The sequence below is a fragment of the Erythranthe guttata genome, chromosome 11, assembly GCF_056151865.1.
Source record: "Erythranthe guttata isolate IM_541 chromosome 11, IM_541, whole genome shotgun sequence".
Lineage (NCBI taxonomy): Eukaryota > Viridiplantae > Streptophyta > Magnoliopsida > Lamiales > Phrymaceae > Erythranthe > Erythranthe guttata.
In genome coordinates, this window is record NC_142543.1 from 16,920,689 (window position 1) to 16,992,777 (window position 72,089).

The following is a 72,089-nucleotide window of genomic DNA, read 5'->3' on the forward strand; positions in this document are numbered from 1 at the left end:
TCAAATCTCTTATCCCCGTTATTCTAGATCTGAAAAATCCCAACTATCAAAGTGGAGCCACTTTTTCACAATTACTGTCGGTCGTTTCTGCCTCTCCGATCTTCTCCATGGAAAACCCCTCTCTTCACTGATAATAAAGATTATCGGGCCATTCAACTTGAAGAAAAATTCAAGTCCCTCAAGAAAGGCACTATCTCCATTCACGATTATTGCCAAATAATCAAAACCACGGCGGACAGCTTGGCCGATGTCGAAAATTCAATCTCCGACAAACAACTCGTCCTACAAACCCTACACAGCCTACCAAAAAATTACGGGACCGTCGCCAATCTCATCTCCTTTCAGAATCCCCTTCCCACTTTTCTACAGACTCGGTCGCTTCTTCAGTTGGAAGAAACAAGACTTGCTGAACCTGAGCAGACCACTGCTGTTTTCTACGCGTCCAACGCGAATTGTCCATCCAACAGTTGTAACAGTTCCTGCAACAGTTCCCGCGGAGGTGGTTCTTCGTGCTATCAGCGCGGGGGTGGTCGATCCAACCATCGCGGAGGTCGCGGCACTAACCGTCACCCCATGCAGCACTACGGCTACCATAGTGCTCATGGCGCATCTCAACTATAGCACGTACCTTACCGACAACCGTCGTTCCCGTCAATTCTGGAATCCGCTCCAAATACATCGGGCCACCCATCCACTCCAGCGGCTCAAGCCTACGTTACTGGACCACCCGAACCCTACACTGGCTACTCGGCCCCTACTCAGGTTCATCCGCACCAGCATCCATGCCACAGCTCTAACAGTTCCATCAACAGTTGCAACAGTTCATGCAACAGTGCCAACGTGATGGATCTAGAAAACCGTTTGAATACGGTGACACTTCAGCAGCCTACCGAGTCACAGTGGTTCATAGACAGCGGGACGACCTCTCATATGGCACCACACTCAGGTAATTTCAATTTTGTTTTTAATCCTAGCAGTAATTTCCCCAAACATGTCGTCGTCGGTAATGGTTCCACCCTCCCAATTCTATGTCACACCCAATATCATCAAACACCTTATCTCTGTTCGAAAGTTCACCCGCGATAACTCATGTTCGGTGGAATTTGACCCATTTGGTTTTTCTGTGAAGGATCTTCGGAGTCGAGTCGAGATTTTCAGGTGCAATAGCTCCGATGACCTATATCCATTTGGCGTCCCTCCTCCAACCTCACCTCCCGCTACTTTTCTCACTGTCGCAACACCTTCGTCTCACACTCTTTGGCATCGGCGTCTAGGCCATCCCGACAAACACGTCATGTCCCGTTTATTTTCTAGCACTTTTCTTTCACATAATAAAGACCATAGGGAGTCTCTTTGTAATGCCTGTCAATTAGGCAAACATTTTCGTCTACCATTTATTTCTCAAAAATCTACTATTGTTGTTCCATTTCAAATTATTCATGCTGGTTTATGGACTTCTCCTATCTCTAGTCTTACGTGTTTCAAATACTATCTTGTGTTAGTTGATGATTTTAATTTTTACCCATTATTTATGGATTTTTCCTCTTCGAAATAAATTTGACGTTTTACAACCTTTTTCAATTTTCATACTCTTCTCAAAACTCAATTCCATCATCCTCTCAAAGCCTTACAACGTGATAAGGGTCGTGAATTAAAAAATGCGGATTTTCAAAACTACTTCACTAAACACGGCATCCTAAATCGTTTTTCGTGTCCCCACACCTCCCCTCAAAACGGACACGCAGAACGAATGATCCACACTATAACCAACATGATTCGATCCCTCATCTTTCAAGCTCATCTTCCTCCTACTTATTGGGTCAAAGCCCTTCATATGGCCACCCACCTACTAAATATCTTACCTACCAAAACCACACAAAACCGGACCCCTCACGAAGCCCTTTACCTCAACAAACCTACATACTCTCATCTTCGAGTATTCGACTGTCTCTATTATCTCAACCTCACCGCCACCACACCACATAAACTCGCCCCCCCTTCTACTCCTTGTGTCTATCTCGGTCACCCTTCCTCTCACAAAGGATATCGTTGCCTTGATAGATCCACTGGCCGAATCATAATTTCTCGCCTTGATATCGTTACCTTCGACGAAACTCACTTTCCTTTTGCTGAGTCAACTCCCCCCACACACACACTTTCTACATCTACCTTGGACGAAAGCACACCCTCCATGTTCCTCCTCCCTCAGACTTCGTCTAACTGTTGCAACAGTGCATCCAACTGTTCCAACAGTGAACCACCATGTTCCAACAATTCGTCCAACAGTCCTATAACACAGCCAACACCTGTTTCACCTGCAGAACCACCTCTCGACCACGACCAGCTCACAACCCCTTCTCATACTCCCACGTCTCCTTCTCCTACTCCCACACCTCCCCTGCTCACCCTATGGTGACTAGCAGTAAAGCGGGAATCCACAAACCCAAAGTCCCCTTCTCTCTAGTTGCGTCCTCTACCTCTTCCATTCCCACCAACTATCGCCAAACTCTTCTTAACCAAAATTGGCGAAACGCCGTGATTGAGGACTATAATGCTTTAATTAAAAATAATACTTGGAATGTTGTGCCCCGCCCCCCGTTCACTAATGTTATTTCTGGTAAGTGGATATACAACTTGAAACTCAAGTCTGATGGCTCCCTTGAGCGATACAAAGCACGGTGGGTTGTTCGCTGTTTTCACTAACAGGCTGACATCGATTTTGACGAGAATTTTAGCCCAATTGTCAAACCAGCCACTGTTCGAACCGTTCTCAGTAATGCGCTCTCACGATCATGGCCAATCCACCAGTTTGATGTGAAAAATGCATTCTTACATGGCAATCTCTCTGAAACTGTCTACTGCGAGCAACCTCCCGGATTCGTCGATCCATCTCGCCCCACTCACGTGTGTCGTCTCAACAAAGCACTCTACGGTCTCAAGCATGCACCACGTGCTTGGTATAAGCGTTTTGCCTCTCACATTACTACCATGGGGTTCAGAGAATCCAAGTCCGACACTTCACTCTTTGTGTACTGTCGCATCAATTCACGCGACTGGGCTATTTCTCTCTCAATGCAAGTACGCCGACGAGATACTAGAGCATGCACACATGGTTTCCTGCAACCCTTGTCTTACGCCGGCTGACATAAATTGTTGGGAATCGGACACGTGTACGCAACGAAAAACAAAAAAATTATGCGATTTAAATAAATTTAAAACACATAAACACATGCCCGATAATTGAAAACAATTAATTGCGTACCTTTGCGCTTCCAGCGAAATTAAAAACAACATACATGCTTAATTACTTAATCGAAATTAAATCAATTAGCATGCTCGCGTTTAAATCAAATAATCATGCTCGCAGTAATTTAAACAATTTCATGTAGTCACATAAAATCATACAAGTTTGCTTACTAACGAACATGCATATTTAATTTAAATGAAAACTACTCGATTAAACACGGATTCAAATTATTACCTCTTGAAGCGTGAGGTAGGCGCACGAGCCGAAGCAAGATTGCCACGGAAACCAATCCGTGCAATCTGAGGCAGCAACGGCGATGCAGCGACGGCGATGATCCGAGCTACGGCGGTGGGTATGATTCACGCGCTGTCCTTGAAGCGTGAATCGAAAGAAGACTCGAGAAGATGGCTAGCTGCTCTTCCCACTCCTATTGATCCAACTTGTTTGCTGATCTGAAATTACAATCTTGCTCCGACTTCAATTGCTCCATGCTTATTTACTGGATGAACAATTCCTTCTGGAAAATTGTACGTTTATGAGTTTTGAAGCTTCTGTCAAAATTTCACGTCCATCCAATCACCGGTTGATTTATGGTGAATTTTCTCGCTGCACAGCGCAGAAAATCCGAGAGCAGTTTTTCAGAATTGCCTTCTCGCATCTTCGATTCTTCGATCTTCCTCCTCTCGGATTTCACCTCATATACTTCGATCTACTAAACACGTGGCACTAGACACGTAATAGTTAGATAAACGGAAGAACAAAAAGAAGGAAAGAAATACCGAAAGGATCGGCCGATTCCGGCGATATTCCGGCGACGACGGCGGTGGTGGCCGCGGGGAGATAGCCGAGAGAGAGAGAGAGAGAGAGAGAGAGGGAGCGGCTAGGGTTTAGTTCGTGTGTCTTAGTGCAAGACCTATAAATCAAGTATTTATAGTGTCTTGCATAAAACCCTAACGGGCTTAAGTTGGACCGGGCCCAACAACTTAAGTTCATTAGTTCTTTTACTTGCTCGTCTCTCTCAATTCAATGATCGGAAAACTGCAACGATTACATTTTCGGAATCATTATAATGTCCTCGTCATTACGAGTGCCAACTCTGGATTTCCAACTTTCCAAAAGTGGAAACCCTAATTCAGTGCAATTTCTAAATTTGGAAACTTCCCGATTTAGAAAGTCCACTAATACGTTTGCCTATTCTTTTCCTCTTCTTATTCGCATTCATAATTCCAAATTACGAATGTTGGACCCAATCATATTGACTTCCAATCATGCAAAGATAAACCATTTTATCTCTGACCGTTTATTCAAAGATCTCATGTGCACGAGCAGTGTGACCCTCGATGGTTCAGGTGTAAGCTAGCCGTGGGCCCACAACCCTTTGTGGTCAAAACTCGTCCCTTAGAGTTACGATTAAGATGAAGCTCGTTTCACCTTAATCACCCAACGAATCAAGATTGGCGTCTAGCAACTACGCGTCATAATTCCCTAGATACAAATGAAGTGTCTGCAAGAACCTTCAGATATAGTTAATGTACAGTACGATCCCTTCGATTCATATGTCCCGATTGAACTAGAGGCATTGGTTCATCGAGACCTCTTTATCTGTTCAATGACCGTGCGATCGTTCTAAGTTTTGTAATCGTTACGTGCATGACTTAGAGAATCGAATTCTCTAATCATCACTTAGTCAGCTCTGGCCAGAGACTTAGAACGATTACAAACTATCAGAACACACAGGACATCCAAGACTATTCTAGCGATCGAATCCCCGACTACAATGCACAGACCTCCCACTAGATTTCGGACTGGACGAACACTGGCCCTTGGGATGGTCCTCGGTGGAACTCAGTGACAGGTCACGATACAGCTGGTCCTCTAGTGAAGTCATGGTGATGTCTAGGTCATAAGGACTGATGGTGTACAACTATACCATAGATATCTCTACTCGATTATTGGGAACCACTTAGAGATTTCTAGGGTGAGGGAGTTCAGTGAACTCGTCAACTTACGAGCACCCACTTATGCATGCCGATATCACAATACCGTTTACTGATGGGATGCAATACACATACACTAAGTGCTAGTCTCTTAATGGGAAAGGCCGATATCCTCATTGGTGGCGTAACCCTTTGACTAGGAACACGTTTAAGAGTTATAATACTTAAGTAAATATCTCACGATCCTAACGATCAATCACTAGTACTTGTAATAACTGTAAGGACTATATCTATGCTTGTGACAAAGGGACGAAGATATAGAATGCCAAGGTGTTTTATCATTAATACGAATAAAGGTTCTTTTATTACCATAATAAATACGAAAGAACACAGCCACATGTTGACTTGTTGGTCACCTACTCTAACACAAATAACAAGTTGTCTTCGACCACTGGAGCCCCCGTTGCTGACCCTACTCTTTATCGCAGCCTTGCCGCTGCACTGCAATACCTCACGTGTATTCGTCCCGACATTTGCTGTGATGTGCAACAAATATGTCTATTCATGCATGATCCGAGGGAACCTCATATGGCTGCTCTCAAGCGTATCCTTCGCTACATTCGTGGCACTCTCGACCACGGCCTTCACCTCTCCCCCAATCCGGACCTCTCTCTTATCGCTTACTCTGACGCCGACTGGGGTGGCTGTCCTGACACTTGTCGTTCGACATCGGGCTATTGCGTTTTCCTTGGCAACAACCTCATCTCTTGGTCCTCCAAACAACAGGTCACTACTTCTCGATCTAGTGCGGAGGCTGAATATTGATTTGTCGCAAACGCCGTCGCCAAAACGACTTGGTTACGCAACCTACTTTCTAAGTTGATCTGCCCACTTTCGAAAGCCACCATTGTCTACTGTGAAAACGTCAGTGCCTTCTACCTATCCAGCAATTCTATTCAACACTCTCGTACGAAACCTGTGGAGATTGATATCCACTTTGTCCGAGACAAAGTTGCTTTGGGACACGTTCGAGTCCTTCACGTCCCATCCGCCTACCTGTTTGCCGATATCTTCACGAAAGGACTCCCTACTCAACTGTTCCAACAGTTTGTCTCCAGTCTCCACGTCTTCTCCTTTCCCGTTTCGACTATGGGGGTGTATTATATATTATATATTATTATTATTATTATTATTATTATTATTATTATTATTATTATTATTATTATTATTATTATTATTATTATTATTATTATTATTATTATTATTATTATTATTATTATTTATTATAGTTATCTTGTGTAATAGGGCACCTTGTGTAATAGGTTAGAGTTTCCTACATGTAACTATATATATATATGATTAATATACGTGAGAGACATAATTCTCTCTTTCTCCAACTCTATTTCTCCTATAAATTGTGGTGCATTAATTGAGCTCGCCTGGAAAGTCGTCAAGGGTCATCATCATTAATTTTGTGGCGGCACCGTCTCTGCTCGGGAACTTGCTGCTAAGCTTACCACTTATTGGATATATTAATAGTAAATGATGCATTTCACTAATAGCTTAAGTTATTTTGTTGAGATGGTCATTCAACATGGTATCAAAGCCAGGCTAAATAAAAGTCATGAGTTCGAATCCCCAAGGCTACCCATTTAAAATATTTCAAGTGCAAGGCTTCAAATGTAACCCCCTACAGTTGAGGGGGCGGGCGTATTGGAGAAATTAATATTAAATGATACATTTTATTAACAACTTAAGCTTTTGGTTGAGATGGTCATGAGAAATTAGTGCAATGCTTCAAATGTAATCCCCCTACAGTTGAGGGGGCGGGCGTATTGGAGAAATTAATATTAAATGATACATTTCATTAACAACTTAAGCTTTTGGTTGAGATAGTCATTCTACCCCACTCATTGTCGCGGGCATATTGGAGAAATTAATATTAAATGATAAATTTCATTAACAGCTTAAACTTTTGGTTAAGATGGTCATTCTACCCCACTCATTGTCTTCCTCAATTTGTGGTGTGTTGAAGTAGTTCATCGAAAATTTCGTCGAAAGTGCTACTGTGGCGGTGGCGGCAGTCGAGGAAAAGAGAAAATTGGTTGAGATGGTCATTCAACCCCACTCATTGTCTTCCTCAATTTGTGGTGTGTTGAAGTAGTTTGTCGAAAATTTCGTCGAAAGTGTTACTGTGGCAGTGGCAGCAGTCGAGGAAAAGAGAAAATGCAGTGGCTGCGGTGATCGAAAAAAGAGGGAAAACAAGGTGATCCTCAGGGGTTGGGGGTGGGTGGGGGGTGTGTGTAGAAACGGGAGATAGAGATTTTTTTTTCCTTTTTAATTGTGTAATTTATTTATTAATATAGATATATTTATATGTATTTTTGCAAAAAACCCTTCGGGGTATTTCAGTCTTTGCAAACATAGTCAATGAATAAATTACAAATGGATCGAGTGGGCTATTTAAAAAAATGTATAAGGAGGTTCCAATGATATTTTTATCGCAAGGACTTTTCCTGTTGTTCCACATTACTTAAGGTTATTTTTTGCAAAAAACTCTATTATGCTACTTTAACGACTTTAAAAGAGAATATAAGTTTGTTTATTAATTGACCAATTGCATAATAGATTTTTTTTAATAGAACAAATTAGTAATATGTTTCTCCACATTAAAATTTGGAAATTTTGTTTTTCCTTAAAGAATTTCATTTTATTTCTAAAATGTGTTTATCTATGGATTATGTAGCACAGACACGGAAACACGGACACAGAGAAATGGGGAAATTGAGATAGGGAGGCTTCATTTTCCAAAAAGTTGGATACATAAACATAGGGAAAACATGTAAATGCTAAAAATATGTGGATACATTTATCATTTCTAAAATATGTTCTAATGTTTAACTTATATAAAAGGATAGAATGATTAGCAATTGCAAAAGAAAAAAAAAAAGAAAAAAAAGGAAAAAAAGTAAAGTGTGCCTTTGATAAGAATATCAGAATATGTGTCCCCACTCATTTTACCTTTATCTTTTATTTTATTTTCCCTTTTCATATTGATAATAAATTACAATTTTATTTTATTTTCCCTTTTCATATTGATAATAAATTACAATTATAAAATATCAAGATGTAATTAACTCAAATTGAAAAGGAGCAACTATCAAATATCTCAACAGCCTCTAAAAAAAAATCATCAATCTACATAAATCTACAACTTTTTTTAATTAATAATTGTTTTAACTATTGACTTTACTATATAATACTGTCTTTTTAAATATATAATAATTTCTTTTTTGATTTGCTCCACTACACCAAAAGTGGTATTTTCTGACTGCAAAACTATACATAGTATTGTTTTATTGTTGATCCACATATAATAATGTGTGTGTATGTATTTGTGTATATATGTATTGTAAATTTCTATTCGGTGTATTTTTCACACAGGTGCACGACAATGAGTGGGAAAATATATAGATAGTACCAACGGTTATTTAAATGTACCAAAAACGCATCCCACTCACCGCCTGCATATATGGATCATATCTTAAGGCCCCGTTTGGTTGCCAAGATAAGCCATGATTAACTAAATAGTTGGACTTAATTTGATGTTTGGTATCCTCAATAACTTGCCGGGTCGACCCGCCAAAATTATATAATCATGGCTTATCTTGGCTTATCTTGCCTTTTAATGAGTTTTTTTTGTTGCACCTTTCAAGCTCCAATAAAATAATTGGGTCTCATTAGATTATTTAATCTTATCTTGGCTAATCTTATCTTGCCAACCAAACGAGGCCTAAATGAACTACAATCTTAGTAATAATTGCTAGTGGGTTTCAAAATTATTGCAAAAGCAGATGATTGAATTCACCCTGAATTTTGCGGGTGTCGGACTTTCGATAGGATATAGATGGGTTTTGTTTAGATGTCAAGATAAGATTAAATTAAGGTCATGTTTGATTGGCAAGATAAGATTAGCCAGGATAAGATTAAATAATCTAATGAGATTCAATTATTTTATTGGAGCTTGGAGTGTCCAACAAAAAAAAACTCATTAGAAAGCAAGATAAGCCATGATTATATAATTTGGCGGGTCGACCCAGCAATTTATTGAGGATACCAAACATCAAATTAAGTCCAATTATTTAGTTAATCATGGCTTATCTTGGCAACCAAACGGGGCCTTAGTATATTATAATATAAAACTCTTGTAATATTAGGTTTCTATTGTGATTATGTTAACTAAATCAGTTATGATTAGGACCGGCAATTGAGCCGGGCCTAACCGAAGCCTGATGGCTCGGCCTGATCTTATTTGAGCCGGCCTACTTTTTAGTGAGTCGGGCCGAATTTGAGCCATTTTAGTAAATCCGATTTATTTATGAGTCGAGTTTGAACTTACTATTGCTCAACCTGAATAAGGCCTGACCGCTTAGGTTAATAATAAAATATATAATATATTTATTATTGTAATGATATGATGACAAAATACAAGTTACGAATGTAGAAGATTATTTTTTATGCAAAATAAAAGGAATTAAGTGATGGCAGTAGCAATAAATAAAATATGAATCAAATGCAAAATATCCACCGAAATTCAATTGCTGAAATTTACATCGAGATTTGAGAATATAAAATGTTTCCAATAATAAGAGTTACTGATCTGTTATTACTTCTTTCAGTCTTGTTTTTAAGTTTTTCCAATAAATAGCAAAGATCGTTTAGGGTTTTTGCATTGGCTTCAATGGAAGTAAATCTTGTTTATCACTCTTTTTTATAATTTTTTTACTCATTACAGTTATATAGTAATGGGGCCCGATATAAATTCGAAACCCGGAAAAATACATGAGTCGAGCTTGAGCCTATACTAATGAGGCCCGATCGTATGTGAGTTTGAGTAACGAGGTCCGATGATATATGAGCTTGAACCGACCCAAGCTCAGCTTACATGGCCCGATTGCCAGCCCTAGTTATGATTCAATTACCTAGATTACTTTATTACTTTATAATATTTCTCTATATATAATCAATGCAAATCAACCCATAAATTATGGGGTTTCTATTACGTTTTTCTTCAATTTCGTTCTTCATATATGATCTTAGACATCAAATTTTAACCTAGCCTCCGACCCCTCAACTCTTCGTCGAACTGATCCAACAATTTATCAAACTGTTCCAAGCGTTCGTCGAACATTCTCCATGGCCGGTGACGACCAAACTACTCCATATGTTGCCCTCTTCAATTATATCATGGTATCATAGCCATGACCACCCCCTTGATTTTCCCCCTCCCCCGATGGTGGTATCATTATCTTTTAACTTATATTATTTGTTTTACTATCTTTCTTTTTCTATCTATTTCGGTATCCTTCAAACATGCTCCCTACTCTATAGTCAGAGTATGTTAATCCCTTTTCTCTTTCTCTTTGATCTTTATTCTTCTTTTAATTATTTTTCTTCGGTACAATTTTATCTCCATCCTCCTCTCATATCTCTCTGTTTCTCGTGCATATCAAAATATTAAAAAGGAAATTTAAAAAAAAAAAAATGGAAAACTTCCCATATAGTCTTTCTTTGTTATGTAAATGTATATCCCTTCTATGATTTTGAAGAGGTATCATCATCTCTCAACACAATTTCTCTATCTCTCTACATAAGGTCGCTCTCTTCTTTATCGATTCATACAAAAAAAAAAAAAAAAAAAAAAAACTTCAATTTCTTACTTCCCCTTGTTATTTTCTTCTCCTTTTTCGTGGCAGTTTCTCCTTTTTGGCGTTCTCCACTTGTTAACTTTAAATACTTTTCAGTGTTGCATAGGTGGACCCATATTCCCCTTCCCCTAGCCCGCCTCCTCTCGGTGTAGGCTTGTTGCCTAGCTCATATCTATTTTATACTCATTTTATTGCACGCTCAATGTTTGTTCGGCCCATCTTACTGAGCCTCTTCATCGCATGAGCCATCCCACCACTTTCTCTGGGAAAGACACTGAAGCGGAGGGGAGCGACTATCCCCGACAACACCGCGAGAGGAATTGCTACTTTGATGCCTGTCGGTCGGAATCAGTGGTAAGGTATCTAGACGCAAATTGATATTTAGTCCATAATCGAGAGCATGCACCAGAAGCAAAGGTAGTATATATATATATATATATAATAAAAAATATAAAATAAAATGGCGAAAACTTGTATTATTTGAAATAAAATTTATGAATATTTACATATTTTTGAATTTTTTTTATCAATAACTCTAAAAATTAATATGAGACGATGCCATGAATCCCCAAAATATTAAGTACGATATATTATTAGAATAATTTGAATTAATTTAGATTTTTTGTCATGCTTAAAATACGATAAAATTATAATATATATGACATTTTAACATAAACTTATTTTTGCAATGTCTTGTGAACATAATTTTTTTTTCGGGGCGCTGCCCCGAACCCCAAAATTTTAGCTAACCCCTCTACATTTTCATCCTGGTTTCGCCTCTGGGTGGTGGGTTCACCCGTTGATTCGGATCCAAAACCTACTATCGTTGGTTGCATACCCAGTTGTCATCGTCAATCTGTTGGAAAAATTGGTTAAAAATTGAGTCATGAACAATTTTTATCAATGTTATCGTATGGTATAATTGATTATATAAATCAATTTTTTGATTAGATTAATATAAAACCAATTTTTTGGTGAATGAAAAATTATTAGTCCAAAATATAAGGAAAGTGGGATTTTGAGTTATCCCACATTGTAAAAGTAGAGAAGTACTGAGCTGTATATATATCTAAATGTTAGGACAAAGGGTCACGCCCTTTGGGCATTCAACTTTGTTTGGGAGAAAGACCTATATTTTATGCGTTTCAAATCGTGCAAACACGCGTGCGCGCAGCTGCCACCGGTCGGCTCGGCTCGCTTGTTCGTTCGGCTTGGCTCGCGCGCGCGCAGCTGCCACCGGTCGGCTCGGCTCACGAGCCCAAATCACTACATTATGTTTTGTACCTTTTTGCTCCAAAGGGCACTACTTTTCAAACCTTATAAATAGATCATGTATTTCACATAATTCCTCACTTCAATCCAAAAACAGCCTACTGCATATTTAGCCTACTCTTCACAGATTTTTTTTTTCCAAACCTTATAAATAGATCATGTATTTCACATAATTCCTCACTTCAATCCAAAAACAGCCTACTGCATATTTAGTCTACCCTTCACAGATTCTCTCGAAAAGTTCTATACAAAGTACAATTCGTCACTACTTTTCAAACCTTATAAATAGATCATGTATTTCACATAACTCCTCACTTCAATCCAAAAACAGCATACTGCATATTTAGCCTACCCTTCACAGATTCTCTCGAAAAGTTCTATACAAAGTACAATTCGTCGTACTTGAGATTTGGAGTGCTCCTATTCCAAGCCTTGCCATTGTATCTTGGGAGACGATTTCCGTTCAAGCTGTTAGCACCGTTGCGAAGAAATTTCGTCTGAAGGACAGAGTCAACTCGCCTCATTAGTACCAGATTTCTTATTCCAACACAATCAAATTCAGTTGGAGGTCAAATGCTTGAATCAACTCCGAGATTCCACTTCCTTGCCCCGTCAATCTCTTTTTTTAGGCGAGTACCAACCTTCCAGCCATCGTCGTATATGCTTCCACTTTCTCACACCACAACTCTAACTTATGATCCTGAGTCACTTTATATGTGAATTAGAGACTCGCCCCACTCACTTGATAATTTAATTCCTTGTTTCCCACTTGCGTAACGAATGAGAGTCTTCTTTCCCGAGTCTGATGTCGACATTCTTTCTGTCAATTTTGCTGTAGTTTTTTCGCCGCTGTTGTAGCGGCACATGCGGTCTTGTCCATCAAGTTCAACTGCCGTCTGCTCCACATGTAGGGGATCTGGAAATGGCATTTCTTGTCATGGCCTGAGCCTATACTCTTGGGCTTCTTATGAGTTTTTCACTCAATAGACCTCAAGGGCAATTGAGCCCGTGTGTGTGTGTATATACCCCAAACTTAAATTAAATCAACTTAAATTGAACCTGAAATCGCATTTACAAATTATTCCATTTTTAATAATTATTTAATTATATTGCATGATTTTTTTTATTTTTTTTGCTAACCAGTTAATATAGTAACATATTTAATTTTAGTTTTAATTTACTTAATAAATGGTCTTACATTACTCATCATCGTCTCCACCACTTCCTATCCCTGCCCATCGGAGGAAACATCTAGAATTTCAAGACACTCCATCTATTTTGGTTCGCGGCTCGGTATTGTGGAGAACTCGCCAGAGCTAGCGAATGAAAGACAAAGATTCACTATTATTGGCCAAGTGGAGCCAGACGCCTTAGAATAACAAGTTCCTGGTGCAAACTCCCTAAAATTGACAAACTCAGTACACCCTCTAGACCCAGGAGGAAACAGAGCATAGCCGGGGAATGGAGGCGGACAAAACTCCGGCGAGCAGTGACGGACGAGCCACAAAGGGTAGCGAGCGCACGCAATAGAGATCGTCTGAGATGACGAGGCAACTTCTAAAATTTTCAAAAAAAATATCCATAACAAATTCTAAAGTTCCTCTCTCTTTCAGGCATTATGTGACTGCTGCAGTAAAAATTGTATTCACTAAAAAACTAACAAACATCACTTTAATTTTCAAATTCTCGGTACACTTTCCTAATACCTTTAAACATGATCGGCCACAAATTATTTTGTCTCATTCAAATTATAAACAAACATTACTTTCATTTTTTAAGTATTCTTTCAAAACATATTTTCTCAAAATAAACTGAAAATAACTCCCAAAATGTATCCAAACATTGCTTAACATCCTTGATCATTTGCCGTCACTTGAAAGATGAATAGCCAAAAAAAATAAAAGAATGGATGAAGAAAGAACAAGAGAGAAATGGTGGTGATTCGGCTGACTTTTAAATATATTTTAAGGGTAAATAAATTAATGCACGTGAAAACTAAATTGCAAATTTTTGGAAATTGAAATGACCGATGTTGTTCCAAAATACTCCATCCGTTCATAAATAATTGTCACTTTTCAATTTTCACAAAGATTAAAAAACTCAATAAATATATCTTATTTTAGAAAAATCATATAAAAATGACTAAAACAACCTTTAATATTTAATGATTTATAAGAGAAAATTAATGAATAGAGTTTTATTAATAAGGTTAAAACAGGAAAAATGCATTTAATGCAGTATTGGAAATCTAAAGTGACAGATAATATGGAACAAAAATATTTTAAAAAAGAGACAGTTATTGTGGAACAGAGGGAGTAATAGTTTTATAGATTGGAAGATTATAATAAGAAAATCTATTTGTAACTAACATATAATAGTTTTTCGAATTCTATTTATTTACTTGTGTGTTTTTTTTTCTTTCTAATTTTTCGTGAATATTTGAATTGATAAATCTTGCTCCAAAAACTGGAGATTTTATGATTATAATTAGTAAAAATAAAAATCACCTACTCATCACTTATTAATCAAAACAACTAGATCTCCCGCAACGGATAATCTAACGATTGGAGTAATTGACACAAGTTTGATTTCCGTTGTCAACGATTGTTAGTTGGGAGTTTGTCACACATCGTTAGTCTAGTTTTGAATGCAAGCTACAATACAATAACCTCGATAAATTAATAACCTCGTTTAAATTGTATGTTTTTCTCGGTCCGAGCTCGAAGGCTACATGCTAAAGAATATTTCGTTAAACTAATATTTCCCTAAATAAATAGAATTTAGTTGGTCCCGACTGTATTAATTTATAGATGCTTAAAGTAATGATTTCATTTTTGTCAGAAAATATAAATAATTCATGTTGTCATAAGCCATGAGGTATTTTATATATTCAGACGTCACGGAAAACGTCATAGAAAAGCTTAGCTCTTGGCAATAAATACCCACTCTTTCTCCCTAGTGTTCATAATCAATTTAAATTTCTCTCTGAGTTTTTCTTTCTCTCTCTAAAAAAATCTACATCAATGGCGAAATCACCAGAAACAGAGCACCCAATTGTGGCTTACGGATGGGGCGCCAAAGATACTTCTGGTGTTTTTTCTCCACTCAAATTCTCCCGAAGGTTTTATTTTTTTTTTCTTAATCCACATTTTATTTTATTTTTTTGTAGTAGTGAAAATTAATTATCGGTTCCTTTTTTTTTTGGTAATTAATAAAATAAATTAAATTGCGCAGAGCCACGGGAGAAAATGATGTGCAGTTCAAAGTTCTGTACTGTGGGGTTTGCCATTCAGATCTTCACATGGCGAAGAACGAGTGGGGATTGTCTCACTATCCCATCGTACCTGGGTAAAAGATTCTCTGCAGTTTGAGTTTGTCCTTTTCCATTTGACACGTGTACATTCTCACAATTTCTCTTACAATTAATGCAGGCACGAGATCGTGGGCGAAGTAACCGAGGTCGGTGCCAAGGTCAAAAAAGTCAACGTCGGAGACAAAGTGGGGGTCGGGTGCTTGGTCGGGTCGTGCCGCGACTGCGGCCAATGCAAAAGCGACCTCGAAAACTACTGCCCGAAACAAGTGCAGACGTACAGCTGGGTCTACACCGACGGCACCATCACGTACGGAGGCTACTCCAATCTAATGGTGGCCGACGAGCACTTTATAATCCGTTGGCCCGATAATTTCCCCCTCGATATCGGCGCACCTCTACTATGCGCCGGGGTCACAACTTATAGCCCGTTGAGGCACTTTGGGCTCGACAAGCCCGGCCTTAGTGTCGGCATTGTCGGGCTTGGTGGGCTTGGCCATGTGGCGGTGAAATTCGCTAAGGCTTTCGGGACTAAGGTGACCGTTATTAGCACTTCGTTGAGTAAAAAGAAGGAAGCCATCGAAAATTTCGGCGCCGACGAGTTTTTGGTTAGCCGTGACCAAGAGCAGATGCAGGTAAGAATGAGTTCTTTTTTTTGGGTAACTTACAATCACCAATGAGATACTTGAGATAGGATCAAATTGCGAGAAAACCCTCATATTTGCTTAGTTGCAATTAGCCCCTCAATTATAAATCTTGTTATACGTCCAGTCTTGCGGTGTCAAATTTAGCGGAATCTTCTAGATTATATGGAGTATTCTCAATTTTGTACTCGTTTTTATGCCATTCGAGCTCAATATTTTAAAGCAAGATGATCATAGGATGTGTTTTTTGGCTTGTATATATCAGATTGTGGTGCATCAGAAACTTCATTTTTGCACAAAACGAGTACAAACTAGAGAACATTCCACGGAATCTAGAAGATTATGTTGAATTGACACCATAAAAGTGGATGTGTAAGAAGATTCATAGTTGAGAGGATAGTTGTAATTACCTAAACATTATGGGGTTTTTCGTAATTTGACCATACCTCAGGGGTGGTCATAATTTACCATTTTTTTATTCATTTAAAAAATTCAAATTATGTTGGTTAGATCATTTAGGGTGTTATTTGCTAATAAAATTGAATCATAGGGGATTTTTTGCTAATGTTTGTAACACGAGGCATTTTTTTTAACAATTAGAGTTAACACAGGGGTGTTGAATGCAATTAACCTAAAATAAATGAATGATGATTTTGTTTGTATATGGGGGAATAGGCTGCAGCGGGTACATTGGATGGTATCCTCGATACAGTATCTGCGGTTCATCCAATTATGCCGTTAATAAATCTGTTAAAGCCTAACGGAAAGCTTATCTTGGTCGGCGCTCCGGAGAAGCCACTCGAGCTTCCCGTTTTCCCCCTTATTACGGGTTAGTATTTCGGTATTTCCCGCTTGAGTACATTTTTTTATTTATATTATTATTGTTGTGGTATGATTATTTCGAGATTAGTGTTTAACATTGATGAATTTATCCCAAAAAAAAATATAGGGAGGAAGTCGATATCGGGTAGTGCAATTGGAGGGATTAAAGAGACGCAAGAGATGATTGATTTTGCGGCGAAGCATAATATATTGCCCGATGTGGAAATGATCCCAATAGATTACTTGAACACGGCAATGGATCGTCTTGCGAAATCCGATGTCAAGTACCGTTTTGTTATCGACGTTGAGAAATCACTAAAACCCGAGTGAAGCCGATGTGATGTGATCTTCAACAACACCTCGGAAGTTGGCCTATTATCGGAAAATCAGAATAAAACCTTTTTATTTTGAACAATTTCGTTGACTTTGTAGACTTATGCTTGAATTTTTAATTTCATTTTTTTTTTCTATTTCTATTTGCATGAATTACTATATGGTGTTGTTGTGATGGTAACATAAATGAGACACATCTAGTTTTTGTTTTATGTGATATCTTGAAAGCTATTTTGTTGTTCTTGTATTTGGTGTAATTATTATGAAATATTTGTTCTAGTTTCAGTTCATTTTTAGATGTGATAAATTTAGATTGTTGTTGCGTTTCATTTTCATTCCAAAAAGAAAAAAAAAATTGCGTATTTATAGTCACAAATGTTAGGGTTGAGAGATTGGTGTCATAGATGTTATTTTACTTAAACTTTGAAAAGAGAACACAAGTTTGTTTATTAATTGACCAATTGTATGAAAGAGAGTTTTTTTTTTCTCTCTTTAAAAAACTCCATCAAACCTTTTATTAGTAGATAGAGAATCAATCCATATTTTACTCTTTGAGATAAATCCATATTCCATTCTTCTTTTTCTCTAATTTTGAAATTGTCTTTCCACTACTCTCATCTTCATTTTTGTTTTTTATTTTTAATTAATTGTCTATTTTCCTTTTATTTTATTATTTTTTTATATTTTTTTTAACTTTTTTTTCACTGTCACGTGTATTAATCGACCGTGAGCTGAGGCATAGTCGATTAGGAATTGACTACTAAAATCGTTGTTGAATAATGAAATTGACTACTAAATGTAATAAAAACAACCGTAATACCGTCAATGAAACCCAACACAATTCAATAAAAAAGTATATTCAAACAACCATCCGTAAAAAGTTAAAAAAACATAATTACGAAAAAAACGAAAATCAACTATTTTTTACAAGACAACAAATATATAAAAATTGTATTGATTTAGACAAAATGGATGATGGATTGACAATGACTATACAAAAACACACTATCGCAATGCCCCAAATCCAACTACACATGGCAAAATAGGGAATCAATAACCAAATACTCAAAATGCACTAAAAAATGTGATGATTAACCTTAATCGACTACTGAACATAGTCGATTAAACCTTAATTGACTAGTGAATATAATCGACTAAAACTTAACATAATCGATCACGTGTCCGGCTTGCGCGATTTTCTTCGCCCGCGCCGTCCTCCGCCCGATCTACCCAAGAAATCCTAGATTTGCCTCTTCGTCATTACCACACCGTCGCCACACCACATCATCATCATCCCCACCACGGTCACCACAAAACACCGTCTAATTTCCACTCCCATGGAGATTGATCTCCTTCTCCGACGACAATAATAGATCGACTTTCATGGCGAGTAAGGATTGTTGTTGCTCCGAGCAGCCGCGCGCGTCACGGTGGCTCTGGCCTCACTGGAGCGCCTCCTTGAGGGCATAGAAGATAGGGGCGCCGACAATTTTTCCCCCGCCCACGTGCTCCGATGCAAGAGAATAAGGATTTGGACGGACAAGAAAGCAGGGGGAGAAAAAAAAAAAAAGACGGGTGAGATGGGAAAAAAGAGGGATAAAAGAATAATAGGATTAGAGTTTGAAAGAGTATATTGGTCAATTTAAATATGTGAGGAATGCTATATCTAGGGCAAATGAGTTTTCTCAAATTATTATTTAGAGGAGGATCTAGCTCAAATATTTTTTTCCAAATGAGGGAAGTGTTACTAATTTTCCCAATGCAATAAATGTACATAGGTCAGAGAGACGGCTTTGTACACCTGATGAAATACGTCATGTGTTTTTCAGCCGTACAGCTACATATAATAACACACATATTCATGTGTATGTGTGCTTAGTGAATAATTATTTATATAAATTTACGATTTAAAATCACATAATGTATTTCACCAGGTATAGGATAACAAATTAAGTGTACTTGATAAGATTATGTCCCAACTCATTTTATCTTTTTCTTTTCCTTTTTATATTGATAAAATAAATTACAATTATAAAGTATCAAGATGTAATATTGTAATTAACTCAAATTGAAAAGGAGCGGCTACCAAATACACCCAACAACCTCTCAAAAAAATTAAAAAAATCATCAAATCAATTCAAATCTGCAACTTTTTCTTAATTAATAATTGTTTTAACTATTTCAGTAAATATATAATGTCTTATTTCATTCATTCTACAACAAGTGGGAAGATTAGTTGGATTACTTTTTCCCCAACTAACTCAATCATCATTGGAGAAAACATATAAATAGCACCAACGATTTTTAAAACGTATTTGGATCACATCTGAAAATGAAATGCATATTTATTAATAATTGCTAGTGGGTTTTCGAAATTATTGCAAAAGGACATAGATTGACATATTACTCACCAGCGAATTTGACGGAAAATTGTCCTATCAACCTGTTGTTCTACCGAAATATTTTTATTGAATTATTTTAGTAGGGCAACGCTACTCAATCTTTATATATAAAAGAAAGGTTTTACCCGAAACCCTAAAAAAACAGTTTTTTCTTCAAAAATAAATCCATTTTTTTCTCCTTTTTTTTCTCCTCTTCAAGTGCACGTTTGTTGTTTCTTTTTATATAATTATTTTCTTTAAAAAACAAATCCCTTTGTTTTCTCCTTTCTTTTCTCCTCTTCAAGACACGTTTGTTTTCTTTTTTTATATAATTATTTTTTTATACTTTTCTGCGCATGTGAATTTTTTTTTATTAGCACGTTTATTTATTTTTTTTATATATATAATTAATTATATTTGTCTTTTCTTCTTTTATCCTATTTTCTCTCCCAAAAAAATAAAAAAATAAAAAAAATAAAAATGGTAGTTTTTTTGGCAATAACCGTCCACTCTGCCCACTATGGACAAAACTCTGGAGAAGAAAAATCTATAAATAAGTCAACATGAAATATCCGTCTCTTTGTTAAAACGCATGAAACCCTTTTCTCAGTTCTCTTTGTTAACTTCCACCCCATGTAGCCAGTTTTATACAACAATTCCTACGATCGGGTCAAGTTTTCTTCCTTTCATATGAACAATTTCTTTTTGGGCCATCGGCATAATCATTGAGGAAGTTTTATGCTATGGCGTCAGTACATTATATTGTTCCTTTTTTTGGCTGTTTATTTCTTTTGCATTTATATATATATATATATATATATATATATATATATATATATATATTGTTGTTATTTATGTAATGAGTAAGAATGTTTTGAGCCCTTTTGTTTTTGCTCTCTGTTACAGGCTTACAACAGATAATTATGGTGCAACTCTGAGCATCACGTATGGTACTTCCATCCTCTTTGGCTCTCTTTTTCTTTTTTCTTTCGAAAATCTGTTTTTTCCCACACCAAAATTTTGAAAGAAAAATGTGTATAGCTTTGCACTATGTGATTGCATTTTTCATTTGAAGAAACACTCTCAAATAGTTTGCCTATATCTTCTTCAGCAATCAATAACACGTACTACGAATGGTTCTACGTTGAGGTTATGCTTCTCTTAGTTATCCCTTTTGTGCCAATTTTAATGAGGAAATTTTAATTTATCGCATATTTTTTATTTCAATTTTAGATTGTTTATTGTTAAGATTATATTATTTAATTTACTGAACACTTTTACTGATTTTGTACAAATAGCATATTTTTTATGATGTTTCACTAACTGTTTTAACTTTTAAGTAAATGATTTAGACATGTAAAAGAGCGTTGTGTTCAAAATTTTCAATTATTGGATGAGCGATAGATACAAATATTTTATAAATAATTATTCTTATTACTTTAAGTTAGGTTTTTTTGTTATGATTTTTAATTTTTTTTTTCCTAATTATTTTAAGACAATGATTTATACAATTTCAAGGAGTGTTGCGTTCAAATTTAACCTTTTTTATTTATGAACAAGTTAATATAAAATATTGTTTTAACTTAAGCCATTGAATATGTTCGGCATAAACTTATTTGTTAGTGAAGTTTCTGAAATTGAGTATTGCTTCACAACCATCTAAAATTTGAAGAATAATTTTTAAAAATCACTTTTTATATTTTTCAAAATTACGAGTTTTATTTATCAAATTTTATTCATACCACTTTGATTTAAAATTAAACATAAAAATATTATTTACCGTTAAATTTGTACAAATTTTAAACGAATAGCCAACTTTTATGATTTTTCTTTTAAATTTCGTCCGATGCTTCTGATTAGTTACTGAATTATATTTTTTTTCTCTAAACTTTAAAATGGCAGACTGTTAAAAAAAAATGTTTCTACTGACTAATTTTGACATTTAAATGATTGGTGTATCTATATTTGTCTGTTAATGGATGAAAGATTCGATTGCACTACTTTCGTTGCTAATGGTTTTTTACTAACTATTTTTAGACAAGATTTAAAAATGTGAAGGAGTGTTGTGATGATTGTTTTAATGAATATGGTTTAAGAGAAATTAATTATTTAAGTTAAGACGATGAGTACATACATATATGTTATAAACATATTTTCTTAATGGAGTATGTGCAATTCAATAGCTTAGTTGTGTTGCATTAATCCAAAACCATTTAAAATTTGGCGAATGATTTTTCACAGACTATTTCATTTATCTTTTTACGATTATATCTACAAATAAGAGTTTTACTTTTTTTTTTTTTTTTGTCTAAGAGTCATGTTTTTTTATAGGGCAAATGGCAAAAAGGCCCATCACATGGGACTTAAATGCATTTTAGTCCACAAAAAAAACAGTCTCTCAATTAAGCCCATGCCCATGTCTTTAGTCTAAAGTATCCTCAATAAAATAATTCTTATAAATTTCACCCATTATGCTCTTACTTCCTTAGTATTACACATTGACCCCGGATTTAAACAAATATATCACATTAACCCCAAAACCTTTTTTTTTCAGAAAATAATTTTTTTTCTGAAATGTTTTTTTTTCGGCCAGATTCCGGCGTTGACCGCGGCGGTCTCCGGCGTTGATTTTTTTTTTTTTTTTTGAATTTTTTTTTTCTTGATTTTTTTTTCCGGCCGGTCAACCACCGTTGACCGCCGGTCTCCGGCGTTGACTTTTTTTTTTTTTTTTTTGGAATTGTTTTTCTTAGAAAAAAAATATTTTAATTAATATTACTGTCTTGGCTACTAAATTACTGTCTCAGACAGTATTATTACTGTTTGGGACAGTAATATTATGAATATTATTATTCCGAACAGTAATATTATTGTCTAACACTGTTAAATTACTGTTGGAGACAGTAATTTAACATCCAATGCAGTAATATTAATTAAAATAATTTTTTTAAGAAAAAACAAAATTATAAAAAAAAAGTCAATTAACAGTTAAATTACTGTCTCCGACAGTTAAATAACTGTCGGAGACAGTAATTTAGCAACGAATACAGTAATATTAATTAAAAATATTTTTTTTAAGAATAAAAAAGTCAATTAACAGTTAAATTACTGTCTCCGACAGTTAAATAACTGCGGGAGACAGTAATTTAACAACGAATACAGTAATATTAATTAAAAAAAAATTGAAGAAAAAAAAAAGTCAATTAACAGTTAAATTACTGTCTCCGACAGTTAAATAGCTACCGGAGACAGTAATTTAGCAGCCAAGACAGTAAGATTAATTAAAATATTTTTTTTAAGAAAAAACAAAATTATAAAAAAAAAAAAAAAAAAAAAAAAAAGTCAACGCCGGAATCTGGCCAGAAAAAAAATATTTCAGAAAAAAAATTATTTGTTTAAATCCGGGGTCAATGTGTAATATTAAGGAAGTTAGAGCATAATAGGTGGAATTGATAAGAATTAGGGTTAAAATTGGGATCAAAATTGAAATTAGGGTTAAAATTGGTTAATTGATGAAATTGGGCCAAATTGGGGTGTAAATCATGAAATTGGAGTTGAATTGGGTTTCAATGAATTGAGGGTAATTTTGATATATATGAAAGGATTTTCCTTATTTGCAAATAAGTTTGAATTGGTTGGATTTATTTGAAAGACAAAAAAATTGGATGTCCCTCTTTTAATTAAGTGCATTTGTCATGGGCCTATTTGCCATTACCCCTTTTTTATATAATTCATTTGTTGCTTTATGTGATATTTGCATTTAAAATATGCTTATTTTGTCTTTCTAATTTTATCCGAAATATCATCTTTATACATACTACCCGTTTTCTTTTGTAGGATTGATGTCTATTATTAAAATTGTAACGTCACAAAAAATAGTAAGTCATCTTTTTCTTCAGTATATAGACGTACGTGTACAAAATATTATTTCTAAAATAGTATATACATTATGATTGCAATTAGTATATTTTTTACATTTTGATTTTTCTATTATATGGTTTTCTTCATGTCCTTGATTAATTTTGTTTATATTATCATTTATTTATCGGTATTAATTTTGCATTTTTAATTCAATATACCACCGTGCAACGCATGGGGCAAATACTAGTATTTTTAAAATGGTATTATTTTACTGTATTTAAATATTATTAATAAATAAATACCAAACTCCATTGTATCGAAGTTTTTGGTAGGGCAGTGAACTTCACCAAGTAATCTATTATCGTATATATACAAACACTCACACACATTTACATGTGTATGTGTGTGTAAGTCATGTTGTTGTCTAAAAACAACAATTTGCGTAAGAATCGGTTGAGGCTTGCTGAAGTAATTTAACGATATTTTCCAGTTGTCGAAGGTGCAACAATCTCTTTTCAGTAATCTCCCAAGGTACAATAGTTAGTTATTAAATATTTGCACTAATCTCCAACCCATGGCGAACTTGAACAACCAAAGGAATTTCGACATAAATTTGTTGGAAAAAGAAATTGAGAATTGGACTTCTTAAATATTGGAAAAAATATATTGTGGGAATTGGCCACAAAATGGTTCAGAAATAGACGAGTACTAATTTAATTATGTACTTGGGTCAAATAAATTAAAGGGCCAAACAAAACAAAAGAATTAATCTATTGGGCTAAGCCCAAATAGTTATCTTTTTCATCGAAAGAATAATGCTTTTTTGAGGAGGTACACATTTTTACATCAATGTTACTCAATAATCGCTAGAGGAAATCACCATTTATATCAAGGTTGTAAAGCGGAAATCGGGTTGGAGGCGGTTAGGAATGGAGTCACGATTAATCGGTTTTGCGGTGATTAATCGGGGATAACTCGGAAATAAATTGGTTTTTAAAATTTAAATAATATATTTCTAGATAATATTTATAAAAACTCAAAACATTATAAAAATACATTTAAACATAGTTATATCTCCATCATGTATATACTTAATAACATAATAAAAGTTTAATAATCTATATAATATATAAAAGTTGAATTGCACACCTAATTGATTGACATTTGGCAAATTCAATTGATGACATGTCCTCAATTTCATCCCAGGTGGCGAATTGATTGGTGGAAATAAATCATCAAAAAACATGTCATCATTTTCCAAAATTAAAGGTAATTAAATATATTTAATTATTTTATTAATATATTTATATCCTACCATTTATAAAATACTCTAAATATATCAACTTTCTTGGAAGCTCTAAACAAAATTTATTTTTTAATTTAATTTTATAATTAATTTAATTTGAATTTAGTTAAATTCAAGATAGTGTAGCTCAACTGGTTCCGGAGGTGGTAAGTTGGAGCAATATTCCCCTATTATAATTGCATGATTGGTGGTGTTACATAAATTTTGTATTTTAATTCGTAACCTTGGATTTATATTAAAATATATTGCAAAATAAATTATTTGATATTACACATTTTACATGAACATGACCAAAGAATACGTTTTTTTTTACGAATTTAATATTATATATTAATATTATATCTAAAAAAGAAAGAAACATGTTCGAATTTACTATATTGCGAAAATTGACACTATTTTTTTTTTTTTTTTGACATGTGTAGAGTAATGTACTTCCAATTATTTACCATATTCAAAAGTACTGTATGAATTTCATGTTATTATTTAAACAGTTAATTTTTCTTCACTGAATCCAGTGACAATAAATTTACAATTGATTTAACTTTTTAAAATTATATAGTAATTAAAATAATAATTTTATCATGATTATACTAATAAATTGAATAACATAAGTTAAGTTTAATTAATTGATAAAAAACGAATTGATTTTATATATTTCAAAATATAACAATGTTATTCTAAATCTTTGGTATTAAATTAGTTGATTCACTTTATTTAATTCCAAACATTAGAAATATCAATTGTTTTGTTTAAAATGTATAATGATTGTATATATTATATATTGTATTCCACTAAGAAGTATTTCATTATAACTATGATAAATATTTACTTGGTATAAGTAAATATCTAGACCAACTCCAACCCAAAAGTATCAAAATGAGTTTGCAAATATTTATGTGCTATTTAATATTTTATTTTGATATTTATCTAAATGTATTAGCTCCAATCATATGTATTAAATAGTTATTAATTAAATATAATTAAATTTATTTATATTTGTAATTGCCACATATTATTTTTCAAAATGGACACTAAGGTGGTTAAATTTATAACTCATATTTGATAATTTATTATGCATGATTGCATAATGTAGTTTTACATTCTGAAAGATGAAATATCAAAATACAACCATGATTTCATAACACTATTGGAATTAAAAATTACTATTTTTGCATATGAAAATGGTGGTTAATTAATGTTTTGATAGCTCATTTAATAACGCCACTCGAGGTGCTCTTGCCGTAAATAGTATATATTAACAAATACAATATCAATCGACAAATAAGTAGTTTCTACGATCCATTTTTAGTTACAAACTCAATAAGATATTTATATATTACATAAACGACTACAATTATATGAGAAATAATTGCATAATTTATGTGTGTGTCTTTTCAAATTGAGAAAGATTGATGCAATATTGTGGTTATGGATGGAAAAAATTATCAAATATTAAGAATCAATCATAGTATACCAACAAAATATTACCTATCAAATACCAACTTAATGGTTATCATTTCATTTGGCATGATATTGGTACCATATCGAACTTATATGAGATTTACTACAATCCTATAGTGTGGGTAAAGAAAGATATAGAAAACCTATTATTGGAAAAAAATATGTTTAGCTACAAATATTCTGACTAATTTTTAAATTAAAATTTTAAACCATATGAAAATAAAAGTATTAATGTAGGGTATAATAGCGTAAATGATTATTAAATATTTTAACACTGTATATATCTCACTATATTTTGGTATTAGAATACATGAGTTCTTTTGTCTAATTTACAAGTTATGTATTTAAATTAGTGAAATATTCTTAAGTTTTCTATTTCCCTATCATATATAATAAGTTATATTTATTTTCTCAATTTCCATTTTTAAAATATTTGTAAAATGAAATTATTTATTGTATAATGTTTATAAGAATCTTTGTATCGATTTTATATCTCTATGTTTTTTTTAAATCACAATATTCGACTGATTTACACAAAAATCCAATTAATTTTTTTATTTTTCCATTTTTTATTTATATAAGCATTTTATAGTGACTTTTGTTTACTTGAAATTTGATCTATTTTCAATAACATCAGCCTTTATGTTAGTTTCTAACATATGGTCATACGTGTAAATAAGTTTAAGTTGTATGTAACAAGGATAGCTTATGAAAACCCCCTGAACTTAGGCTAAATGAAGAAAAGCACCCCCACAAATTCGTTATTACCAAAATTCCCCTGATGTTTGTTTCCGTCTTACATCGACCCCCTTATGGTATGATTTTTCAAGGAACTTTTTTTATTACGTAGAATATTCCCCGAAAAATGCTGATTATACCCTGCACACGCGACATTTCTTTATGATACATTTTAAATACAAAAATTACCCTCGTGAGGACTTTACAAGAAATCTTTATTCTTCTTCAATAACACTTTCACAAATTTTTATTATTACCATGACCACCCTGAGGGTAATTTTGGTATTTTAAAAGTACGATAAAAGAAATGTCACGTCTGCTAGGGTAGAATCCATATTTTTTGGGATATTACATGGAATAAAAAAGATTCCGTAAAAAATCACACCATAAGGGGGTCGTGTAAGATAGAAACAAACATCAAGGGAATTTTGGTAATCACCGATAAGTGGGGGTGTTTTCTAGAATTTAGCCTAAGTTCAGGAGGATTTTCATAATTTATCTTATTAACAACGATTATTGTTCTTTTACGTCGTAACGTTTATTTATACCCTTATAATATTTTAAATACTTTTAATGTCAGTTTGATAGTATAATTAAATATTAATTTCTAATATATTTAATATGTGTTTTTTGATGCTTCAGCTACCGCACATAAAAAATTTGATATAAAGATTCGAGATTGGATAGAATTGTTTTTTTTATACAAAATAATAGATCATTGCAAAAAAAAATGATGCAAGATCAGGATTTGTGATTAATATTAGCATTATAATTAATATTCTTTGAATTAGTATCGGTGTTAATACTAGAAATAGGGTTCGAATTGTAATAAGGATTAAGATAATATTATAATTAATATTAAGATTATGATTATGCTTAGTACGATACTTAGTGACATATATTAGTATTAGGATTATAATTAGCATTAGGATTGGGATTGGAATTATAATTAATATTAGAATTAGAATTAACATTAGTATTAGCATTAACATTATTAGTATTAGAATTATTAGGCTTATGATCAGTGTAAGGAATAGGATTATGATTTGGATTAGGATTAGAATTATGATTAGTGTTATGAATAGGATTAGGAATAGGATAAGGATTTGGATAATATTAGACTTACAATTATAATTAGCATAGCATAATAATTAGTATATCCAGATTAGCATTAGCATTAAAATTAGTATTAGCATTAACATATTAGTATTAATAATAATATTAATAATAGTATTAGTATTAATATCATTATTACTAATAGTAATATTATTAGTATTAGTATTAGTATTAGTATTCATATTAGTATTAGTATTAGTATTAGTAATAGTATTAGTATTAGTACAAATATTAGTATTAATATCACTATAAGTACCCGTATCAATATTAGTATCGGTATCGGTATCAGTATCAGTATCAGTATCAGTATTAGTATCAGTATGTGTATCATTAACATTAAAATTAGTTTTAACATTAATATTAGTATTAATAATAGCATTAGTATCCGTATTACTATTAATATTAGTACTAATATTAGTATTAATATCAGTATAAGTATCCGTATCAGTATTAGTATCGGTATCAGTACCAGTACCAGTATCAGTATAAGTATATGTATTTGTATCAGTATATATATCAGTATCGATATCAGTTTCAGTATCAGTATGAGTATCAATATCAATATCAATATCAGTATCAGTATCAGTATTAGTATTAGTATTAGTATTAGTATTAGTATTAGTATTAGTATTAGTATTAGTATTAGTATTAGTATTAGTATTATTAATATTAGTATTAGTATTATATTATTATTATTATCAACACCAATATCAGTATCAATATTAATATATGTATTAGTATGAGTATCAGTATGATTATGAGTATCGATATTAATATGAGTGTTAGTATTAGTATTAGAATTAATAATAATATTAATATGAGTATCACTATGACTAGCAACATCAGTATCAGTATCAACATCAGTATCAGTATCACTATCAGTGTCAGTGTCAGTGTCAGTGTCAGTATCAGTATCAGTATCAGTATCAGTATCAGTATCAGTATCAGTATCAATATTAGTATCAATATCAATATTAGTAGTATCAATAACAGTATCAATATGAGTATTAGTATCAATATCAGTAAGTATTAGTATTAGTATTGGTATTAGTATTAGTATTAGTATTAATATCAATATTAGTATCAATATTAGTATCAGAGTATCAGTATTAGCATCAGTATTGGTATCATTATTGGTAGTGGCGTATACATCTTTTCTCTTTGCAATATTTATAAATTGTGTTGTTGTTTGAGTAATGTGCATCACTAATTGAATATTGTTAGTGATAAATTTGCAGGTTATTTGAATATCTATTGTGTTAGTTCTCTGCTACTGTGTTTGTTGTTAAGTTAGTTATTTTGCACAAGATTCACATGGTGTAGTAGATTACATTCCATGAGATAGAGTTATACCATATGTTTTAAATGATTTCACTTAATCTTCACATCGTGTTTGCGCCCTTCGCGTATTCTTCTTTGTAATATTTATTTGAATTTCATATGTTACAACTCTGAATTAAGAGATATTTTTTCTTTGATGTTCTTCCATTTTGTTTTACTTGAATTGGCATTGTTATAAAGAGATAATCGTTTAAATATTATTATTTCTCATTTTGAAACTGACCTCCGTGCAACGCACGGGTGAAGAACTAGTAATAATAATAATAACATCGTAATACAGTAAAAATCCTTATAAAATATAAATTACAATGCAAATTTTTGAAATCTATATTTATTCTTGAACATATAAGCTTATATCATTAGATTCTTCAATAATAACAGTTAAAATAAAAAAAAATAAAGCATGAACTCATATTTTTTTATTAAAGTCACAAATTTTATTTTGAAAGGTTCCAATAAAATGATGGGTAGTTACGACAAGTTCATGATTAGTTACACATAGTATATCTCACCGGGTGTAAGTACGAATACGCGAGCTCTTGCATTGTGCTTTACCCATTTCATATATATATATATATATATATATATATATATATATATATATATATATATATATATATATATATATATATATATATATATATATAAATAATATTAATTGTTAACTACTAACTACAAATACAAAAATATCATTTTAAATAGAACTTTATCCCTTCGCTTGCACTTTCTCTATATCATTTCCCATTCTATTCCCATTAATTCACGCCTCCGGTCATATAGATACTACATTCGATGAAATACAATAACTGGGTCGATAATATTTTGTAATAGGCCTACAAAAGATAATGGTCAAATATACATTTGCAAGGACTGTGTTTTCGCTTTCTTTTTTATAATTTACTAGAACTATGATAGCTTTGTTGAATTATTTATGTTGTTCTTGTCCACACTGTATTTCGTTGATTTGGATTTTTTTCATTTTGCTGGAAAATTACAGAAAAAATAGAATATTTGTTTTAAAACTTTCCATTATTTTCGAATTTGGAACGAGAAATTATAAATTAATGCAATTTTCGATTTGTTCTAAATTCCGCCAATTTTGTAGATTTTTGAGTTCCAATGTTTTTGGAACGGAAACTGGATCCTATTTTTACTTTAGAAAAAAATCCAAACATAAAAAGCAATTCCCGAATCCATTATGTCTCATTTCTACCCCCGATTAGTCATTTTTGGTAGGTGAAATAATTTTGCACATACTTGTCTGATGCAGATCTATTATATACTACATCGGGTGAAATATATCGAGTAGATATTTACCATTTATATACACACAAAATCACACATACACATTATATGTGTAGATTAAAGGTAAAAAGTCATTCGATTTAGTCTCCACCGAGTATAGTATAGAAATAACTCTTTGACGAGTTTGGTTTCTAGAAAATATTACAATATCTAAAAATAAATTGTAACTTGATACCTCATCAATGACGCAAGTATCAACAAGTCAATAACTGTCATCACGGACTACTGTAAAAATAAAATTAAACAAATTAAAATCTTTTTTTTATATATATATACAGGTGGATTTGTATGCATTGCTTGAAAAAAAAAATTGGAATTATATGAAAATTCGAAAATCAATAATTTCAATTTAAAAGTTATAGCAATTTCACTTTGATTTAAAAAAAAATACTTTTTTGGATTTATAAAATGAAAAACAAAAATATTAAAAAAAAAGCATTAGTTCCACTTTGCACCTATGTTAAACAATAACAGTACTTGCACCCTCACATCACAACAAATTGTTCACAATGCACTATTAATTGAATAATAAAGGGTAATTCATTTTTATTGGTTTTTTTTTATTTTGGTGCAAAATAACAAATTAAATTTTTATTTATTTCAACCTCCAACCTAATTTCGACCGCCCAAAGTGTGAAAAACATAAACATCACAACAGATAATTAAAAAAAATTATATTTTCTTACAAAATAAAATCAAATAAACTTTTATCACTAAATTATTCGATTGGTAGATCTTTTACTCTAATTGGTGGAAATATTATATAGAAAGATTTGGAAGAAAAAATATAATTTTCAGATAACTTGATAACGAAATAGGTGAAGGATTTTTTTTGTGATATAAAAATTAATTTTTAAATACCACTAAAAATATTAAATTACCTTTTATTAGCTTTAAAAACACGTGTAAGGTGTGTTATGCATGATATATTGTGTTTCGAGTGTGCAAACTGCAAAGTGCTATTAATTTGTTTCAATGATGCAAAATGGAATTAATTAAAAAAATTCAAGATTTAAAATTCAAAGAAAATCAGGATAGTTCAATGGTTCTAATTCAATAATTCTCACCCCTACCAATGAGTCTATGATTTATGAATAATTTAAGAGATTTTCTTTGTTTCTTTTTCAAGCCAAAGAAAATATATATATATATATATATATATATATATATATATATATATATATATATATATATATATATATATATATATATATATATATATATATATATATATAAAATCAATGAGACGATTTTTCAAAGTTGGATTTATTATGGTCAACAAAACAAAATGCGCCATGGAAATTCTAGAAACAAATTTTGCTTATTTTTCTGTAATGGCGGCCAATAACCTCGTTCCACAATCCTATAAATTCCGGCCTCCAAACCAATAACCTTAAATCATTCGAAAAATTCAGACAAATCCCATTAATATATATATTGTGCGTGTTTTTAGTGTGTGTTTCTTGAAATTAAAGAAAAATTGATATAATTAATGGCGAAATCACCACAAGAAGAGCATCCAGTTAAGGCTTTTGGATGGGCTGCCAGAGATAAATCTGGTCACCTCTCTCCTTTCCACTTCTCCAGAAGGTAATTTAGTTATTTAATTATTAATATTAATTTTCAATATTCTCATCAAAACTCTAAATTATTCTAATAATAACACTACTAATTTTCTTCTTTTGTTTGTATATATATATTTCTTACTCTCTTTCTTTTTAAGTGTATCTAATTTTCCATACTAATTAACAGCTTATAAGTTTTTCAAAAAAATCTTAAAAGTTTAAAAAATAAGTTGTTATACACCTTTTTGTTTAAGATTTTAAAAACGCTAAAAACAACTTATCAGCTCATTATCAAAATACTTAAAAAAAATTATTTTAAAAATAAGACCTAACAGCTTATCAACTCTTAAAACAACTCATCGGATGTAACAAACTCTTAAAAAAAAAAAGTTAACTCGGTGAATGTGTTTAAATATTTTCTTTTTTGATTATTTTGTTTTGTCATAAAAAAATATGATGATGTAATTGCAGGGCAACTGGGGAAGAGGATGTGCAGTTCAAAGTGTTGTACTGCGGGATTTGCCATTCCGATCTTCACCATATCAAGAACGAATGGGGTTTTGCTATGTATCCTATGGTTCCCGGGTACGCTTAAATTCTATCGATTTTCTAATTTTGTTTCGTTAATTCCTCGATTTTTGCAATTTGTATTTTCCGTATATATATGATTGCCAATTTTCGAGAAATTTTAGATTACTTCAGACAATATTAATAACTTTGAGAAGGCGATTGGTAAGATCATGCGATGATTAATTAAATACTTACATCTTGATATTTGGTCAGTTCAATAACTTTTTGGGTCTGCCCGTGGCAAAAGAAATTGTTCTATTTAATTGGATATTATTTATTAAAACTTGCATGGTTTCCGAATACAATTAAATTTTCATTAACTATTAAGGATTTATTGCAACTAGTACCCATGTGTTATATCGATTTGCTAGAAAAGTACCTCATGTTATTTTATTAGCAAAAACCTCCTATGACTCAAACTTTTTTACCACACAACCCCTAAATAGAGTACTAATTGCTCAAATAAATTAAATAATAGGGGGTTGTTCATCAATAAAATAACGTGCAGTGGTTTTTTAGCAATTCGATATATTCCAGGGGTACTAGTTACATTAAACTCTAACTATTTAATTTTATCTCGATTAATCTTATCTTAGAAACCAATCAACATCTGAAAAAATTTAATCTATTATAATTGATCCAATAAAACTGCAGGCACGAGATTGTTGGAGAGGTGACAGAGATAGGGAGCAAAGTCCGTAATTTCAAAGTAGGCGACAAAGTTGGTGTAGGGTGCATAGTAAACTCGTGCAGATCATGCGACAACTGCGAAAACGATTTAGAAAACTATTGTCCGAAATTAATACCGACGTATAGCTCAATAAACCAAGATGGGACACTCACACAGGGTGGATATTCAGACATTATGGTATCTAACGAGCATTTCGTGGTCCACATTCCCGATAGTTTGCCCTTGGATGCGGCCGCACCTCTACTATGTGCTGGCATCACAACTTACAGCCCGTTGAAGTACTTTGGGCTCGATAAGCCCGGTATGCACATTGGTGTTGTGGGCTTGGGTGGTTTGGGCCATGTGGCGGTGAAATTCGCAAAGGCTTTTGGTGTTAAAGTTACGGTTATTAGCACTTCTTTGGGCAAGAAAGACGAGGCGCTCGGACATTTGGGTGCCGATTCTTTTTTGATTAGTAAAGATGAGGAGCAAATGCAGGTGTTTATTTTATTTTATAATTATTATTATTATTACGATCTTTAATAACTATATATTATTAATTAAAAAAATATCGTTGTGGTTACCGTTTCTTGATTGTATGCATTTTTTAGGCTGCAATGGGGACTATGGATGGTATTATCGACACGGTGTCGGCATTTCATCCTCTTTTACCGCTCATTGGGCTTTTGAAGTCTCATGGGAAGCTTATCATGCTCGGTGCACCCGATAGACCTCTTGAGTTGCCCGTTTTTCCGCTACTTGCCGGTAAGCCATATATATATATTTTCAAATATGTATAAATTATATGTATTTTTTGAGTTGGCAAAAAAATTTTTTTTTTTTTTGCTATCTTGTGTTTTGATAAAAATGAACTAAAGGTGAAACTTTGGAATGTGTAGGGAGAAAGATCATAGCTGGAAGTGGCATTGGAGGTATGAAAGAGACGCAAGAAATGCTCGATTTTGCGGCCAAGCACAATATTACAGCGGATATTGAAGTCATTCCAGTTGATTACCTCAATACAGCTATTGCTCGTCTTGAGAAAGCTGATGTCAAATACCGTTTCGTCATCGATATCGGTAACACATTGAAACATACTTAGGGAGATCCCGATTTGAGCTGCTGAAGAAATTCTCTCCGTTTTTTTCGGGGGTTTAATAAAGATCCCTATATGGATAGGGAATGTTCGTAAGTTTTTATATTCTTATGTAATAAAATTTCCCATTTTCAGAGATGGGAGATGCTTGTTTTTGCGATGATGTAATTTTGATTGGAGTAAATATATAATAAAGTTTTTGTGTTTTATTACCATAGGATTTTTGCAAGAAAAATAGAATAAAATAAAATAATAAAACAAATAAAGCAAATAATGCTTTCTATTGTTAACTACAGCAATCTAAAACATAGTATATAAACATAGAGTTGCATGTTGACATCTGTTCTAATTCGCTACGGCAAGAAAATTGTTGCGCGAGGGGTTGGCTGCAACATGAGAGCATTTTTTATTTTTTTTTAAATTAAGAAAAAACGAAAATAAAATATCGGATGAATTGTACTAATCTAAAAATCAAGGGCCCCTGCTTTGGACGAACCAGATGAACAAGTACCAGAAGAACCATAAGAGGTCCCGCTTGAACCATCAACGGGTGCCTGGTTTAGACATTCCAAAACTAAGGATCTCCGTTTCTGCAATTTCATTGAGAATGTCGTTGCCTCTAAAATTGCAGGTACCTGTCGTTTTTTCAATCAAGAAACGTGAAAACAAACATAGTGTAAATAGTTTTATTCAATTAAGTTTGTGTACATTTCGAATGTATATTTAGTGTTTAACAACATTAACTAATACCTGTGTATTATTTCGTGCCACTTTGTGCACGTTAAGAAGGCCAACCATGTCTTGATATCCTGTAAGAAGCTTGGCAAGTTCCTTGTCTTCGTCTGATTGAAGAACCGTAAATAGTAAATTTTCTATTATGAAATGTGGCAAAAATCTATATTATCCAAAAAAAAGAAAAAAAAGAAAACCTGGAATGGCTTTGACAGAAACTAAGGTGTCGGCCAAATGCTGCATCCTTTTCGAGAAGGTTCCCGAAACGAGAGAAGGTGGAAAGGTTATAACTGCAACTCCGTTTAACAATCTTAACACACTTTTTAGAGATCTGACAAAAGAAAGCATCTCCCATTCCTACAATTAAAAGAAAAATAAAAAGATATACGGATAGTTACTGTATTAATTTTACATACGCATCTTAGCAGTTGCTTATATTTTGCTTTCTTCGAGCGAAAGAAGTCAAAATTCAAATTTGGAAACAAGATAGATAATTTTACATTGTTGGAAAATTCACACTGAGGTGAACACAGCGACTGGATAGCAATACGGCCACCTGTCATGTTTTCATTGCTCCTGAAAACACAGATAAAACCAATCAGACAACACAATTTCGAAGATTATAATATTAAAGGGTAAATTACAGCCACCCCCTCAGGTATGGTCAATTTACGAAAAAAACCCTCTTGTTTGGATAATTACATCTACCGCTCAACTATGATTTTTTCTTACACCTCCACTCTTATGGTGACAAATTCAACATAATCATCTAGAATTCGTGGAATGTGCTATAGTTTGTACTCGTTTTGTGTAAAAATATAGTTTCTGATGCACCACAATATGATATATACTGTACAAGCCAAAAAACACATATATGATCATCTTGCTTCAAAATGTGGAGTTCGAATGGGATAAAACATGTACAAAAATGATAATATTCCATATAATCTCGAAGATTCCACTAAATTTGAAACCGCAAGGGTGGACGTGTAAGAAGATTTATAGTTGAGGGGTGGTTGTAATTACCCAAAAATGAGGGGAATTTTCGTAATTTGACCATGCCTAGGGGTGGTTGTAATTTACCCTAATATTAAAATGATTGGTAATGTAAAATGATCCTACCGAGGAGTTTGAGATAAGAAGGCCGAACAACGTTGATGAAAGGAGGCAAGATCGGCAGAATCATTAAGAGTAACGCAATCGATAAGTTGTCCACTAAAGAAGTGCCTCTCCAGTGGCTTTCGCAAGTCAAAGTCGCTGCAGAACTCTGACTTTTCATCTAGGCATATAAATCAAATGATGACATTTGTAGTCGGAAAAAGACGTACATGTCAAATGATTTCTCCGAATAACAAATGTAAGGTACGATAAAGTCAACAGCAAATATTTCCAAAATTACGATAAAAATACGTTTCAAGAAATGACAACTTATGCCAAGCTTCGACTTTAAGACCATAATTATTTCTTCTTTATGTCATATCAAATTGTACCACTAACATAAAATTGAGAAGGGCTTTGTTAACTTTACCTCTCCGAGAATCCGAGTTATGTTCCCCACTATACTTCTTGTATTGCCAAGCAATTCTCAGCTTCTCCTACAATCCATACAATACACACAACTTCTCTTTCAAAAAATACAAACTAACTCAACAACATCGATCAAATCAAAATTAAGGAATATAACGGTACCTGCTCAGTCTCATGGACACGGGATTTATCTTCCTTGGGGCCCACCGGATTAGGCAGAGTGCCAAGAAACCCTCTCGGATCTTTTGCGGGGCTCGCATAAATAAGAGGCTGGTGATGAACAAGTCCTTGTGACATAAAATTTCTCAACAATAACATATGATGAGGCGCTTCGGGGTCTTCCATAACCATAACTAGACTTCCCAAAACAAAACCGCCTCCCAAAATCTCTATCAAGACAAAAAAAAAAAAAAAATTGTAGATAGTTTTTACGGAAAGAGGAATAAGAGGTGTGCAATGTAATTGAGTATGAACAGGAAAGAGTTTTATTAGGGCATTACTGTCGAGATCTGGAATGCCAGAGGAAAGAAACGTGGTCCCGTTTGGACCATGCTTCAGACCGGGAATCTGTGGGGCCGGTGAAGAAAAATTGCGCGAGAAACTAGCGGTACGAGGTTTATTAGAAGCCATATATACCTTCTACAATTACAAAAACAAGAAGAGGTACGATAAGAATAATTTCAATGATAACTAACTCTCTTGCAAATAATAAAAGATAAGGGAAAAGAGAAACAACTCAAATAAACTATGCACGCCACTGAGGCATTTCATCGAACACGTTATATGCATCTTACTTAGTTCCATGTGAGAGAGAAATCAATATGTATATATAAAAAATCATACATATGCCAAAGGAGCAACCTTTTACAATTAGTGTTCATCATTTTTCCAGCTACCAACAAGCAAAACCAACACTAAAATTCAATGCTAAAATTAAAAGAACTGAGAAACAAAATAATCAACAAGCAAATAATCATCATTCAAGATGAGTTACAGTAACATATTCCTTCTGAATTGAAATTACCTTAATTCGAAATTGGGGATTTTTTTCAGACGGCGGAGTAAGACGGCGGCTGTAGCAGCATCACCGCGCCGGTGAAGAACTAACAATCAGTGTTCAGTTGAATGAAAAAGAGGGAAAAGTCTAAACAGGGGGAGGGGGGAGCAATATATATTTTGATTAATTAAAATATAATAAAATAATATATTTAGACTGAACGTATTTAAAAGCCCATTTTCTGAGGTTGCGTTAAGGTGGGCTGGACCATTCGTTGAGCCCATACTTCCTGAACTATTTGTGTAGGGTCGAAATCGGGATGGAATTTCTGAATTTGTCGAATTCGATAAATCAATTAGATTTTCCGTATTTCGATTCCCGATTTCTTGGAAAAAAATTCATCGGGATCGGAGTATATATATATGAGATTTTGATTTCCTAAAACTATTGAATTTTCGAGAATTCCAAACTATTTTTTTTAAACTACCCTTATAATATCAAAGTCCGAGTATTTTGAACTGGTTTTGGCCGATTTGCCTTGGAATACATTTTTTTTCATTTTGAAGTTTCGATTGCAAGACTAAATTTGTCGAAACGGTATTAGAAGTAGCTTTATGTTCTTTTGTGCCAACATTCAGATTAACGTACAACGGTGGTGCATTTGCTTTGATAGCCCTCTTGGAGTTGGTTGCTGCATTTCGACGTTGATATTCAGAACATTGTTTGTTTATTTGTATGCAGACTTTTTATTAATAAATTAAGATACGGATTTGTTATGTTTTGTTCGATTATATTTCTTTTCAAATTTACTATATATATCGTGGACTTGACAAATCGCATAAGAACAACTCCAATGCTAGGTATAAAAATTGAGTTATCAAATACTGAGTTGATATTAGAAATAATATTTTAATATTGATTTAAAATTCATCTACTCAAACCATGGCTATCAAATTAATTATAAATTGGAAGTTTATGGGTGTTTTTATTTGTAAACCCCACATGTCAACTTGTAATTGAATAATGTTTAGGTGACTATATCTTTTATAACTCAATTTTCAACAAGTATATTTACATCCCATCCCATAAGGTGAATTATTAAAATTAAATAGAACCCTCATTTGATAAATCCAATTAAAATTAACAATTTCTATTTTTTAGTATATAAAATGGTGGTTAAATGTTTGAATACTCTATTTGATAAACACCATTGGAGCTGCTCTAAATAACCGATTACATGAAATCGGGATTTAATTAAGGTTACAAAGAATAAGATCTTGTAGATATTATATATGTACGTAAATACTCGTTTATCGTATAGATCACGCAATTACGTATTCACAGATAATGACATAAACGAGATATGGTTATCAATACACGTGTATGGTGAGATCTCATCTCACAGCCTCGTGAAAATTAATCGAGCGTAACATCCGATAAACCGAGAAATATATATATAGAGGAATCATGACCATCATCATAGGCAAATATATTGTTTGTTTATGGAAACTATAGTTAGTTGGCTAGTTTTAGTGTGTGTGTGTGTGTGTGTTTATGGTTTATCTATCACGGGGAATCCACCTGCATAGCACCTTCTTATGAACGTTTGTTCTCTCTCACGAGATTTTTCCCTCTCTCAAACACAGTTACCTCTTAATTTACGGCCCCAACACGTTTAGTTTCCAGCACATGAATATATATATATATATATATATATATATATATATATATATATATATATATATATATATATATATATATACTACCACGTACCCATTTTCTAGCCATTCAGTTTTTTGCCCCCACTTCACCTGAAATACGCATGCAAATTGGCAATGCAATAATCTGGTGGTTGTGACATCTCATCTCATGATTTATATATGTCAATATTATATTCTTTGAGATTGTACGATTTAGAGCAACTTCAATCCAAAAATATTGAAACATTGCAAAAATTAAAATATTAAAATAGAACATCATTTGATAACTCCATTATTGGAGTGGAAAATTTCTAGCTTGAATTATCACAATGGTGGTTAAGAGCAACTCCAATGGTAAAGTATCAAAATCGATCATCAAATATTAATTTGATACTCGTTTTATTATTTTGATACTCATTTACTCCAACTGCAAGCATTAAATGAATCATCTAATTTTAAATATAAGCATAAATATATTTAATATTGACACGTGTCAATTTTTAATTGGTTTGTTGGGTAGTTAATGTTTTGATACCTCTTTTTCCAGGATGCATTTTTGCATCTCGGGAAGTTGAATATCAAAATAACTACCAATTTAATTCCCCCATTGGAGATGAAAATTTATATTTTGGAGCATCAAAATAGAAGTTATTCCATTTAATTCCCCATTTAATTCCTCCACTGGAGTTGCTCTAAGGGTTTCTAGCTTGAATTGTCAAGATGTTTTTTTCTTAACAAAACCGAAAACGGAAAAAAAAAAAAAACAAGAAAATAGAAAAAGGAAAAAGAAACCGGCATCTATTTTTTTAATGAAAAATGGCGACTCCATTATGTAATTTATTTTTTCTTCTAATATGTACTCTAAATTTGCCCAACACAAAATCGAAAAATCAGAAATCGAAACTTCTGAAATATATTCTAAAATCAAATATATTCCGATCAAAATAAATGGAATTCAAAGATTCTATTTCAATTTTCATCCCTACCACTATGCTAAGGCCAAACAATAGATGCTAACTTTACTAAGGTGAGAATGGAGGTGCATTACCCCACAAGAAACGATTAAGACTTAGTCGATAGAATAAAAGAGCGTGCATTCGTTTTTTTATTTCACAAGTTAATTAATGCCATAGCACATTATAAACTATTGGTTATTATTTTTTGGTCATTGGCACACAAATGTCGAATTCCATCGACTACGATAAAAAAAATCGTGTTTGGAATAATTTTCATTATGAATTCATAAAGAGTATAATTTCGTATCTTATATGTAAAAGAAAGAAATGTTCATCGATCCTAATTCCTAACCAATATAATTCCAATGGCATCTTTTTAATTATTTATTTTTTTCAAATGATGTTTTTTTCTTCTCTACTAATTCCTCTACTAAACTATTTCAAAAAACTCACGTACTAATACAAAAACCTGGATCTATATCGGCACAACCGAGAATAATTAATTGTATCGTACCACTATTATAGACGTATTTTTCCACTATTATAAAAGTAATTTTATTTTTATTAAAACATCACATAAATTTTATCATACAATATATATTTCTTATTTCAATTGTTATTTCCATGTATTGAAATAATTTTTTTTATTTTTTAAAAATGCTATTTTGCACTGCAGGGAGAGATACTAGCATGTTCTATAATGGAAATAAATAAAAAAAATAGAAATAAATAAATAAAAAGGATATATATGGTTAGGGTGTGGTTAAATGGTGAAGGAGAAGTGAAAAGGGACGTTACATAACAAGGAAGAGACAATATTGCTGTAGTTCTTTTCTGACCCTACACCTGTTTGTCGCCCCCTCACCACCACCCCCCCCCCCCCCCCCCCCCCCCACCCCCCACCCCACCCCTTCTTACTTGTACTTGCCACCTAGTATTTTTGTATCTATATCTCTACATTATATATATATAAAAATAAATAAATAAATAAATACATATGAACTCAGATTCTATCACATCACATCGACACTCTTTTTATGTATGAGTTCTTCTGACAATCTTTTTGACACTGTATGAATCAAGATTTAACCGACTCCCCAAACCAAAAAGATAATATAGCCTCAAATCTATATCAATATAGCTTAATTACTTATTTATACATACCTCCCCTACAGTTTGGTGTAATTACAGTTAGAACTCATCTTGTTTAGAAACTTGCCTATAGGTTTGGTAAAGACTAATTATGATATTTATTTAGGTGGTGTTTGCCAATGTTTTTTCAAAGTGACTATAATTTTTTTTTTTGGTTCAAAGTCAATTTTTTTTAAACATTAAATTTTTTTATAATCACTTTGAAAAAATGTTTGCAAATACCACCTTAATAGTTTATGAACTTAGATAACAACACTCTAAAATTTCATATTCTATAACATGTGATTAAATTACCTCTATTATTAATATTTACAGAAGTTTGACATGTGAGAGGGTTATTTCAAGAAAAAATATTAATAAAATTTATTTGTACAAAATTATTATTATTATTATTATTATTATTATTATTATTATTATTATTATTATTATTATATATCTCAATGGCCCCTTTTATATATTATGAAATCTTGGGTTAAAATAAATGTAAAAATATTTCGTAAATATTTGCAATAATATCAACTATTTTCAACTGGTTTGATCTGTAAACTATTAGGTATAGAAACAAAATAAATAGTTCATAATATTTTATTTTGTGAAAAACGTAAATTCTCATAAACTAGTATTTCACTTGTACAATTTAAGGGGTAATTATTTGAAAAATAAAAAAATGCTTTTTGATAAAATAATCGAACCAAGACTTTAATATATAATACAATATATGTACTAATACTTTTGTGCATTAGTGTTTTTTTTTTCATATTTTGATAATAATCCAAAGAACTTAAAAAATAATATTCCTTCCATTTGATTTAAGTAGCAAATTAAATAAAATAAATAACAAAATAAAATATAAAATACGTAATAGTACGATTATTTCGTCAAATGCACTCGAATTTTCACTATGAAACTTAATAAAAATGGATGTATAAAAAAAATTAGTATATTCTCCCTTCATCCAATTTGCTTTCGTTTTCATTTACTATTCATATTCGAGGTACATATAAATCTCTAAATTCTGATACATCATCTCTGCTTTTTTGTCTCATATACCACACCCTCAAAACCACCTCCCCATTCTCTCTCACACACACACACACACACATTTTTCTCTCTCTACTTTCTCTCTCACACACAAATACACACAGATAGACAAAGACACAGCTTAGCTTACATTATTTGTTTATCTTCTTGATGAAGTTCACAGGACCCCATCAACATCTTCTCTCTCTCTCTCTCTCTCTCACTGTCTATCAACTCCCCCATGCATGAAACTAATCAATTTCATCTCTTTCTTTTAATTAATTTTCTCTCTCTCCTCAAACATAACTGAAAAACAAACAAACTATACTACTACTTTCTCTCTCTAACCCTTCTGCACTCTTTTGTTTTCTATAAGTACAAAAACTTTAGGGTTTTATACTGAAAGTAATACTGATGATCATGTCACCTGCTAATAACAAACCAGCCGCCGGAAAAGACGACCGTAGAACCCCTTCCTCCGCGGCGGCGGCCGCCAGGCCGCCGCAGGAGCCGGCGCTGAAATGCCCGAGGTGCGATTCCCCGAACACGAAGTTCTGCTACTACAACAACTACAGCCTCGCCCAGCCGAGGCACTTCTGCAAGACATGCAGGCGGTACTGGACAAGAGGCGGCGCGCTGCGGAACGTCCCCATAGGCGGCGGCTGCCGGAAAAACAAGAAGTCGTCCAAGTCCTCCTCCTCCCCGAGGCTCTCCACCGGCGGAGACTCGATGGATAACTCCGGCGGGTCGGGCCGCGACGGGAACGGCGGGTTGAAGTTCTTTCAGGGCATCTCGCCGGCTATGGATTTTCAGCTCGGAGGAGGGTCGGCGGCGGCGGCGGCGATGATGATCAACTTCCCCGCCGCACCTCTTTTCAACCAGTTCTCTCACTTCGGCGATTTGTCGAACACCTGCGGTGCAATATCGTCGACGCCGTGTTTCACGGCTTTCGACCCTTCTGCGACAACTTCTTCTCCTCCGTTAATGGGGTTCAACTTTCCGTTCTCGTCTCCGTTAATCAAGCAAGGAGAGAATAATTTCCAGAGCAACCTCGCTTCCTCCATTGAATCATTGAGCTCGATCAACCAAGATCTGCACTGGAAACTTCAGCAGCAGAGGCTATCCATGATGTTCGTCGGCGATCATCACCACCACCAGAGAGAAAACAACGCCGCCGTCGCTCCGCCGCCGTCGAATATAGGAACCTTAAATCTCGCTCAGAAACCCCAGCCCATCTTGTTTCAGAATCTCGATGTTTCCAAGGCGGACGAATCTTGTGGGGCCGGGACTCAAAGAAGATCAGACCACTGCGGCGGCGGAAACCAGAACCTGTCGACGGAATGGTTTTTCGACAACAGCTCCTACGCCGCCGTGACGCCAACTCCGGCGTCTAGCGGCAGCAATGTGAACGATCAGAATAACAGCGGCAACTGGAGTAATCTTCAAGCATGGAGTGATCTCAATCAGTACGCTTCACTCCCATAATTTAAAAAGGTGTTTGATGAAATCCAAGAGAAAAACATGAAAACTTAATTAATCTCCTTTAATTTCTTTTTTTTCTTAATATCTTTAATTATAGGTTAGGATTTGTTCCCGTCAAGAGTTGTCTTTGTTTGAGTTGTCTTTTCTTTTTTCTTTTGGTGCAGATCAAATCAAGAAACAATGGACAATTCATTTAGGAAAAGAAAGATCATCACAATTAAGAAATGTTAATTTGTTATTTGTATTTATTTAATCAATCTTCATAATATTATTCTCTTTTCACAACAATTCATTCAAAAAATTAGATGTTACACCTTATTTACACTGAATGGATAGACCATAATTCATGTGTATCTATAGTTAGTATGTAGTTATTTCATTAATTCACCGTTCAGATTAATTCAATGCAAATAATCAGATGTAACATCTAATTTCATTTGTACGTATTTCTTACATAAACCTAGAACAATGGTAGGAATTTGTTATCTATCTTGTATAGCATTGTATACAAAATTAATTAACAAGGATTAGACTAGTTAATAATTAGCTTTGTATTATATTCATTTTATTTTTTATTATTTATTTTTTATATATTGGGTTAAATCTCTTTGGGATTGATGATGTGGGGGTTTATGGACCAATAAATAAATGGTGGGGGGTTTAATGGCAAATCTATGATAAGTTGAGTCAGTGTTCTGAAACAACTCTTGTGCACTGTCTCACTGTCTCCCTCTATCAGGTAACTGTGTCTCAGCTCTTCTGACAATGTGTATGTATATATACTGCAACTGCATAAAAGCCTATAAGCTTGCCTATTTAAATATATATTATATATATATACATATAATATATACCATAGATTGTTTTATTTAATTAATTATATATAAATATATACATTCGAGTAATAATTAGTTGCAGGAGTGGTGCAATCTGGTGGGGTGTCTGAAAAAGGTGGTGGCCATTGAAATTGTATTCAATGGAAGATTGTCTGAGTTTAAGAGAGAGAGAGAAGAGAGAGAGAGAGAGAGGAAACAATGTGGGGATAGGGTTGGAAAAATGTGTTGTGTTTTTAGCTTTGGTGATTGGTTTTCTTGGACAATGAGCCCTCTTCCCCATGCTTTTGAATCATTCTCCTTTGCATGTATCAAAACAATTTCTATTATTAAGATTTGTTTGATTTATTTTGAACTAAAGTATTTTATTAAAAAAAGATCTTATTTAATTTATGTTCTTAGTTGTTTTTATAAGATGTTATATCTTATTACAATAAAAGAAGAAGATATAAGTTTAGATAGTATAAAATCGCACTAAATCGATGGAGTAATGTCGCATTGGAATTTCTCTTAATTAGATTCGAATCGGAAAGTGTAAAGCGTAGAAGTTCCGACAACCATCATTTTTCCAAAGGTCTACAATTCGAGTTCGTATAAGCCCTAAAGCCCTATGTTATACTGGGTAGATCGTTACCATTCAAATACATAAACACGCACACACACTTTCATATTGGTGTGTGTAGATCAACAGTAAAAAATCACGCATTGTAGTCTTTACAGGGTGTAACATAGAAATAACCCCAGAGCCCCTTCTTTTTCAAATTGTTTTACGAATACGGTTTTTTATATGCATAGTGTTTTCTTCTTTTTTTTTTCTTTTTCGACTTCGCAAAAGTTATATGATAGTAGACTGGGAAATTAGAAGTTACACTTGGTTATTTACACTGGGTGAATTCGAATTGTAATCACAAACATCCATGTGTATAAATTAATTTAATTAAAATTATACTTTAAAATAAATAAAAATAAAAAATGGAAATGGTAAAGAAAAAGGCAGAATCTAAATACCAATTGCAGATTCTTGTTTTATACATTTGAGGATCATATATATGTTACTTTTTAATTACTTTCTTACTTTCACTTTTTTTTTTTTTTTTTTTTTTTTCCTTTTTACAAGTAATTACAAAACTGAAGATTTACATTTGCTACTTTTATGAAACTTTTTGCAGAATAAACAATTTGTTTAAGAGTTTTTTTTTAAATTTATGTGGTGGTTGAGGGAAAGAGAAACAAGACAAAAAAAAGAGAAGTGTTGCGTGAATAACGTGATGTTATGCAGACCAATATTGTGAAATCTACCCTTTTTTTTCTAACTGTCAATTTTTTTGTATGCAATGCAACATAGTGCAAGAATTTCATGAGCCTTGACAACTATACCAGGAAATTCCTCTTTTGTGTTCTTCGCCTCCACCTACATTTTGCCCCTACATATATACATACCGGCTTTGTTTTTTGGGATTTTTATGCAAAAGTCCCCAACCAAGCATGTTTATTATTCTAGGTTTAGGGGACATATCTCTTTTACCAATAAGCCCATCCCTTTAATATTTATTATAACTAAAGGAAACATTCATGTATATCCCAATATTACCCTCAACCATTTATACCCAATTCTTAATTGTAATCCAAATTAATCAATTTTGTCCATAAAAGTTCAATTTTGACCACAAAAATTCAATTTTGACTTTTTTTTGGAGTATAATTTAATATGCTCCAATTTCATCCTTAACTTAATTTAATCTCAATTTGACCCCAAATTTCACAAATTATTAAATTTTGACCCAAAAATATTTTTTTTTTCAAAAAATATTTTTTTTTCAAAAACTTTTTTTTTGCCGCCGGATTCCGGCGTTGACCGGCGGTCAACGCCGGTCTCCGGCGTTGACTTTTTTAATTTTTTTTTTTTTTTTTTTTTTTTTTTTTCTTCCGGATTTTTTCGCCGGTTTCCAGCGTTGACCGGCGGTCAACGCCGGTCTCCGGCGTTGACTTTTGTTTTTTTTTTTTTTTTTTTTTTGCTTTTTTCTTTTTTTTTTCTTTTCTTTTCTTCCGGATTTTTTCGCCGGTTTCCGGCGGTCTCTTTTTTTAGTGTTTTTTTTAAGTTTTTTGTTTTGTTTTGTTTTGTTTGGTTTGTTTTGTTTTTCCACGTCCGCCGCTAAACGTTGACCGTAATTGTGCTGTCACTGACAGTAAATTAACGTAATTATACTGTCAATGATAGTTAATTAACGTAATTGTACTGCCGTTGACATTACATTTATGTAATTGTGTTGCCGTTGACAGTAAATTAATGCAATATTATATTTTTTTATTTATTATTATTTTTTTTTATTTTTTTTTGATTTGTTGACAAGTCAACGTAATTATATTACTGTCGTTGACAGTAAAATAACTGTAAACACAATAATATTACTGTCAACAACATCAATATTATTATTTTTTTGTGGTGTTTGTATTAATATTACTGTCTATTATTGTAATATTACTGTAAACACAATAATATTACTGTGGTTGACGGTAATATTACTGTTTGTTATAGTAATATTCCTGTCAACCACATCAATATTATTCTTTTGTTTGGATATTTTGTTTGTTTGAGTTATTCACGGAGTAACGTAATAATATTACTGTCTACTATTGTAATATTACTGTTGCTATAGTAATATTACTGTCACTCACAGTAATATTAATTCTTTTGGTTTTTTTTATTTTGTTTACATTTGTTGAACGGACAACATAGTAATATTACTTTATTATACAATAATAATGAATTTTGTTGTGTTAATATTAATGTGCTAGAGATTAATATAGCAATATCACTGTGTTAAACTATAGTTTAGTTATTTTTACTGTGTTTAACAGTAATATAGTTAATATTACTGTCATTCAAAGCAATATTGTTGTTTAAACGGAAAAAAAAGTTACAGAAAAAAAAATTAAAAAAAAAATAAAATAAAAAAAATAAAAAAAAGTCAACGCCGGAGACCGGTGTTTACCGCCGGTCAACGCCGGAATCCGGAAAAAAAATCCGGAAGAAAAAAAAAAAAAAAAAAAAAAAAGTCAACGCCGGAGACCGGCGTTGACCGCCGGTCAACGCCGGAATCCGGCGGAAAAAAAAAGTTTTTGAAAAAAAAATTTTTGTGAAAAAAAAAAAGTTTTGGGTCAAAATTGAATAATTTGTGAAATTTGGGGTCAAATTGAAGTTAAATTAAGTTAAGGATGAAATTGGAGCATATAAAAGTAAGAGGGGTTATTTTAGTCCTTTACATAAATCTGGACCATGTGTGGACTTATTGGTAAAGGAGAATATTGTCTGGATCTCTTTATGAATAAGTTCCCACTGATGGGCTTATTTGTAATATGCCCTTGTTTTTTTTTTTCATTTTTTTTTTGTGTGAGCCTTCTTTGACAATGATAAACACTGGGTGGGTCTTCTGCTGCCGCGTGTCTTTTTTTGTATTTTATTATATACTCTCCTACTACGGTTAACTTGTAGGAGTTTTAGAAAAATACAAAAAAAGACACGTGGCAGCAGAAGATCCACCCAGTGTTCATCACTAGGTGTAGGTTCGAAGTGGTGGGGTTTGAATTTTCGACGATTTGGTTTCTAATTTAAAAAAAAAATATGGATTGATTTTTTTCAGATGCGTTCTTAGAAAATTGAAATTTCCACTTAACATTAATTGATCTGTTTTCGAGGCGTTCGATTTTGCTCAATATTCTCATAATTGGACATGGTTGGACCGGTTCAGACCGAACTTATTATTTTATGTCAATTAAGTTTATATATTTTTTTGCCCAGTGTATTTGGAATATTTATATTTGTATGAATAATAATTTAAATATCACTAATAAAAATTCTATTGTAATAATGTAACATATTTTCTTATTGTAATTATTATTGTCATGTATTTAATAATTATTATTTTTAACTTTTGAAATAATATCCTGCACGGAGGAAATACTACTTATATAAATTTTATTTAACATTCATCATATAAATATGCAATAATATCAATATGTACTTTTTGAAAATGAAATCAAGAAATATTCATTATAAAAAATCAGATCAAAAATCGAAATTTCTAATTATTTTATATTTACGTATTTTGCATTCGGATCTGAAATTTTTGAAAGAAAAGCAAAACAATATGGAATTTCAAAAAATTATCCAAAACAAAAATGGACAAAGGACGAAATTAATTTAGAATTTGTTCTTCAATTTCCTATGCAAATGATTACTCTTTGCCCTTCCCCAAACGAGAGAAATGCTATGATGATAAATCGTCACCCCATTTGGCCCTCTATGAGTTCTAACTACTAATAATTCATATTCAGCCTTTATTAGCATATGCTCATGTCATGCCCATATTGCATAAGCGCTATGCCCTTCATCACATCATATATATATATATATATATGTGTGTGTGTTTGTGTGTTTATGTTAGAGATTATCCCCTCACAATCGGTGGCGAATTCAGGATTTGTACAAAAAGTGTTTGTAAGCGAGTAGAAGAATAAATATGACACTTAATATACATGATGGACTAAAAATTTACGACGCCGATTTGGGTCAGCGCTTTGATTGCAAATCTAGAATTTGTGCCAATAGTGTTCGAAATCGAATATAATAAAAAGTGTAAATAAAACTCAATATACATGATGGACTAAACGTTTAAGAGGATTTGGGGCAGCGCATCGATTTTATTTTTAGGGTAAATTACAACCACCTCTGAGGTATGGTCAAATTATAACCACCCCCTCAACTATAAATCTTCTTACATGTTCACTCTTGCGGTTTCAAATTTAGTGGAATCTTCGAGATTATATGGAATATTATCACTTTTGTACCCATTCCCATTCGAAAAAACTTGTTGGCCGAAAACCTACACGCAAGTGCACGTATCGTACAAGTAATATAGTGGACAATTAAGTCCAGATATCGAACCCACAGGGAATATTTAATTATCTAACCCTAGACGCTAAATTCTACCAATTATTATCAAGCCCACCCTACACAGTCGAAAGATGATTAATAAACTAATTTAAACTAAAGCAATTAAAACGACAAAAACAAGAAAGCAATTAAAACGAAGATTTAATCAGATAAAACGAGCCTAGGATTTTATTCTTCCCCCTATGTGATTATTATTCCCCCAATTCCTTCAATTATGCAATCAATTAACCCGGATTATTAACCTGAGATGCTAAAATAATCATAACCCGCTTCCGCGTGTATTACGATTCTAATACTCTAGATTCAATTACTATATTCCTATGCAATTAATTCTAGAACACAGCGTTAAGCACAAATCTCAATAATGGCTACCTAAGAGATTAACTATATTCCTATGTTAATACCACAAAGGCTCTTCTACCACAGTTCTAATTATTAACCCGATCTTCCGATTCATGCGATTAACAATAACATAAAAGCACATAAGTTGATCAAGTTCATGCACTTAATAAAACAAGTAGAAGAAATAATCCGGAATTAAAACTTGCATAAAATCATAGAATTGGGTTCATAAATCCCACATAGGGTTCCAAATAAAATCCTAGAAACAAGTAATTTAGCTACTCATGATTAAAGCAAAAACGCAAATAAAATAAATCATAGACGATAAATCTTCGCTTGGAGTCTTCGAATTCTTCGTCTTCGTTATTGCTTTGTTGCTCTTGAAATTGCGTCCAAAGATCCCTAATTGTGTGCTTGGCTTGGTCTTATATAGGGTGAAGAACTTGGGGAAGAAGGCAGTTTCCTTGTGCAATTAAAATCCCTTTACTGCGCAACTTCGGGTTATGGGACGGGGGTCCCATAATTTGCACTAAAACTGGGACGGGGGTCCGAGCCTTGTTTCTTCAGAATTTTGATTTTTTCACTTTTGACCCATATTTTCGTCAAAATTGCAATTTTGACCCCATACTTTTCCAATTCTTCAATTTGTACCTAAAATACAATAAATCAACTTTTTAAGCACCAATTATCGTTAAAACACACCAAAAGATCAAATAAAAAGATACGATAAAGTGTAAAAATATACACTTAACACACCCCCAAACTTGAACTTTTGCTTGTCCTCAAGCAAAATCTACCAATAAGCAAATAACTCAACGATAACATCTCATCACATAGATCAATGGTCAACTTCACGTTTTCAGAACTTGTAATTATAATGACAATTCTTAGGCATTCGCAAGCTCAAAATTCAACAACACTTAGTCACTCACCATTACCAAAAACCACAATTCATACAATTACTTCAAGCATCCAATATTTGCAAATTAAAGATAGAAAGAATTTATACTTACATGCATATGCTTGACTCCAAATACTCACCAAATTATTCTACTCTACTAATATCGAACATTAAGCTATTGGGATCATTGGGGCTTTGTGGCTTTCAATTGTTAGGCTCTTTGGTTCGAGGTAGGAAATATGGGTATGTGTGGCTATTCTTCTTGAATTTAGGTGATTACGCCAAAATTTGAAGGATAGGCGTTTGAAACAATGAATTCACCTCTACGGACTTTAATAAACTCGATTCACAAAAGTTCAAAAGTCTCCACTTTTGCTTTTGAGGCAATGGATCGAGTTTTCAAAAATAATTCAACAACTAGTCCTTATTTCTCCCTTCTAGTCTCTTCTTCTTCTCTTTTTCTCTCTTTCTTTTTTTTTTCTTTTTTTTTTTTTTTTTTTTTTTTTTTATATATATAGAAGCATAGATATTTGTCTTCTTTTTTTTTTTTCTTTTTTTTTTTTTTTCGAAGAAGAAGAAGGACCTTATAAAATTTTCGACCGAACTCCAAGGGATAATTTTTTCAAGAATCTCCACCTATTCTACCTTACACATTGGCTAAAAGAAAGAACACCTTTTCTCCGAGGCTCAAAACAAGGTTCTAAGGATAATTTCGATAAAAAGGTCGGCTTGAAAGGCTCAAACGGTTCAAAGAAGGCCCAAATCATATTCCAAATCACTCACTACTCAATACTTCGTATCATAAATTTCCTACGGTGAGTCTTAAAACCGAACATAGCATGATATAGCACAAATTAATTCCAAATTTAAAATACAAAACATTCAACCAAATCAATGCACAAAATGTGATTCCTAGCAATAATTTGCTTCTAAGTCCCGTTGAATCGAAAGCTAAACAAACATCAAATCCTTATCACACAAAACAAACAATCTCATCATCAAACATTGATCATCTCTCATCATCACAAATCATCGATGCATTCGACTCAAGCAAATTTTTTTTTTTTTTTTTTTTATATTCCGGAAAAATGAGAAAAACAATAAAAATGAAATAAAACCTAATGCATGCAAACTAAAACAAAAAATAAGCACAAAAACATGTTTTTCACCCCCAAACTTAAAATTTTCGTTGCCCTCAACGAAATTAGCACAAAGTTTTAAGGATAGAAAACACCTGATTTATTCGGAGTCGATGTGATCGGGGTGCTCCTACCTAGCTCTCTCACGCTCCTCATCATCGGAAAGCTCTCTCGCTCCATCTTCTTTGGGAGTCGTCGATCGGCACGGGAGCTCGAGGTTTCGGGGTCGTCTCGGGCTTGAGGAGCGGCTTTGGAAGAGGAATCGTTGTTTGGTGGCACTTTTCTTTCCTTTTCCTTTGCCTTTAGAAGATGAAGCTTCACTCGTGCGGCTTCTTTTGTTGGACGAGAAAGTTGGGAGAGAGGTTGGAATAGATTCGGTGCGAATTGGTTGACAACCGAACTCAAAATTTGGTTGGAGCAAATTGTCGAACACCTTGTGGGCGTGCCTTGAAAGAGTAGATTTTGGAGAATTTTGTTTGATTCTCAAGCTTCCTTTTGTGTGTGAGAGTTTGAGAGAAGGAAAGAGGAGGGTTTAGGAAATAATGGGGGAGAAAATCGAATTTTTTTAAGTTAAAACGCCCCAAAAATAGTCGGACGACCGTCCCGGGTTTTGTGCTGATTTTCGGACGGCCGTCCGAGATTTTTTTCCTGTTACTGGTTGTGGGACGGCCGTCCCACATTTACACCTATTTTTGGGACGGCCGTCCCATGGACAGATATGACGATTTGATCGTTCTGTTTCCCAGACGGCCGTCCGGGATTTTGCTTGCAATTTCGGACGGCCGTCTCGACCCCCTGACCATGTTTTCGACCCTGAAAATTAAAATTCAAATAAATTAATTAGATTGCATGCCTATGACAATAAAAAACGAAACGAAAAATTAAAGAAAACTACGAAAAACAATAAAACTCGGGTTGCCTCCCGAGAAGCGCTAAGTTTAAAGTCTTCAGCCAGACGTTGCTTCTTTAATTTCAAGCAAAAGTGACCAAGGTCACTTGGCATTCTTCACTCGCTCCCCAATACGATTTGAGCCGGCTCCGCTTCATGTTGAACGTACGATTTGAATCGCGCTCCTTTATTTTGACCACCTCGTGAGGAAGAATTTCTTGGACAATAAACGGCCGCGACCACTTTGATTTGCGCTTCCTTGGAAATAACCAAAGACGGGATTTGCACAATAACACCAGTTGTCCTTTGTGCAATTCCTTTTTGATTTTCTCCTTACGACCACAATAGCTTGACTCATCCTTCTCTCTTGACTTGCTCGAGCCTTTGGTTGGCAACATCTTCCTTGCATTCTCATCGTCGTTAAGACCTCGACTCGCATGACTTTCTCTCGGAGGATTTAAAAGTGAGTTCATGAAATAAACTTGCTCCGTCCGATTCCCGTTTCCGCCATCATCTCCTGCACTCAAAGATGCTTTCCCATTGTCCAAGATCGAAACATCAAACTTTTCATTATTTGTAAAATCCATAAGCTCAATAGCAAAACAATCATTATTATCACATGGATTTTTATTAGTACTAAAAACATTGAATTTGATTGTTTGATCATGCACAGTCATTGTAAGATCACCACTAGCACAATCAATGAGAGTTTTTGACGTGGCTAAAAACGGTCTCCCTACGATAAGAGGTATCTCCCTATCCTCATCTATATCAAGTATAACGAAATCAACAGGGAAGATAAATTTATTGACTTTCACTAGCACATTCTCTAAAATACCTTTTGGGTAAACTAAAGATCTATCGGCTAATTGAAGAGTTATAGCCGTCGGTTCAATTTCTCCTAACCCAAGATTTTTAACAGTAGAGTACGGCATAAGATTAATGCTAGCACCTAAATCAATGAGCGATCTAAAATTTTTACCTCCTATAGTACAAGGAATAGTAAACTTACCTGGATCGCCGAGTTTTTGTGGAAGAGGCCGAGTAAGAATTGCACTAATTTGCTCCGTGAGTTGGATCATCTCGTTCCCTTGCAATTTCTTACTTTTCTTCACGAGGTCCTTGAGGAACTTCACCCACTTTGGCATCTTTTGAAGTGCTTCAATGAAAGGAATATTTATGCGAATTTCCTTCAACTTGTCCAAAAATCTTTGATATTCGGCGTCGAGCTTCTTCTTTATAAACTTTTGAGGATAAGGAATTGGAGGGACTTGTGAAGGCACCGTCGATGGTGGCTCGTCATAAGATGATTCTTTTTCCTCATTCTTTTTCGGCTTCTCGATTACCGTGTTTCTCTTCTCTTTTTGTGGGGCTTCCTCCAATTTCTTGCCGTTCCTCAAGGTGACTGCTTGGCACGTCTCGACCTCGATCTTTTTCGTTAGTAATCGTTGTGGATATGGGATTGGCTCGACCCATTCGGCTACAGTGGCTTGCGAATTGACTTGAATTTCTTCTTTTTTCTCGATCTTGAAATCGATAGCTTGGCACGTCTCGAACTTTTGCTTTCGAGGATCTTCCGTATTCGATGGCAATGCTCCTTGCGGACGGTTCTCTTGATTCAAAGCTAATTGAGCGACTTGATTCTCCAAATTTCGCAACGAGGCTTGGGTAGCGGTTATGAATTGGGCCAATATCTCCTCCGTGTTTGATTTTTGGGCCGGTGAATTGTTGCCTTGATAGCTTTGTTGAGGAGGGGCTTGATTTTGGAATTGGCCTTGAGGTCTTTGATATCCTTGGCCTTGTTGATTTCCTCCATATTGCCCTTGCGATCTCCACCCTTGATTTTGGAACTGGCGAGGCGCGTTGTTGACGTAGTTGAGCGACTCCACATGTTGTTGGCATTGGAGCGTGTAATGATTTCCACCGCAAATTTCACAACATGGAGAATCGATTGCTTGGACTTGTTGTGGTGGACTTGCTTTGATGTGCTGCAGAAGGAGTTGATTTTGTTGAGCAATTTGGGTCACTTGAGCTTGAAGGGCCGTAATTGCATCTAACTCCAACACTCCGGGAATTTTCTTAGCTCCACTAACCGTCCTTTCGCTTGACTTGGCAAACCGATTTTTTGCAATTTGATCCAACATGATAAATGCATCCGGTATCGATTGACTCATAAAATTACCTCCGGTTGAGGCATCTAAAACGGTTCGTGCATTCTCGTTGATCCCCTGGTAGAAGATGTGGATTTGCCGCCATTGTTCGACTCCATGTGTTGGACACTGCCGCAAAAGAGTTTTAAATCTCTCCCATGCCTCGTATAATTGCTCGCCTTGCTCTTGGAAAAAATTATGAATTTCTCGTCGGATTCTCTCGTCCTTCTCGGGTGAGCTGTAAACTTTCATGAAAAGGTTGAGGAGTTGAGACCACGACGAGATAGAGTGGGGGGCTTGGGACATCAACCACTGGCGAGCTCTTCCTTGTAAAGAGTGCTTGAAGAGAATTAATTGAAGCGCCTCTTGGGAAACGCCGTTTTGACGGTGGGAATTACAGGTATCTAGAAAATTGACAATGTGAAGATGGGGATCTTCACCCGCCAATCCACTAAATAGCCCGTTATTTTGGAGCATCGTCAATAGGCCTTGCTTGATCTCAAAATTGTGCGCCTCAATAGGTGGATATTGGATGCTCGGGCGGAATCCGTCATGAGTCGGGATTATGTAATCTTGAAGTGCCCGTGGCCTAACTGCTGGTTGTACTGGAAGTTGAGGGGGTGGGTCTTGGACTTGGTTTCCGTTGGCTCCGAGTAAATTACCCGCTGCCCTGCGTTCTTCGTCCTCCATTATATCGTTTGCGCGTTGAAGTCTCCTAGCGTCTCGAAAAGTACGTTCGATTTCGGGATCAAACGGTTCTCTAGCAAGATCGAGTCTCCTGTGCATACAAAGTACCTAAAACAAAAATAAAATAAAACGAAAATTAAATGGGTGAATCGTGAAAATTGTTCAAATCTAGAGCTAGAATAAAATAAATAATTAAAATACTCCCCGGCAACGGCGCCAAAAAAAACTTGTTGGCCGAAAACCTACACGCAAGTGCACGTATCGTACAAGTAATATAGTGGACAATTAAGTCCAGATATCGAACCCACAGGGAATATTTAATTATCTAACCCTAGACGCTAAATTCTACCAATTATTATCAAGCCCACCCTACACAGTCGAAAGATGATTAATAAACTAATTTAAACTAAAGCAATTAAAACGACAAAAACAAGAAAGCAATTAAAACGAAGATTTAATCAGATAAAACGAGCCTAGGATTTTATTCTTCCCCCTATGTGATTATTATTCCCCCAATTCCTTCAATTATGCAATCAATTAACCCGGATTATTAACCTGAGATGCTAAAATAATCATAACCCGCTTCCGCGTGTATTACGATTCTAATACTCTAGATTCAATTACTATATTCCTATGCAATTAATTCTAGAACACAGCGTTAAGCACAAATCTCAATAATGGCTACCTAAGAGATTAACTATATTCCTATGTTAATACCACAAAGGCTCTTCTACCACAGTTCTAATTATTAACCCGATCTTCCGATTCATGCGATTAACAATAACATAAAAGCACATAAGTTGATCAAGTTCATGCACTTAATAAAACAAGTAGAAGAAATAATCCGGAATTAAAACTTGCATAAAATCATAGAATTGGGTTCATAAATCCCACATAGGGTTCCAAATAAAATCCTAGAAACAAGTAATTTAGCTACTCATGATTAAAGCAAAAACGCAAATAAAATAAATCATAGACGATAAATCTTCGCTTGGAGTCTTCGAATTCTTCGTCTTCGTTATTGCTTTGTTGCTCTTGAAATTGCGTCCAAAGATCCCTAATTGTGTGCTTGGCTTGGTCTTATATAGGGTGAAGAACTTGGGGAAGAAGGCAGTTTCCTTGTGCAATTAAAATCCCTTTACTGCGCAACTTCGGGTTATGGGACGGGGGTCCCATAATTTGCACTAAAACTGGGACGGGGGTCCGAGCCTTGTTTCTTCAGAATTTTGATTTTTTCACTTTTGACCCATATTTTCGTCAAAATTGCAATTTTGACCCCATACTTTTCCAATTCTTCAATTTGTACCTAAAATACAATAAATCAACTTTTTAAGCACCAATTATCGTTAAAACACACCAAAAGATCAAATAAAAAGATACGATAAAGTGTAAAAATATACACTTAACACTAAACGTTTAAGAGGATTTGGGGCAGCGCATCGATTTTATTTTTAGGGTAAATTACAACCACCTCTGAGGTATGGTCAAATTATAACCACCCCCTCAACTATAAATCTTCTTACATGTTCACTCTTGCGGTTTCAAATTTAGTGGAATCTTCGAGATTATATGGAATATTATCACTTTTGTACCCATTCCCATTCGAACTCCATATTTTGAAGCAAGTTGATCATATTATGTGCTTTTTGGCTTGTATATATCAGATTGTGGTGCATCAGAAACTGTATTTTTACATAAAATGAGTACAAACTAGAGCACATTCCACGAAATCTAGATGATTATGTTGAATTTGACATAAAAAAGGTGGAGGTGTAAGAAAAAATCATAGTTGAGGGGGTTAGATGTAATTATTCAAACAAGAGAGGTTTTTTCGTAAATTAACCATACCTCATGGGTGGTTCTAATTTACCCTTATTTTTAAAAATAGTATACACATAAGAAATACAAGTATGTAAAAACTTCAAAATTAAAAAGATGATTTTTTTTCTTTGCAAATTTTAGGGGAATTTTTGAAATATTTAAAGAGAAATGAGTGAAAATGTAAAGGACTGGTAAATAAATTAAAGTTGCAAAAAGTACCTTGTATTATTTGAAATATGAAAAAATACCCTCATGTGTATATGTAACATTTGTGTAATTTAGTAAAAAAAAAGTGCAGTAATTGGAATGAAACAGAAATGGAACCTTGAAGACACAAAGTGCAAGAGAAACTCTCTACCAGTTGATTTACAAGACAATTTTGTTGAATTATTACATGTTACTTAACATCACACATAGATTTAAAAAAAAAAAAAATCTTACAATCAAGGGTGGAGAGTTCAAGCTTAGCTCGTTTAATTTCAATTTTTATGAATTTTCAAGGTAATGTAGAGGATACGGAATTGAATCGTTTTGAATATTTTGGTTGTTTGTATCTCTTTTTTTTGGGTAAATTACATCCACACTCCTGAGGTATGCTTAAATAACTGTAATGTCCATGTGGTATCGATAATTACACTCACTCCCCTGAAAGGTAGTTAAGAACTCTAACGGGATAATTCATTGGATACATTATTCCGATAGGGTTCTAATGGACTATTGGTTTCAGGAAGTGGTGAAGACAACAAAGAGTTATGGGTGATTTAAAAAATATTGGGGGAGCCATGTCACCCCATAACTCCCCATAACTCTATGTTATCTCCACAAGTAGCTAAAAGTAATAGTCCATTAGAACTCTATCGGAATAATGTATCCAATGCATTATCCCGTTAGAGTTTTTAACTACCTTTTAGGGGGTGAGTGTAATTATCGATACCACGGGGACCTTACAGTTATTTAAGCATACCTCAGGGGTGTGGGTGTAATTTACCCTTTTTTTTCAATTTGATCTTATCGAGCTGTAGCTTGAGCCGAGATTTATAACTTGTCGAACAAATTTTTGTGTTCAAATTCTAATCGTTTTGTTAACAAATTAAGCTCAAATGAAGTTTTAATGAACAAGCTCGAATCTAGTTATAGAGTAGCTTAGTTTGATTTTCATATGTAGATATTTTGCAGGTTATGTAGATATTATATCCACTGAAATATAACGGTTGATTTTAAACCATAGATTTAAACATAATAAACCAATTTGTATGTGTGCCTAGTGAGTGGTGTAACATCTACAAAACCTGCAAAGTATATAGGTATATAAATCAAACTAAATTGGAGTCATTCTGCACAATTGATCTATGCATAATAACACACACTAGTAGTCCAAGAAAAAAAAAACTCAATTTTTTAAGATAATTTTGACATAATATTTTATGTGTAATTTTAAAAACTAAATGATAGAGTAATTTCAAAAGATAATATTGTCTATTATAGAAAATCACAACATCAACAAATTTATTTTTTTATAATTTTAGCTTCTAATATATTTTTAGGTCTCCAAATATGTAAGTTATAAACATAAGTATTTATTTTCCTTTGGACTTAATTTTCTGACATTAGCTTATGAAAAAACATAATTTTTAGTAGATAAAAAGAAATGAAAAATAAGTAAATAACTAATATGAACTTCTAGATAGAATTTTTTGTAGAAATTTAGAGTTAGAATCTAGTTGATATGTGTTCTTTAATATTTATTTAATATCAGTACGTTAACAAATAAGCTGGTTTGCCCGAGAGGTTAAGGGGGAAGACTTAAGATCTTCTGCACATAAGTGCGCATGGGTTCGAACCCCATAGCCAGCAAAGAACAACATGAAATTTTATATTAAATTTTGTAAAGTTTATTTTAGGTACCTGATTAATAATTATTTTTGCAATTTTTGTATTTGGATTGGCATTTTTACCCTTAATCTGTTTATCTACTAAACTTTAAGAGCCAAAGCAACCTCAAAAATCCGTACACCCTTGCTGACGTGTGGCGTTCGAGAAATTGCTACCTCTCTATTTATCTCTGAGATGTTTGAATTTTTCATTTATAATCTGTACACACTTTTGCAGTTATAATTAGATTTACAATTTTCGTATTTGGTTTTGACATTTTTAACCTTAACATATTTATTTTATCTATATATAAATACATGTATATTTATTTATTTTTCATATAGAAAATCAACATTTATTAATTCCAAAATATTCTATAAAACATTTATTTTCAATGATAAGGACGGAAGATAATCAACAAAGGAACAACTCAGAAGGTGCTTGACTAAGCTTATAAGATATATGATCTTATAAGCTCTTCCAAAGTGTTTGGTATATTTTTTTAAAAAATATCTTATTTTTTTTTTAAAATAAGCTGTTGGAGATCAAATAAGATCTTTTTAAAAGAATACCTCTAACCCACAATTTTTTTTAGTTAAGATCTTATAATGAATAAAAATAGAAAATAAACTCACTATCCAGACACCCTAAAAAGTAATCCTAAAATTAAGATGTAACAGCTTATCACCTCTTAAAATATCTTATCAGATATAAGAGTTTATCAGCTGTTTATAATAAGCTTAACCAAACACCCTCTAAATTTTATATAAAATACCTAAATCCCTAAAATTCCTTGGAAACCGACTTGACTTCTCACTATTTTTTTTCCTTCTTTTTTTTTTAAGCAGAGTGGCATGAATTTTTGGAAACATGTTATTTTCATCGATTTTCGGTCTAAGATGTCTATTTTCAGTTAAAATTTTCCAACTAAGTTATCCACTTTCAATCTAAACTTTCCAACTAAGTTGTCTATTTTTTGTCTACGCTGTCCAATTAAACCGTCTGTTTTCAGTCTAAGCTGTTGATTTTCATTCTAAGCTCTCCAACTAAGAGCAATTCCAATGGATGAACTAAATGAAACAAACTAAAAGACTACCACTTTGATACTCCAAAATTAAAAAAATACTCCTCCAATGGAGGCATTAAAGTAAGCAGGCCCGGCCCTAGGCTATAGGCAACTTTGGCCTATGCCTAGGGCCCCGAACTTTTCAGTATTATGGTTAGGGCCCCAAAAATTATGTTTACTATACAATTAGGGCCCCCATATACGAAATAGAATTTATATTTTCTTATTTAAAAAAATATTAATAAATATAGCCTGAATTTTATATAAAAAATAATATATTAATTAATAATTTTAATACTTGTATTTAAACTAAAATAAAAATATCCAAAATATTTAATTTTATATTTAAAAATTAATGTAAATAGCCTAAATTTATTACTTCGCCTAGGGCCCCATATGGGCTTGAGCCGGCCTTGAAAGTACTCCCTAGAAAATGAGGTATCAAAGCTATAACAACCCCACTAACCTATCATTATTTGACATGTGGCATTTAAAAATATAATTATCTATATATAATATAAAAAGATGATCTATGCCCTCAATGATTGACATGTGGCAAATGATGATGTCATTTATCAAAATTGCTTAGTTGGAGTTCAATTGCTTAGGTGGATTATTCAATTGGTGAGTTGTCAATTTTATTTTGGTATGTATTTAAGTTATTTCCTATTTAACATTTATACACTCATTTAAACAATTACCACATGTATATATATTATTTCCAAAGTTAATATTTTATAAATTCGAAATAAAAAAATCTTACTTATATTTTCAGTATTTCAAAATATATTTATTGAAAAAATTCATGATACTCAATTTTTTTACGAATATTCAAATAATTTTCAGAAAAAAAACATTTTTTTTAATATTAAAATAAAGGAATACAATTGTTTTTTTTTTGAATTTTCAATATTTTGGAATATTCGAATATCTATTCCATTAAAAATAATTATAATTTTTTTTAATTGTACTATTTAATCTATATACTAAACATTACCATATATACATATATTCTTTAATGTATTTAATCTATATATAAATTCGAAAAATATTTATTCTTTAATGCATAATATTCATTTTTTTATATTATGTATATATTTCACATTTTTTTTAAATAATGTATATATTTGTTAATTTTAATGATTTTGAAAATTTTCAAATTCTACGCAAATTTTTTTTGATATTTTTATTATATTAATATTCAGAATCTTTTAAAATAAATTTAATGCATTAATATATTTTATAAATTTAGATTCATGTATTTATTATATTTTATTAATCATTTATATTTGTTATATTTTAGAGTTAAATATCATTTATTTTAATTATGTCCATATATAGTAAACATATCAATTTATATTGAAAGAAGGTTTGTCATATCAATATATATCATCCGGATATATATATATATATATATATATATATATATATATATATATATATATATATATATATATATATATATATATATATATATATATATATATATATATATATATATATTCTACATACTATTTTTTAATTACATATAACAACCATCTATCTATTTATTTATATCTATATAATATATAAAGGGAGAATACACAATTGAAGTTTTGACATCTTCAATTTTGATTCCAATTTTTTTCATATCTTTTCTTTGTGGACTTCTTTCCTTAATTATTAATTATTACATTTTGTCTTATTTATTAATTTACCTTATTTCAAAAAAATGATTTTTTATTACTTTTTTTTAAATTTCATTCAATATGAAAAACCGGATTGTGGTAATACGTTTATGGTAGGTAATCAAATAATCACATTATTTTAATTATGAAAATTTTGTAAACATCACACGATTTTAGTAATAATATATTCCTTATAGTTAATCAATATTTTCAACTATTAATATGAAAAGGAAAGATAATGATTCATTGTAATTTTTCATCTACTAAATATAACTATTCATTTATCAATATATGATTTCATGTATTTTTTAAATTGTCTCATCCTATTAATCAATATATAAAATATATATTAATAATATAAAATATTATGGATGACGTATGAAGATGGAAAAACACCAATTCAATATTATGAAAAATATATTAATAAAATATTGAAATCTCTCCTTAAAACATAATATATTATGTACATAATGGAAAAACGCCAATTCAATATTATGAAAATATATTAATAAAATATTGAAATCTCTCCTTAAAACTTGACCTCTCCTTAAATCTCTCCTTAAAACATAATATATTATATAGATAGATTTCTACGTTTAAGCCATTAATGTAAATGAACTAATATTTTGTATACGTAATTATTGTAATTTTTCTATTTCACACGTTTTAATTAAGAGAGATATATTTTACGGGTGATGTTTTCCATTTACGTATTTGAATTTTCTAAAATTTGATATGATATTTTTTTTCAATATCTTAAAATGCATGATTTTTGCTTAATTTATGGTAACACTATAAAATTATGATTCAAAGATTAATTCATTAGTATCACAATCGAATCTTTTAAATGACAAATTTATATTATTGCTATCATTATTTACTCTTTACTTTTTTTCATCTTTCACAAAACACTATAAAGAGCCCTTATGCTTCAACATAATCTCTCAAACTTTTTATAACCCATTGTTGTTCCTTTAGTAGTATTACGTTTTTCATTTTTTACTCATCATATGTGTGTAATTGTCACTCTTATACTATTGTTATTTTCGATTGATTGCTTTCAATTGGATTAATATTTTCTAATATATTAAATATTTCATGTTTATTTTTTACCAGATGAATATGATGTCAATCTATGAAGATGTATATGATGTCAATCTATGAATCTGAGAAATCTACAAGAGGCCATTCATTGATTAATGGTTTCAAGGGATTTGAATCATGTGGTTCGCTTAAAGACTTAAATCATTTTATTGCGTTTGTATTTTTTTATGCACGTTCGTAATTATAGTATGTAGTAAATATTATAAATTTTCTAATTATATGTTTTCCGTATATTTATTAAATTATCATTTCTAATGTTTAGGATTGGAAAGAGAGTTGCAAGAAGTCAAAAAACAATACAGTTGGTTGCACGTGGATTAAGGATGAACAGTACACGAGCTATATTGGTGGACGGAGATTCTCAAACATTAAGAGACATTACATCGGACAATGGAGGTAACTATTAGTTTTTTTTAAATCACACACGGTTGGCGAAATAGGTTGTGCGTTGGCAAAAAACGAGACTTGAGTGAGTGATGAAAAAATAAATTTTATTTACGAATTCTGAATATGTTTCTAACGACGACAAAAACGACGATTCAATTGATTATGATGGTATTAACGTTTTATACTCTTTAAAACAAAAAAACCATATTATTATATTGTTCATCCATATTATTCCAAATTCGTTTGTTTAGTTTGTTCGTTTTTTTTTCTTTCTTTGTTTTAGTTTATTTATTTTGTTCGTTTAGTTCGTATTTTTTGTTATAATTTGGAAGTTAGTTTTTTTGTTACTTTTGTAATTATTGCTTCTTTTTTTTTAGTATATATATTTTCTTCTAATGTTTCATTCCGGCCCTTACTCTCCCTTTCTACCATTTTTCATCGTCCGTTATCAATTTCTTCTCGAGAAATGATGTAACATAATAATTGAATACGAATATTCCTATTTATTATTCCGAATTAACCAATATTATTTAAGGTGATTTGATTGATTACTTATTCATTCTATTTGTTCCTTCTAAAATTTTGCCAATCATTTTCGTCAGATATGATATATATATATATATATATATATATATATATATATATATATATATATATATATATATATATATATATATATATATATATATATATATATATATATATATAGAGAGAGAGAGAGAGAGAGAGAGAGAGAGAGAGAGAGAGAGAGAGAGAGAGAGAGAGAGAGAGAGAGAGAGAGAGAGAGAGAGAGAGAGAGATGTATTTATATTTGATAACATATTATTAATTGGTATTTATTGCATTTAGGAATTTTGTTAATTATTCCATATATGTACATGTTTTTGGTTCTCTGTTGATATTTTGTATTTCCATGCCACTTTCTGTGATGAACTTTGTGTGGTTTGGAAACATTCTGACGGGCCTCAAGAAAACTTTGGCCAGGGGAAATGATGAACTATGCATAGCTGGCGTTGATGATGATATATCATCAATTCTTTGTTTGATACAACAACTTAAAAGGAACAATATATATGTAAATTATATATTATAATGACATCATTCATTGTGTAAGACTCTACCATAAGTAGTTATATATGCCAAAGTTTTATTTATTGTATCGAATTATTTTGATTAATCTAAATCCACTTAAATGTTGATAAATTATTTTGGTGATATAATTTTGTAAGACGATTTTTTTTTTTGCAAGAAAAAGTATTTTTCAAGCTTCAGTGACTTTTTTTTTTCTTTCTATTTACGCATTTTATGGCTTCGAAATTGAGTTATATGTTGAGATAAATAAACTTTTTGATTTGACAATTCCATCTTCATAAAAGAAAAATACAAATATGAAATTTGCCACCTTAATTTTTAAATTTTTTTTTTAAGTGCATCGTAAATGATTTAATGTATTTCAATGGTGAAAAGTGCTATAAAAAAATTTCAAGAGTGCAAAGTGACAAAATACTGTTTTTAATGTATGCCAAGTGGAATTAAGCCCTACTAATATTTATAGAGTTTAATGAATTGGTAATAGTCGAAATATAAATTGGTTGATTATATTCTTTGTGTTGCCATTTTTTAATAGAATTATTTTGTGATTTTATATTATTATTGTTTGAATATCTAAATAATAGACTAATTAGTAATTTTAATATGTTATTCGTATTAGTATTAATATTAGTAATACCATTAGTATTTAAGATTATATTTTATAAACTAAGCATATAAGTAATTAAAATATGCCACACAATTTGTTGAGGCCAGTGGATTGAATGGGAAAAAATAGGCTGAAGTGTTGTCAATGTTGTACTTTGACCGTACTTAATTATTTTTTTTCTTTTGATTGATGATTATATATATATATATATATATATATATATATATATATATATATATATATATATATATATATATATATATATATATATATATATATATATATATATATATATATATATATATATATATATATATATAACTCAAGAATTAGAATTTAACTTTGATATAATATAGATTACATTTTGTCAAATGCGTTGTTCTAAGAGTATGAATGATTATTAGGATACTAATTTTGTATATTAGTTTGATGAGGTTATGAATGTAAGAGAAAATAATTAACTCATGTGTTTGTTGATTTGTAATAATCATTCATATTTTGGATTCAATATAGTTTAAATGTACTAAAATATACATAAAAATACAGTCAATCTATATATTATATATAAAAGAGAATCTATGCCCTCATTGAATGACATGTGGCAAATTCCTATGTCATTTGTTCAAATCGTTTAGTTGGCATTAAATTGATGACGTGTAATACTCAATTGCATATTAGACATTTTAATCTTGGTATGTTTTTAAGTTCTTTCCTATTTATCATTTGCTCATTCATTTAACAATTACCACATATATATATAACATTTCATGCATTTAATATCATATAAATTGGAAAAATATTTTTTTTTTAATATTTTAAATTTTTCGAAATATATTTTCCGCCTATATATTTTAGAAAATTCAGAAAACTCAATTTTTAATGTATATGAATATTCAATTTTTTTGATATTATGTATATATTTTCGAATTTTTATATTATGTATATATTTTCGTATTTCTATGTATTTTTTTAGTATTAATTCCTTGAAATATATTATATTTGTAGAATTTCACAAAATTAATTCGAAATATCATGTTTTTCGGTAATGATTTGATTTTTTTTAATCCAATAGTATATAAAGATTAAAGATTATACTTCCACCAATTTTTCATTTTTCATTTTTATAAAAATTCTAATTTTATGTTATTTTTTTATGTTTTTATTTCAATAAATTTGGATCATATTTATATGTTTATTTCCATTGTTTTGAAGGCTAATAGCTTCATTTTAAAGGAAAGCCGTGGATTTTTTTTTTCATTTTGGTCTCATATTGTCTTTTAATTACAATGTATTCCTTATTCTAATTAGTATATTCAAAATTCTAATTTACGATTCACAAAATCTTTGCAATGTATATTTAATGTTAGATTATTTTTTACCAAGTTTAAATATTATTTACTTTTTTATGATGCAAACACAAGTATAAAATCCTCATACCACACCTCAAGTGTCACCACCATCCAACTTCACAACAACAAGAGAGTATAAGAGTGTTTAGTCGTTTTCCTCGTCTGTTTTTTTTTTCGATTTTTTTTTCCAGTAAACTAAATCATTTTTTTCATTTGTTTGTATGTTATTATTTGATTATATCGAATTTGAAATTGTTATTTTATTATTTGCATGTATTGGAATTTGCAACATGTAATTTGTACAGGAAATTTACATATATTTATTTGTTTACATTTCTTAAATCCCATGTACAAATTGTAAAGTCGCAAATTCCAATGCATGTAAAAATTGTAGATTCAGTGTTTTATTTTATGGTTTTGCTTTCATTTTTAAAACAATTCCCAGGTTTATGTTATTTATTTTTATATAGATTTTATTCAATAATTTCAAATTTTATTTTATGGTTTTGCTTTCATTTCTGCATTGTTTTGTAAATAGAATTCGATTTACCATTCATTGTTATTTCATTTTTATGTTTTAATGAGTCCATTCAATTTTCATAAAATTTAAATAATGTGTTTGAATTAATTTTTATATATTTTTTTCCATTTTTTAAATGAAGAATGATTTACATGAAATAACCCACAATGATTTACATGAAATGAAATGATTTATATGATTTATGTGAAAATAATTTTTATTTTGTGTTAATTTAGAAATAACCCACAGAGTGACGCATACACTTATTCCAATAACCTCATTTAAATATAATACTATTTACATATATGTACTAATTATTTATATACTTAATTGAGTTTATAGTATTGTTTGTATGGTGAAATGTTTTGATATATTTTTAGTATTGTATGAATGGTAAAATAAAATAAATTCTTTTTGTTGATGGAAAAGTTTCGGAAAATAGTGAACTAAGTTAGAATTACTAATAATTCTTCACTTTTCATTAACTTTTTTTTATCATATTCTTTTAAATATTTTATAATTATTTATTGTTCAACTATTTTTTTTTTATCATATTCTTTTAAATAATGTTATAATTATTTAGTGCTCATTAATTTTTTTGTCATACTCTTTCAAATATTTTATAATTATTTGAATATTTATATAATGTATTAGAATTTTGAGTATGGTCAACCGTTTATTAATTCTTTTCAGTTACCTAATTAGTTTATGAATTTTGTTTGTTATCTATATTTATTATTTATAATATGAATTAAAAAAAGCCATCTAAGAATGACATGGAAAAATTTCCTAAAAAAAAAAGGAATGCTATAGAATTATATTACTCTGATTTTACATATCAAAGAATTATATTAGGAAAATATGTTTTTTATTTGTGAAATTAACTGTACTGAAAAATAAACCGAGCACTACTCTATTTTTTCTCGCAATTTTTGTTTTATTTTTATTTTATTCAATGTCGTTTTATTTATATTCTTATAATTGATCCATTTTTTTTTTAAATTAATGCATTTGAAAATTACAAGATTCCATCAATAAAACCCAATTTTTAATTATCATTTTCATATATTTTAATGCCTATTATATTACACATTTTTTATACTTCCACCAAATCTGCATTTTTTATTTTTTTTTAAATTTATGGTAATTTTTTAATATTAAGTAATATATAAGTAAATTATTTATATTATTCCATTTAGTATTTCGTAAGTAAATTAATTAATAAAAGGCATTTTTTTTAATCTATTATAAATTTTAACCTTAATAGGATTATACTGTCGAACGATTTTGATAATATTTTTATTAATTTTTTACATGAATAAATTATTTATATGAATCATTTCTATTATTTTATTATTTGACCTATTTTATTTATTCGCACTTTTACTATGACGTTTAATTTTGTTAATAATTCCTGCATTGTTTTAATATTTGTTTTTGACAAAATTAATTTGCATATCAATTTATGATTTAAGAAAATTATTTACCAACCTATTAGTTAGTACATAAATACTTTTTTGCATAAATATTGTATAAATTAAAAAAAAAAATTGTATATTTAATTTGAATAAATCACATGAATAGTGTTACAATATAACACTGATATGAGTATGAGTATGATTATGAGTATGAGTATGAATATGAGTATTATAATTAATATGAGTATTATTAGTAACATTAACATCATTATTAGCATTGTCATTAGTTGAGTATCAATAATAGTATCAATATTCGTATCTTTATTATTGTCATTATCAATATCAATATGAGTATGAAAATGAGTATTTGTATGAGTATCGGTACGAGTATAAGTATTAGTATTATTATAAATATCTATATTAGTATCAATATTAGTATATGTAGTAATGAGTATGAGTATTACTATAAGTATGAGTATGGGTATAGGTACGTGAATGAGTGTAAGTATGATTATGAGTAGGAGTATGCGTATGAGTATAAATATGAGCATGAGCATGAGCATGAGCACGAGTATGAGTATGAGTATGAGTATGAGTATATATATTAATATTAATATCGGTATTAATATCAATATCAGTATTAGTATCAGTATAGGTATGAGTAACAATATAAGCATCAATATCAGTATAACTATCAATATGGGTATCAATATTAATATCAGTATCAATATCAGTATGAGTATAATTATGAGTATCAATATTAGTATAATATGTATCTGTATAAGTATGAGTATCAATATGAGTATAAATATGAGTAGCAATATCAATATTAGTATGCGTATGAGTATAAGTAGTAGTATACATATTAGTATCAATATGAGCATGCGTATAAATATTAGTATGAATTATAGTATTAGTATTAATATGAATATGAGTATGAGTGTGAATATGAGTATTAATACGAGTATGAGTATGATGATGAACGTGAGTATAAGCACGAGTATGAGTACGATTATTAATATGAGTATGAGTACTATTATTAATATGAGTAAGAGTTTAACATGCACGCATTATACATATTTAATATTAGTATTAGTATTAGTATTAGTATTAGTATGAGTATTAGTATCAAGTATTAGTATTAATATTAGTATTAGTATTAGTATTAGTATTAATATTAGTATTAGTATTAGTATTAATATTAATATTAGTATTAGTATTATTAGTGTTAGTATTAGTATTACTATTAATATTAATATTAGTATTAGTATCAGTCTTATTGTATTAGTATCAATATTAGTATCAATATCAGTATCATTATCAATATGAGTATCAGTATCAATATCAATACGAGTAAGAGTACGAATACGAGTAGGACTATAGTATGAGTATGAGTATGAGTATGAGTATGAGTATGAGTATGAGTATGAGTATGAGTATGAGTATGAGTATGAGTATGGGTATGCGTATTAGTATTAGTATTAGTATAGTATTAGTATTAGTATTAGTATTAGTATTAGTATTAGTATTAGTATTAGTATTAGTATTAGCATTAGTATTAGTAGTAACATTAGTATTAGTATTAGTATCAATATCAGTATTAGTATTAGTATTTGTTTTAGAATTAGTATTAGGTTTTAGTGTAGTATTAATGTTAATATTAGAGGTCACATGGGCAAATATGCGTCACAATGTCGAGAGTTATGAGTAGATGTGGTATAAAAATATTTTTCAAGTTACAATATGTCGATATTTACTAATGTTACATGCAATATTCTCTACAAAGAAGCCGATGATACATGATTTTTTGTTTTAAAACACTGGACTGGAAAATGAGATCAATATTGAATTTTCACAAATCTTTTGTTATTTAAACATGTGCAGTTTTTGTATGTTCATGTTTATTTGCAATGAGTATAATTTTCCATGAATAATCGAGTATGTTGTTTTTTGTGCAAAATTAGTCTATTCATACATCTTCATTTGTTATTTATATATTTATATTTTGAAATTGATGAATAATAACATGTTATTCGTCCTCTAATGATAGATTGACTGTAGTTTCATGTTATAATTTACGAACATTTAGATTAATGCGAAACAGTGGTTCATTGATTCGTTTGCTCATCTTGAAGTTCTTGAAGTTGGTTGTGGGATTTCGAAGCGGATGATATTTATAACATTACCATTTTTTTTTTATGTAGACTTTTTTCTGATAAAATGAAAACACTTTTTTTTGTCCGTCGATGTTTTTTAATTTGTTGTTTGTTGTTTTTTACATTAATGCATTTTGATATGAGAATTGATTCCCGTGCATCGCACGGGTGAGATACTAGTTCATATTTAAAATTTAATAATCTATTTAATATTTAAAATATTTTCGACGGACTTTTAGCGAATTTTTCCTAGTATAACAGCAAGAATAAATTACAAATATGAATTTGATTAGGAATCGAAATAGTAGTGTTGTTATATTTCCAATACACACTTGGGCCGGAATTATTATAAATAAAGCCCAATAACTTTCCTTACTTGCCTATTTACCCCAATTCCAAAACCCTAATTCTCTCTCTCCCCCGCTCCCCACATTCCACCCAAGGCGATTTTCAGTTCTTCCGCGGGAGCCGACATGGAAAGTTCTTCCGCCGCCGTCACCACCACCACCGCCGCCGCCATGGAGGTCGATGCCACCGCGAACCCGCCGCGTCAGCCATCAGTTCAATTCGCCCAAAAACCAAACTTCCGGCCCCTAAAAGCGCACGAAATCTCCGGCGGCCAGATCCAATTCCGCAAAGTCTCCGTCCCGCCGCACCGCTACACGCCGCTGAAGAAAGCCTGGCTCGAAATCTACACGCCGATCTACGAGGAGATGAAGATCGACATAAGGATGAACCTCAAAGCCCGGCGGGTCGAGCTGAAGACCCGGCCCGACACGCCGGAGGTCGGAAACCTCCAGAAGTGCGCCGACTTCGCACACGCGTTCATGCTCGGCTTCGACGTGATCGACGCCGTCGCCATGCTCAGAATGGACGAGCTCTACGTCGA

The 72,089-nt window shown here is 32.0% G+C and overlaps 5 protein-coding genes and 1 non-coding gene across 7 annotated transcripts in view; 5 read left to right on the forward strand and 1 right to left on the reverse strand.

Moving 5' to 3' along the window:
• The first annotated feature begins 15,108 nt into the window (after positions 1–15,108).
• LOC105959013 (geraniol dehydrogenase 1) lies at positions 15,109–17,563 on the forward strand. Its single transcript, XM_012983034.2, has 5 exons — positions 15,109–15,285; positions 15,399–15,512; positions 15,596–16,109; positions 16,794–16,947; positions 17,068–17,563. The coding sequence occupies exons 1-5, from the start codon at positions 15,188–15,190 to the stop codon at positions 17,268–17,270; spliced, it is 1,083 nt and encodes a 360-aa protein (XP_012838488.1). The 5' UTR covers positions 15,109–15,187; the 3' UTR covers positions 17,271–17,563.
• Positions 17,564–32,035: 14,472 nt separating this feature from the next.
• LOC105973276 (putative mannitol dehydrogenase) lies at positions 32,036–34,895 on the forward strand. Its single transcript, XM_012998297.2, has 5 exons — positions 32,036–32,369; positions 32,816–32,929; positions 33,569–34,082; positions 34,196–34,349; positions 34,484–34,895. Exons 1-5 carry the CDS (start codon positions 32,272–32,274, stop codon positions 34,684–34,686), a joined length of 1,083 nt encoding a protein of 360 aa, XP_012853751.1. The 5' UTR covers positions 32,036–32,271; the 3' UTR covers positions 34,687–34,895.
• A 47-nt stretch (positions 34,896–34,942) lies between these two features.
• Positions 34,943–38,135, reverse strand: ELO1 (Paxneb protein-like protein). 2 transcript variants are annotated; one of them, XM_088825619.1, is made up of 9 exons: positions 37,964–38,135; positions 37,440–37,578; positions 37,102–37,328; positions 36,941–37,007; positions 36,535–36,691; positions 35,913–35,988; positions 35,610–35,769; positions 35,431–35,522; positions 34,943–35,315 (listed from the first exon to the last, which is right to left on the reverse strand). In XM_088825619.1, the coding sequence occupies exons 2-9, from the start codon at positions 37,567–37,569 to the stop codon at positions 35,145–35,147; spliced, it is 1,080 nt and encodes a 359-aa protein (XP_088681745.1). In that variant the 5' UTR covers positions 37,570–37,578; positions 37,964–38,135; the 3' UTR covers positions 34,943–35,144. The 2 variants fall into 2 exon arrangements, with proteins under 2 accessions (XP_088681745.1, XP_088681746.1); XM_088825620.1 differs by having other exon boundaries at positions 37,440–37,575; positions 37,964–38,090.
• Positions 38,136–42,819: 4,684 nt separating this feature from the next.
• Positions 42,820–44,629, forward strand: LOC105973275 (dof zinc finger protein DOF5.7). Its single transcript, XM_012998296.2, has 2 exons — positions 42,820–44,258; positions 44,411–44,629. Exon 1 carries the CDS (start codon positions 43,179–43,181, stop codon positions 44,247–44,249), a length of 1,071 nt encoding a protein of 356 aa, XP_012853750.1. The 5' UTR covers positions 42,820–43,178; the 3' UTR covers positions 44,250–44,258; positions 44,411–44,629.
• A 15,104-nt stretch (positions 44,630–59,733) lies between these two features.
• On the forward strand, positions 59,734–59,816 carry TRNAL-UAA (transfer RNA leucine (anticodon UAA)). Its single transcript has one exon. It is a non-coding gene; the product is annotated as a tRNA-Leu (tRNA).
• An 11,767-nt stretch (positions 59,817–71,583) lies between these two features.
• Positions 71,584–72,089, forward strand: part of LOC105955867 (uncharacterized) — a 1,077-nt gene continuing 571 nt past the window's right edge. The window contains exon 1 of the mRNA XM_012979665.2: positions 71,584–72,089. This exon is cut by the window's right edge and continues 571 nt beyond it. Within this exon, the coding sequence (XP_012835119.1) occupies positions 71,674–72,089 (416 nt within the window). The 5' untranslated portion in view covers positions 71,584–71,673.

Bases quoted from the DNA above. Each gene is read 5' to 3' on its own strand.
- LOC105959013 (XM_012983034.2), top strand. From the start codon at position 15,188: ATGGCGAAATCACCAGAAACAGAGCACCCAATTGTGGCTTACGGATGG. The intron at 15,286-15,398 runs GTTTTATTTTTT...TAAATTGCGCAG, and splicing joins CCACTCAAATTCTCCCGAAG to AGCCACGGGAGAAAATGATG. The intron at 16,110-16,793 runs GTAAGAATGAGT...ATGGGGGAATAG, and splicing joins GTGACCAAGAGCAGATGCAG to GCTGCAGCGGGTACATTGGA.
- LOC105973276 (XM_012998297.2), top strand. From the start codon at position 32,272: ATGGCGAAATCACCACAAGAAGAGCATCCAGTTAAGGCTTTTGGATGG. The intron at 32,930-33,568 runs GTACGCTTAAAT...ATAAAACTGCAG, and splicing joins ATGTATCCTATGGTTCCCGG to GCACGAGATTGTTGGAGAGG. The intron at 34,350-34,483 runs GTAAGCCATATA...TGGAATGTGTAG, and splicing joins CGTTTTTCCGCTACTTGCCG to GGAGAAAGATCATAGCTGGA.
- ELO1 (XM_088825619.1), bottom strand. From the start codon at position 37,569: ATGGCTTCTAATAAACCTCGTACCGCTAGTTTCTCGCGCAATTTTTCT. The intron at 37,008-37,101 runs GTACCGTTATAT...TATGGATTGTAG, and splicing joins GTGTCCATGAGACTGAGCAG to GAGAAGCTGAGAATTGCTTG. The intron at 35,770-35,912 runs GTAAAATTATCT...TTTTAATTGTAG, and splicing joins AGTGTGAATTTTCCAACAAT to GAATGGGAGATGCTTTCTTT.
- LOC105973275 (XM_012998296.2), top strand. From the start codon at position 43,179: ATGATCATGTCACCTGCTAATAACAAACCAGCCGCCGGAAAAGACGAC.